The 72089-nt window shown below is 38.1% G+C and overlaps 1 long non-coding RNA gene and 1 pseudogene across 2 annotated transcripts; one reads left to right on the top strand and one right to left on the bottom strand.

The window, feature by feature from the left end:
• The first annotated feature begins 4062 nt into the window (after positions 1–4062).
• Positions 4063–4503, top strand: LOC118910276 (40S ribosomal protein S24-like; annotated as a pseudogene).
• Positions 4504–30815: 26312 nt separating this feature from the next.
• On the bottom strand, positions 30816–69234 carry LOC130679518 (uncharacterized). 2 transcript variants are annotated; one of them, XR_008992503.1, is made up of 3 exons: positions 69142–69234; positions 68842–68996; positions 30816–31004 (listed from the first exon to the last, which is right to left on the bottom strand). It is a non-coding gene; the product is annotated as an uncharacterized LOC130679518 (long non-coding RNA). The 2 variants fall into 2 exon arrangements; XR_008992502.1 differs by lacking the exon at positions 30816–31004 and adding an exon at positions 66723–67266.
• Positions 69235–72089: the final 2855 nt, after the last annotated feature.

Below are 72089 nucleotides of genomic sequence, written 5' to 3'. Positions count from 1 at the left end.
ACCCTCTTGCAATAACCTTGAATCAAATCTTCCTTGCCTATTTAACCATTCAGCACAAATTTTCTTTGTTACTGTATTTAAATTTTTCACTTTATCCCAGAAATGTATTCACTAATTGCCAAACTATTCACATGGCACTGCCTTATATGCTATTAAAATGAATGGCCCCTGTTAAAGAATACATTTGAATAATCAAAATTCATTTAGGGCAAGTTTATCACCAGTGTTTTTAGGTTCTTTTTTACCTCCACTAGTTAAGGGAAGTGTGCTTTTCCATACTTGTATATGCTTCAGAAAAGCACATGGAATTACAAAGTGAAAAAAAGTTCAAATCCTCCAGTCAAACTAACTCACTTTTTCTTTCAGAAGTTTTATGGTTTCAGGTTTTATGTTTAGGTCTATAATCCATTTTGTTTTAATATTTTATATGGCACAATTTATAGCTCAAAGTTCATGTTTCTTGTTTTGTGTTTGGTATATGGGTATGCAATTATTACAGACTATTTCTTGAAAACAGTGGTCCTTTCTCTAGTTAATTGCCTTTACACAAATATCAGTTTGTCATGTGTATGGGTCTGTTTATGAACTTGCTCTTCTATTTTGTTGATTTGCCTATCTTGATGACAATACCACTCTGTCTTGATTACTATAATTTTATAAGAAACCTTGAAATCAGGTAAGATTAGCCATCCAACATTTTTACTTTGTTAAAGATCATTAATATTTTGGCTGCATTTAGTTACTAGTATGGGGAAAATGGAACTTTCTGACTAGGATTCCCACCTAGCCTTATTAGTGCCCATTATATCCTGTTTGCACATCTATGGGATGTTTTACTAGGGACAGAGTGTCTGGTCAGTCATGAGATTGCCTGTCCAGAGTAGGGATGGCAAGGAAACACCCATTCTTCCCTCCCCTCCCTTCCTGGTATGTAATTGGTCAGCCATCTGCCAGTCACCAAGGACCCACCCACAGAGTTGCTCCCCAGTGTGAGAGGGGGACCAGGAGAGCAGCCCAAAAGGGAGAGCTTGGGAGCCATGCAAGAGGGGATCCCAACCAGTGCAAGCAAGGAGAGACTGAGTTGTGAGAATAAATCCTTTAATTCCCAACTTCTTGCTCTGGCCTTAATTTGCCTCACCAAATTCATAGGGAACTTTTCCTGGATGGGGAACTCCTCCCAGAGCTACACTTCGCATTTCTATATGAGTTTCAGAATTGGCTTGTCAGTACCTAATAAAAAACAAATCTGCTAGGATTTTGATTCTCATTTCCTTAAATCTATAGATCAATTTGGTGAAAACTGACATAACAAAATTTCTCATTGTGGCCTATGAACAAGGCATAGCTCTCCATTTATTTGGTTTTCTTTCTCTCAGTAACATTTTATAGTTTTAATGGATGTACCATACACTTTGTCATATATGTTAAGTATTTATGCTACATAGAAAGATGGACATAAGCAGCCAGCAAAGGGGAAGACAAGGTTCAAGGGAAAAAAAACGCCCAGTTATAGGCTCCCACTTGAAGACAGCAAAAGTTTTGCAGGGAAATATCGTCCTTGCCTATCAGGACCAGGCCAAACTGGTACCAACCAGATCACAATGCAAATTCAATGGAACAAAACTAAGAACTGCCCAAACCACACCTCATAATTTCATTAAAATAAAACTGCAGTTTTGCTATGCTTCCCCAACCCCCATGGGCTTTTCTGTGTGCATTTTGGGAAAAGACATGCGCACCAAGAGGAATGGGTGTATAACTAGAACTGGCAATCAAATGAGGATATTTGTATCTATGTTATTGAGGAATATTGGGATTTTTTTTTCTATTTTTTGTTCATTTTTGTTTTTACTGATTTTGGTGTCAGGGTAATGCTGACCTCATCAAATAAGTTAGGAGTGTTCAGTCCTCTTTACTTTTCCAGGGGAATTTATGTAGAATTAATATTACTTCTCTGAATGTTTGGTAGACTTTCCCAGTGTTTTGTTTTTGTTAAGGCTTTTAAATAAAAAATCAAAGTGTCAATAGATAAAAGGTTTTTGAGATTATCTAATTTTTCTTGATTAAGTCTCTGATAGTTTTAATAGATTGAAGAATCCATTTCCACTAAATAATCAAATATATTGGCATAGAGTTCTTGATAATATTCTCTAACTGTATTTTTAATATCTATAGACTGTAGTGATATCATATTTCTTATTCTTAATTTGTATATTTTTCTATGTTTATTTTGGTCAGTCTGGAGGTTAGATGTTTATTGATATTATTAGTCTTCTCAAAAAAAAAAACAACTTTTGGTTGCATCATTTTTTCTTGTCTTATATTTGTTTTAGGCATTCTACTCAATCTCTGTTAATATATCTTGACCAGCAGCAGAGGCCCTAGGATATGTATTTTTATGATTAAAATGCCTTCTTGATAAAATCAGGAAATAAATTCACACACATTCAACATATTCACATATTCACTCACACACATATGCATACACATACATATATGCAAACAAAACCCTAATTACTATTCTCACCATGTAATCTTTTTTTCTCTGTCTCCAGCTTAAACCTCTAATGCTAACTCTTATGACTCCTGGGTCTCTATTCCTTACTTGACTTGTCCATTTCAACCTAATGCCACATTCTATCACTTCACCTTTCTCTGCCCTCAGGACAGAACATACATTAATAGGTGTCCATCACTCTTGGCTACTGTTTAAGCCATTAATATTTGTCATACCCTCACATCTATTATTTTCTAAGTCTCCTCATCCTGCACTTGCACCAGACCCAAATAAGCCTACCCTGAATGTAAGGATTTTGATAACATTATTAAGATGTAATAATCTAATATTAGGAAATTCTGAAAAACTGAGAAAGAACACATATAATGTAGGGGCTGGTCAGAGGGGCAAGACAAGGGGAGATGAGAAGACAGCTTCAGGGGTGAAATGCAGAAATAGTATTTTTCAACTAATGACAATATAATTTAATTCAACTTTTTATTCTATTAAATTCGACTACTAACAACTTTTAAATGTCAAACTTCTTCTGGAAAAATTCTGTGATGCTATTAAAATCCAAACAAGAACATTGTCGTGCTCATGACTCATATTATCTGAAGGAATACAGACATTGAAAAACGTGAGACTTCATAAAATTGCTGCCATATTGCTGGACTGTTAATGAAAGCATATCCATGTTTTTACCTGATTTTTAAGAAATAAAAAGTGTTTAAAATAAATAATACTTCAATTAGATTACATAAGATCTATATTCACCTAATCATGTACATATATGCCTAACCCCATGTCCAAAGCAGGAAAGAAAACCTATTTATTCCCAAAATGGTCTTTGGAGTTAGAGATTCATTGCACTCAAATATATTATGAGGACATTTATCACCCTACCAATTCGAGATAAATTAAGTGACACCATCTCAGCTTCTTTTTAGAAAATGTCTATCAATCTAAAACAGACATAGGACCATCCCTGGTCAAGTGTATAATCTGATTTTTCCTTTTCCCAAGCAGAGTAAGTACCACCCTCACCTATGTGCCTATTGGCACATTTAATATACATTTGTCAGAATTGCTTGTTTGATTCCATAGTTTATGTTTTTGTTTTTAAGTAGTGAAAAATAACTCTCCCAAGTAGATTATACCTTCTTTCTGGGTAGGGAACATGTTTATTTCAATCTTTATCACTAAGCTCTGGTAGGGTGGCTGGCCTATTTTTAGGGACTCAAAAATTATTTACTGAGTTCCTGAATGAAATAGAGAATGAATAAATTGATTTACTACAAATGGGCAGATCTTACAGTTACACAGAAATCAAATATTCATATCTCTTTTATGTAAGCACTTTTTTTAGGATTTCATGTATTCTTTAATTCAACTATCTCAGAGATACTGTCTACAGTTAATTAGAACTCATTTCTTCCTTGCTAACCAGGTCCATAACTCAGTTCCTTCTAAACTATCCAAGGTGGAAAGGTTTGGATCTAAAACAAACGTGTCTGCTCTTTTCCTCCCTGCCTGCTTGAAGATCCACACACATCAGGAATAACACAGTAATTATCTGGACCAGGAGGTTCATGACCAAACAACTACTTCAGTAGAAATAAGTGGCCATTGATGTCCTTCACCTTGGGAAGTCAATAGTGTCTAACAGAAATTCAGGAAAAACTAGCCAAAATGTACAAGACCACACCAGATGTCATCTTCATGTTTGGATTCAGAACCCATTTTGGTGGTAGCAAGGCAACTGGCATGATTTATGATTCTTTGGATTATGCAAACAAAAATGAACCTGAACATAGATTTGCAAGACATAGGCTCTATGAGAAGAAAAAGACCTCAAGAAAACAGCAACAGGAATGCAAGAACAGAATGAAGACATTCGGGGGACTGCAAAGGCCCGTGTTGTGCTGGGAAAACGGAGTAAAGATTCTGCAGTGACTTTATCTGTGGTGATTGTGCAGATTTCCCATGAGAAGATTAATAAATGAAGAACTTCAAAAAAATTTTTTAAATAAAACAAATGTGTCTGAAATTCTATGACCAAATTTTAGCCCTTGGACTATTCTCAGAAAATGGTGGTTAGGAATCCAAAATTCAGACCATTCCATTTATTTCATTTTTCACATTAAGGTGTGTACAAGATACATCTTGAATCTGTATATGTTCATAGAAATTAAAAGATGCCATATTTTTTTAAATATGACAGAAACATTGCTTTATATTCACCCAATTATTTCATTTTCTCACAAGTACAGCTACACTTCATTTCCTAGTCCCTGTGTATCTAGATGCAATTGTAGCAATTGTATGAACAATTCTCACCAGTAGAGATAGCATGCCCCATTTGTAGCCTGAGGCAATAAAGATCAGTGTGTCAGTCATCTCTGTGCTCTTGGTTTTCCTTCTGCACTATAGGATTAGATTCCCAAGATAACAAAGTTGCAAGATGGAAGATTTCTGGGCCCTTAACCACAGTGCAAGAAAGCCCACTGACCTACAAGGTTACTTGCCTCAGCAGGAAGTAAACCTTTGCTGTTGAAAGCCACTGAGGTAACAATTTATTCTTCCCCCCCTCCCCAGTGTAGCTAAAGCCACCCTAGTATCAAATTTAAAACTCACTAAAATAAAATAATCTCTGCTGTTGAAGTAACTTATTTGAGGCAAAAAATCCTTTATTTTTCAGTCATACTTGAGATTTAATAACAGTTTGACTCAATGCCATTGCTTAAGACCTTTGAATTTTTTATTTTTTAAAAGCTTTGTGATTACATTTTATATTTTCAATTGGAAAGAAAAGCAAAAAGCAAAATTGCAATGAAATAATAATTACTAAAAAGTCTCTACAGGGAAAACATTTTCTAAGGGGAAAAACATCACTTCAGGTGCTGCTACTCTCACCACCCCCCACTTGCCTCAATATTATCATAAATATTAATAACATTGACTAAGCTTCCTCCCATTTTTCTACCCCTTTATCAGGTTGCCCTCTACACAGTGTTTTGCATTTAATGAGTGCCCAGGGAAGTATATTCTCCAGCACTGGTAACACCTGAACAAGCCTATATCTCAAGAATGTCTTCTCATTTTGAATGCAAAAGAAGAATTTCTAATCCTTTCAGAAGATAGGCAGATATCCACCTGCTAAAGGTCTGTTTTTGGTATACCTTTCAGCCAACTTTGACAAAATTTCACAATCTAAATGTGTAAGATTACAAAATCAAAAGCTAAATAAAACATCTAGAATAAACAGTGAGGCACAGTTTCACTTCTAATGTTTCTGGATTGATGTAGTTTCATTTAAAGCAAGTAAAACGCCAATTATATTATCTTAATTTAAAAGTATATTCCAGAGAAACCTAAATGAGTTTCTAGATGCAATGTTATTAATACTGTAGTTAAGCTATCTTCGCTTTATTCAACTAAAAGACAGTTTTATATTTCCAAAAATGTATGGCAAGAAATAGAAATTACACAAGATTTCCAAACTATGAAGCTATGAACAACGTTAACACATTTGCAGTCCTCCAATCTTGTTAAAACTGGAAAACTGGCTCAACTGGAAAATAAGCTAGATTTCAGATTCTGATACCAAAGTAAATCAATGACTTTATATCGGTTCCTTGATGAATCTAAGTAAGAGGAGGAGATAAAAACACACTTTCCCAGAAAGAAAATCCAAATCTAGTGATAATTAAATGATTTTTCTCTCTGGATCCAAATGGGCAATAGTAGAGAAGAAAACAAGGCTAACCACCTTTTATTAAAACCACCTAGGTAAGTCTGGGAACTACAAGGTGATGGTAGTAATAGCAAGTACACACACACACAGACACACACACACCAGGCTGCGCCACGACTTCTCGATGCCCTACAGGTTTCAAGGTAGCCTACAGGTACCTTCAGCTGTGGTTACCCCTATTTTTTGTTTGAATTTTTATGTCTTTATGTCTTAATTTGTATACAATAAGTCCACTCTTTTTGGTGTAGAAGTCTATTAGTTTTAGTGAATGCATAAAGTGTTGTAACAAACACCACAGTCAAGACACAGCAGAGTTCCCTCAGCCAAAGCACATTTCCCCACATTGCCCCTTTGTGGTCAAACCCTCACACACTCCCAATCCCTGAAACCTATCACCTACTAATTTCTTCTCTGTACTTATAGTTTTGTCTTTTCCAAATATTCATACATGTATGTACACACACAGATATATATATATGTATATATATATATATATGTAAATGCTTATATATAAATATGTAAGCACTTATACATAATTTATATTTTATATATGTATTTATATGTATATGTATGTATGTATAAATGTCTATAGAGAGAGAGATGAGAATGAATCATACAATAGCCCTTTGTGTCTGATTTCTTTCACTTAGCATAATTCATTGGCACTTCTTCCATGATAACTGGTTTATATCAATGGTTCATTCCCTTTTATTGCTGAGTATGATTTTGTTCAATGGATATACCATTGGTAGCTTATCCATTCATATAGTGAAACACATTGGTTGTTCCCAGTTTGGGGCAATCATGAATAAACCTGCTATAATTAAACAGTGATGCACAGTTTGGATTTTATGTACAAATAAACTTTCATTTATCTTGGATAAATATCTAGGAGTGAGATTCTTGGATCATATGGTCCAAATATGTTTAACTTTATCATAAACTCCCCAGTTTTTTTCCAAAGTAGTTGCACCATTTTACATTCCCATCAGTAATAAATGAGAGTTCCAATTATTCCACATCCTCACCAGGAATTGTTATTCTGAGCTTTATGTTGTTTTGTCTTGTTTTAACCATTCTTAATGTGCATAATGGTATTTCACTGTGATTTTAATTTTAATTTCAGATGTGCTTATTTGCTATCCTTGTATCCTTTTTGGTGAAGATTCTATTCAATTTCTTTGCCCACTTTTGAATTGGATGGTTTGCTTTCTTAGTTTTGAGTTCTGAGTGTTTTTTACATACCCTGTGACTAATTCTGAATTGTAGTTACAACAGGGATGAAATGTTCATCCAGGATGTTATCAACAAATTCTAACACATTGATTATCAGAATCGCTTAGAACATTGTAGTGAATCTGTTATAGCAGCAAGAAAAAGTATGGTTTATCTAAGCATGCTTTATTTCTACCTCATCTTCTTCTGCTAAGAATGTAAATTGGTGTATCTTTCTAGAATTTTACAATGCCTACCAAAATTTGAACATACACATACCCTTTGACCTAGTAATGCACTATCTTAAATAATTAGTCAGAGCTATGTATAAAGAACTAAGTATAGGGATATGCCTCCCAAGATTGATAACAAATGCTAAAAATTAGGAACTACTTAAAATTCCAAAAATAGGAGATTGGGTACATTTATTATATCATAAGCCTACCAAGGAATATCATGACTTGGAATGGTTCCTGAATGATGCTTTGAAATGTTATTTGAAAATAGGTATTAACAAAATTATATGCATAGTTTGATTCATTTTTCAAATGAAAAATATGTGCAAATATATTCATTAAGTAAAAATGTACTAAGTATATTCTATTTGCCAGGAATTGTGCTATGCACAGGGAATACAGAGATAATAAGCAACTATGTTCACAGGGAAAAAAAAATTTGCATAAAAATGCATTAGACCTTATGGATAGAAAATAAAGTAGCAATTTGAGGGATATAAAGAAAATCATTATCAGGCAAAACATGACTCTAAAAGTACCAAATAAATCAATTTACATTTATTCTCAGAGGCACTTAGATAGCAAGATAAATAAAGGACAAATTGTACTATAGTGATTAAATGTGTATGTGGAAGGGGGAGCAACTAGTTTTAGTGTCACCAAGAAAGGCAAAGGTTCAAATCTTAGGTACCATCAGTTTCTACCTGGGCAAACTGGGACAAATTACCTCATCTATAAAATAGAGATATTATAGTTCCTGGGTGAATTAATGAATTATTCCAAGTAAGGCAGCATAATGGCTTTCCTATGGTAATTACAAAATAAGTGTTAGCTATTATCATTGTCAGTATTATTATTATTACCCTTCTCCAAGTGATTAAAAAGATGATAATTTTCTGTTAGGCATACCATAGAAATTATAGAAAAGTTAGTAAGAATTAAATAGCAGTATTAATGATTTTGTTTGCATTTAAAATGGACTGACTTCTAGACTTAATTTTTTAAATGTATGTTTCTTTACATTATTTCTAATTAAAAATTAATATTTTGCAGGGATTGTTTGGGTAGGGAGATCATTTGAGATATTCCATCATTAATATTATCTACTTCTATATGAGTGGTAAGATGCAAAATTTAGCTATTAAAGAAATATGCTTGAATATTGGAGCAGTAATATTGGCATCACTGAAATAAAATACTTGGTTTGCAAATATAGGAAGGTTGCAAAGTGCTTTGAAATTCTATGTCATCTAATAACTATAATTAAGGGATCAGTAATGACCATAATTGCATATGGATAATATAAGAAAATGAGTCACTGATCCTAATCCTTAATGATATTGGCGAATTTGTTAGCATCTTCATCATATTTCAAATCTGTTCCTTAAAGACAAGTGCAGCTGCTGCAGAGAGAACTAAAAGATAAAAGCAGTCTTGGGCTCTATAAAACTTAAAATAAAGATGTTATCTCTGAGGTCTCCCCTCAGTGCATATGTACTATGTCTCTGCAATTAGTATTGGCAGTTGATTTTATAGAAATGAGCTACTGAAGGCACACGATATTAAGGGAATCCTTTAAACAGAAGAAGACAGAAAATAATAAAGAAAGCAAGAGGGAATAATAACAGGGATTTATAGAGCATGCTTTGATTGCAAACTGGTCACCTAAGAGTGGTTTTTGCACTGCTCCTTATGTTGCCATGTTGTTAAACTTTTTTGATTTGGAAAAGACAAATAACCACAATACAAAGAAAATCTTCAAATACCTTGCTTGCTGAAATTATTGGATTATGTGATATATAGAGCAACAATGAAAATGTTATTATTTCCCTTTTACTCCTTTAGATTTATTTTTATGTCAGAAGAGAAAGGAAAAGGGTTAATGCAACATTAGAGAGACAGTTTCAAAGATTTCTCCCCTCTGGACTTCTAATCCTACCATTTCTGTAATTCAGGAAGAAACAAGGCTACCTGTTTCGTTCCAGCAATTTGACAGCTCTCCTAGTTGAGCTAATACATTGTAAAGTCAGTCTTAAGTATATTAGACAAAAATACAGTTGTATATCATATTTTTGAGATTCTTAATAACTAAACTTGAATGTGTGCTGTCCCTAAAGATTTTTCTCCTTTTCAATCTCTTTGAGTTTAGTTTCCTCAAATAAAGTTAAATTTTTAAGAATGTGTATACTATTATTAATTGCAAATTCCTTAAACACAGAGGTTTCTTACCTTTTTATATCCTCTGCACCTAACACAGTACCACCCACATAGTCACTACTTTATGGAAGTAAAAATTTTCCTCTACCCTTCAAGGTTCTTCTAGCTAATCTAAGAATGAAATTAACATGAGAAAATATTAACAGATGAAAAAAACAAAGTTTTATTATGTATGTACTGGGAATCCATAGATATGAGATTCCAATGACAGTCAGGAACAATGAGGTATATATGTCATCCTGAGGTGAAGAAAAGAGGATAGGAGTCTGGGACTTCAAAGAGAAAGGGAAAAAATTCAAAGGAATCTGAAAGAATAAATGTTTGGTGAACAAATGCTTTTTGCTGGGTCACACAGAAACACTGGGACACAGGGATTTTAACAGACTTTGCTAAATTCCTCACTGTCTACCACCCCTAGTTCACAATATAATGTAGTTGTTACCTGTGGTAATAAGTTTCTTCCTGAAGTAGGTCCTATATCTAAATTATTTTTATGAAATTATGGGGGAGGTCACATTTTCTTCTTTAGTCTTTGGGCCGTGATTGTTTGGACTCAAAACAACCTGCATGCCAAAGTACTCTAACTTGGGTTGGCCTGACCTTGGCCTGTATTGTATTCAACAAATACATAAAGAAAGGGAAGAGAAGAGAGAGAAAGGAGAGAAAAAGGAAAAATTCCTACTGTGAAATAAATGGATAGAGCACTACCCTGAACTTTATACCTATTTCTACGTAAGGAATTTTAAAAGTTAAACTGAACTTTCTGCTTTAATATAGCCATATGAATTTATTTGAAATTATATAAAACATCACAGCGGAGCCAATATGTAGTTTCAGGAATACTTAGTATCATGTTGCAGTCTCAGTTCTTCATATCACTACTCCTAACAATATAATTTATTGAAATCACCATTATTTCTTCAAAAAGTTTGGGGACATGTTTAAATAAAAAATCACATTATGCTCATCTTAGCATCTGGAAAATACTGAAAATCTTTTTAAAAATATATAAAAGAAAGTATAAAAAGCATAAGTGTAGCTTCGCGGGCGATGCGGTCTCCTCACGGAAATCAGTCTAAGGAAAGGCTGGATTGGGAGAAGCCCTTTGTTGCTTACAATGAGGCCTGGCTCCATTTGTCCCTCCTGACCGCGCCCCTTCTGGGAAGAACTCCATGGGTGCATTCCCAGTGACTGACAGACGCCAGACCAATTACATAACCAGGAACGAAGGGGAGGACAGGGCAGTCGTCCTCTCTCCACCCCTTACCCTAAAAGCTGCAGGAAGAAGCACCTAATAATAGGTAAACAAACTAAGGCCAGGCAGGGGATTCTGGAAATATTACAATTTACCCACAATAAGCTTACCCTGAAGGGGAGCAGAATTTGCCACCCTAAAATATGCCTCTGTTGCAGAAATTTCCTCACGTTTCTTCTAGCTTGTATAGAAATCAAGTTGACATGACACAGATTAACAGGAGAAAAAATGAAATTTAAATTATGTATGTATGGGGAATCCATAGTAAGAGATTGCAAAGACAAACAGGGAAAATGAGGTATATATGACATTCTGAACCAAGGAGAAGGGGGTAAGGGTCTGAGACTTCAGAGAAAAAGGGAAGTAATTCATAGGAATATGAAAAGAGTAAATGTTTGGTAACAAAATACTTGATGGGCCACATAGAAATAATGGGGCACAGAGAGAAATTTTAACAAAGAGACTTTGTCACATTCTTTCCTGTCACCCCCAGTTTACATTATAATACAGCTGTTTATGGTGAGCTCTCCTCCTGGAGCAGTTCCTCCATCTAAATAGTTTTTATGCAGTTTTGTTTGGAGTGATCTTCCTGAGTTTTCTGGGTCTTGATGGTTTTCAGCTCAAAATAATCTGCATGTCATAACAGCACATCTTGGGGTGGCCAGTTTTGGCCCCTACACCTCTTGAGCAGATCATTTTTAGGAAACCATACCATAGGAGAAGCTCTGAAAATCCTTTTGTTAGAGTAACCTTAAATTTACCTTTTTGAGTTAAAGTTACCCTTTTAAAAATTAAAGTTTGGTGTTAAAATTATCTTTTTGAAGGAGAAATTTACACTTATATGGAAAATCTCCAATAGTAAGGGTGTTTTCCTCTCTACCTGTGCTTTACCTGAAAACCTCCCATATCTGATCTCTTCAATCTCATCATCTTTCTTTTGTCTTTAACTGAAGATACTTAAAGCAGTGGCTTGGACCATTTGGGGAGAACTACTCAGTTTTCCTCTGTATGTCATAAGCAGAAGGCACATGTTATTAAAAGTTTGTTTTTCTCCTGTTAATCTGTTTATGACTCAAACGATGTCCTTAATTTTTGGTAATTTGATATAAATAAATCTGTTTTGTAATATTTCTATTTTTCCCATTTTGAAAACACTTATGTTCTACTTAAGTTTTAAAACATGTAGTGGTTTTCTAAACCACTCTCAAAAGACAAAATAGCTCTCAGAGATTCATTGTTTTTTCTTTAATTCAAAACAACCATTTGTTCCATTTCTTTCCAGCAGAAGATGCTTGACTATTCTGAGACTGCAATACACTAGAAATTGGAGTGGGAATCACACAAAGAGTAAAACTTCTATGGTCCCTAAGCATAGTATTATTGGGAGGAAGAATTTTTCTATACCCCTTGAAGTTCTTCTAGCTGGTCTACAAAACAAATTGATATGAGATGGATCGAAAGAAGGAAAAAAACAGTTTAATTACATACATAGGAAATTCATACACATAGATTTCAAAGACAGGGAAAATGAGGTATAAACCAAGGAGAAGAAGTAGGGATTTGAGATTTCAAATGAAAATTAAAGCAATTCACAGGAATAAAGAAGAGTAAATGTTTAGTAAATAAATACTTAATGGGTCACACAGAAAAAATGGGACACAGAAGAATTTTAACAGACTTACCCACACCCCTCCCCTGTCTACTATAGCTAGTTCACAATAAATATATAGTTTACAGGTTGCATGGGGTTCTCTTCTGCTGCAGCCAGGTAGAGGGAGAGAGACCAGGACAACTGCTTGTAAGAAAGAAAACGGTTTCTTAACTTTATTTCTTCCTTTGACTGATTCCAGTTTTAGAGGTATTTTGCCCCAGGATTTTATTCCCCAGAGTTACATCTGGCAGAAGTTGGCAGGAGGACCACGGAACCTGAAATCTGTCTAAATGGGTGCGACCCTTGGGTAGGCTGCCACTAGGGATGATGGGGAGGCCCCAGTGGCTGCAGTGGTAGAGAGTGCAGCCTTATTTGGGAATCCCCTATATGTGGGGATTCCAACTGGGGAGCCCCTAGTGGGGAATTGGTCTAGGGTAAAGAACCTCTTAGAGGGGTAGGGCCTTTCCCAGAATTAGGGAAGGGTGGAGACACGGTAAGCTGCAAAATTAGTCCCCATCAAGAAGACTGCTTAGAGGCCCTGAGTGGCTGTGTAGCAGCTGGCATGGTAGGATCTCTTTTTGTCAAGATAGTGGAAAGTGTTATCGAGGAGAGAGAGAGGGGGTTATTGAGGAGAGAGAGAGACTTTGGCAGAAGAGAGACACACTTCAGCATCTCTTGGAGGAGCTGGGTGATGATCTATGAGATGCCCTTAAGGAAGAGAGACAGTTACTTAGAGGATGGGTCGCACTCCTGCAAAATTCCTTAGCAGCAGCAAGGCGGGAAGCAGCAGGATAGTCAACGTTGCAGGAGGTCCTGGGGGAAGAGAAAGGAAGAGCGGTGCCTTCAACTCCGGAGATGGTGGAGGAGGTGTCGGGAGAGGATGAGCAGGTGCCAAGGGCCGATCTGTTGTTGATGTCACCGCTTGAGGCACCAGCCTCTCCTGTATTAAACTCATGCCCAGTTGTAATTAAGAAAGTAAAAACACAAAAACTGTGGGCTCCTGATGGGGAGGAGCTGCCCCCTCCCCAGGTTGTGGAGCACTCCATGCTCCGCCCCTATACCTATGATAAGCTGGTGGACATGAGCATCTGGTATCAGCAGAAGCCATCGGAACCTCTGCCTACATGGCTTTTGTGTCTCTGGGGTATGCGGGTGGAAAACATTGTTATGTTGGGTTCTGAAAGGAGTAGACTGGCTTCTGTGATGACTCACCCTTCTCTCCGGCAGTGGTTGCAAAGTACCCATTACACCTCAGGAAATCGAGTGCTTCTGGATTGGCTGACAGCAGCCATCAGGGCAGTTTGGCCTAATCAGGGTGATTTCCCAGACTTACCCGCCAGCTGGAAAACGTACACAGAGCTCCAAAAGGTGTTGTGGGAATTGGGCATGAAAGATATCTACAATATGGACCCCCAGGGCCCCGATGAGGAGTTTTTCACCATAGGAATGAAAAATCTGGTGCTCCATACAGCTCTCCCATCTCTCTTTGGGTCCCTAGTGACTATTCTTGCCCCCCACGTAGGGAAACCCATAAGTGAAGCTACTTGTACTTTGGCAGATCTAGGGGAGGTTGAAACAATAAGGGCATGGAGGGAAGTACGGGCTATGACTGAAAGGAGAGGTACAAAGGGCCCAGTGAAGGTGTTGAGGACCCAGACGTGGGTTGATCTGATAGAAGCAGGGGTAGTGAAAGAAAAACTTGATGGGCAGCCCAGTAGGATCTTGTTAGAACTGTGGCAACAATTAAAGCCAGAGCAGTAGTTCCAGCCGCTGAGGTCCATGAAACGGAAACAGGAGGCAAAGCCCCATGTCTGGCCTGTGTCCCTGCAAGACTTCCTGGGGGACAGTACTCAGGCCCTGCCTGGGCCCTCACACCCACAGAATTATGATTGGGAGTCATGGTTCATCTGAGTGGAGGGTCAAGGACCCCACCTTGGGGGACATGGTGGGGTTCAGAGGTCACGTGTATAATTAGCAATTTATTGGTTCCCTGTGAAATTATACCATGTCCTGGTGCTGGTGGACACAGGAGCTGAATGTTCTTTGATTCATGGCAACCCTGAGTGTTTTTCTGGGACCCCTGCTGTGATAGATGATTATAGGGATAAGGCAATTAGAGTGAAGAAAGCCCAAATCCCATTGAGGGTAGGGTGTTTACCCTCAAAGGAGTATACTGTGTACATTTCTCCCAGCCCTGAATATATTCTGGGGGTAGATATCCCGCAGAGCCTGTGGTTACAGACCACTGCAGGTGAGTTCAGACTGAGGGTACATGTGGTAAGGGCAGTTCTGAGGGGACATGCTAAGCACCCACCTGTAGCTCTGCCTGTACCTAGGCGAGTGACAAATACTGAATGGTATAAATTGCCTGGGGGGCACAAGGAAATTGGAGAAACTCTACAGGAGTTGGAGAAGGTAGACATCATAAAGCCCACTCATAGTCCTTTTAATTCCCCAGTGTGGCCAGCGAGAAAGCCAGATGGCTCCTGGCATATGACTGTGGACTATAGGGAACTGAATAAAGTCACACCCCCTTTGCATACTGCTGTCCCCTCAATAGCAGCCCTTATGGACGTACTAAGTCATGAACTGGGGACATATCATGATGTTGTGGACCTTGCTAATGCTTTCTTCTCTATTGACATAGCACAGGAAAGTCAGGAAAAGTTTGCCTTCACGTGGGAAGGCCGGCAGTGGACATTCACTGCCCTTGCAAAGGGATACCTCCACAGTCGTACTATTTGTCATGGACTTGTAGCCCAGGACTTGGCTACATGGAAGAAACTGCAAACAGTGTGGCTGTATCACTACATTAATGATATTATGCTCACGTCTGATTCTCTTGCAGATTTAGAAGGGGCAGTTCCTAGACTGCTGCAACAACTACAGGAGAAAGGATGAGCTGTAACAGCACAAAGGTTCAGGTACCTGGTTTGTCTGTAAAATTCTTGGGGGTTGTCTGGTCAGGTAAAACTAAAGTTATTCCTGAAGCATTCATAGACAAGGGCCAGGCTTTCCCCTGCCCCTACCACTGTGGCAGTCTTACAAGAGTTTTGGGTCTTTTGGGCTACTGGAGAGTGTTTATCCCACACTTGGCACAAATTCTGAAGCCCTTATACTGATTGGTATGAAAGGGCATCAGGTGGAACTGGGATGAGACATGTGCAGCTGCTTTTACTACTGTTAAGTGAACAGTCAAGGCCATACAGGCCTTGAGTGTAATGGATTCATCAAGGCCCTGTGAGCTACATGTTCATGTAACCGAGGATGGTTATGGATGCGGTCTTTGACAGCAGCTTGAATGGACATGCCAACCCACTGGATTCTGGTCACAACTGTGGAAAGGAGCAGAGGTCTGGTATACCTTAATAGAGAAGCAATTGGCTGCTATGTACTATGCCTTGCTGGCTACAGAGCCCATCACCAAAACAGCTCAAACTAAGGTAATAACCACCTATCCCATTGTGGTGTGGATGTAAGACTGGACCCAAAGGCCATGGAGTGGCATAGCACAGACACCTACACTGTCCATATGGGGCACATATTTACAGCACCATAGTGCCCTTTGTACTAGCCCCTTAAGTGAAGAGCTCCAATGCTTACTGGGGCCAGTGATACATACCAGTGGAAAGCAGGAAGAACTTGCTTTTGAGCCATCGGTAGAGGAGAGTCCTTATCATGACGGAAAAGCCCCTATACCTGAAGATGCTTGGTATACAGACAGCTCCAGTCATGGGCAGCCCCCAAAGTGGAGGGCTGTGGCTTTCCATTCTAAGACTGAGACAATATGGATGGACGATGGAGAGGGGAAGAGCAGTCAATGGGCTGAGTTGCAGGCAGTATGGCTTGTGATCACCCAGGAGCCCTCCCCTATAGGTGACTGCACTGACAGCTGGGCTCTCTATTAGGGCTTGATCTTGTGGCTACCAACATGGTACCATACCAACTGGATGGTACGCCACCAACCCCTTTGGGGGCAAGAGTTGTGGCAAGACCTATGGGCTTCTGGCCAGACTAAGACTTACCGTATATCATGTCACTGGTCATTTGCCTTTGGCATCCCCAGGGAATGATGAAGCAGACACATTGGCCCAGGTGTGCTGGCTAGAAGGAAAGCCTGCCTCTGATGTAGGCCAGTGGTTACACCAGTATTTGTTGCACACGGGTCAAAAGACAATGTGGGCTGTAGCCCATCAGTGGGGATTGCCACTGAACTTTGAGAAAGTCAGCAGAGCCTGGAGGGAGTGACTTGTGTGCTCTAAGAGGGACTTACACTGAGTCCCACAGCAACATGGGGCAATAGTAAAAGGGCCAATACCCCTTGTCAGGTGGCAGATAGACTATATTGGGCCTCTGCCCATTTCAGAAGGATATCGGTATGCCATGACTTATGTGGATACAGTTACTGGACTGTTGGTTGCTTTTCCTGCATGTGTTGCAGATCAGCAAAGCACCAAGAGGAGCCTAGAGCATCTCTTTGCAGCCTATGGCCAGCTGCAGGTGATTGAGAGTTATCAAGGCACCCACTTTACTGGATGTGCATTACAAGAATGGGTGCAGCAATTAGGAATAACGTGGAAGTTTCATGTACCAAATAATCCTCTTGGGGCAGCAATGATAGAGAGGTACAATGGCTTTCTGAAATCTGGCCTGAAGTCAGACACCAACAGTCTATGGAGCTGGTCAGTTCGCTTATGGACAGTGCTATGGCATTTGAATGATAAGCCCCAAAAAGGAACCTTGAGCCCTGTGGACATGCTAACACACCTTGCGCTGCCTCTCCTATACAATTGTATGGGCAAACCAAAGAGGAATTATTGAAGCCAGGATAATTAATTTAATGCAGCCCCAACTGCATTAAACCCTGAAGACACTGTTGAATGGACGTGGCCCTGGACATTTCAACACATGGACAAGCAATGACAGACCCTTCTGGCACCTTGGGGAAAATGCCTGGAAGCTGACTTTGTGTGTATTCCTGGAGTAATGGCAGAGTGACCCCCAAAGATCATGGCAGCATACCCAAAACATCTGAGAGGTAAGAGCATCTTACGGGGAAGTTTTGTTTGATCTTTATGGCCAGTGCATGTACCTCCCATAGCCCTATGTATTAACTCATCTGTAACTCCCACAAGGAGGGGGGTTAAAGTCTGGTATACTAGACCAGGACGAGATCCCATTCCTGCCACTGTCCTATCACAGGACCACTGTTTTGCATGTATCCTATCTGATGGACAAGATTTGCCTATGTTGGTGTCATTAAAACATGTATCTTATCACCCTTAAGGTTATTTTCTTCCACAGTCCTCATGGCCTGGAAGTACCTCCTGGCTGCAGCTGCCACGTGATGATTGCTCTGCACTCTCTACCTGTTCTGCTACTGCCTGCCTGTGGAATGGGCAAGCTAGGGACTTAATCTGCCTAGGACTTTGAACCTAGCTGAAGCCTCCGGTTTGAGGATTATCAAGATTTGATTGCTGTTGCTATTTTATGTTATTAACGTGGTTACAATGCTCCAGCTTTCTCACACAGGGGCCATTGTGGAAGATGGGGAAATGTGTCGATTGTGAGGTGAGTTTTCTGGAGGGGTGGGCTGTGGGTAAAATCATAATATTTCCAGAATCTCTCACCTGGCTTTATTGCATCTGCATATCAATAGGTGTTTCAAGGGGTGGAAAGCAGTGGTCCATCTACTTGTCAATAGGTAATTACAAGGGCAGACAAGGGTTTATCTGAATGAGAGAGGTTGGGTGGAGTTCTCTTCTGCTCCAGCCAGGTCGAAAGAGAGACAGGGATGATTGCTTGTAAGAAATAAAAGGGTTTCTTAACTTTATTTCTCTCTTTAACTGATTTCAGTTTTAGAGGTATTTTTCCCCAGGATTCTCCCCCCAGAGTTACAAGTGTATTTAATGAAAAGTTATGTTCTGCTGCACTATTGTGTCCCTGCCTTTCAATTCTTTGTCTCAGCAGGGTCAAGAACCCAGGGGAAAAACTTGCACACAACAAACCTACTTATAATTGCCAAATGAATGTCACCATAACTTTCTTTTTCTTACATCATTTTGTTTCTAAATAGCATATTGTAAAAAAAAAATACACCTTTCTATATCACTCATATAATTTACTACAGTGTGATATGTATAGGTTTTGAAAAATACTACTACATGGTAAAGGTTATAAATATGGAAGAATTGCTAAAATGTTGGCTGTTATAGTTCCTTAATTAGTGTTAAATGCATGGACATCATAACAGCAAATTTATCCCAGAGTGACATGACATTACATATTTGCCTACAATTATTTACCCTAACACTCTTTTACACAGCACTTGATCTGTTGTCTTCCCTTTCCTCTTTACTATGTCTTTGGTATGACCAGTAACTGAACACTCATTTTTGATGCTATCTTATTTGTCATGAATTTAGAACATTTTACTGAGGTAGATAGCATCAACTACAAAAGAATAAAAATAATTTATAAAAATTGCACAGTTCACAGTTGATTTCAGGTATAAATATTACTCCTCAAGAAATCTTTTTAAAGATATATTTATTTTCTCTACTCTTGGTTTAGGTTAATCATAATCATATCTTAATTTTTAAATTCAGTTCCCCAGAAATGGACTTTATTGGAATTTAAGTAGTATTTTTAAAATTAAAAATATTTTGAGAATTTTATCTGCAGTCTGTATTTCTGGTACATTAATAAAGAACTATGGGTACTTTATTGCCTTCTCTTCTCCCTATCTCATAATCCTCAGTTTGTCATTCCTGCAATGGCTATTGAGAAAGAAATTAAGAAAGGCAGTCCTTTTTCTTCTGAGTTTTCCTGCTTACATTTATTATCCCTGAGGCAGGAACATTTATATTTGGAGTACATCAAACATAAAGGGAATAATTTTCTCACTTTATTTAAAGCCAGCTTTTTAGTCCATTGTTCCTAAACCCATTATTTAACCCATATTTGATTACAAACCTGTTATATATACAAATAGAAAAAGAATCCTAGATTAAAATTAAAAACAAGAAAGATTTTCTTTTCTATTGTTTACTTAATACTAACATTTTATAGAAAAACATATAAGTAAAGTTTAGAATACACATAAGATTATGATTTATATTAATATTTTCATTAATTCCTCACTCATGATCTTTATTTCAAAGTTCAGACAGAGTATCGTAAGTACTTGGTATTTCACTAGATCTGCCTAAGGAAGAACACCGCACCTTAATTTTCTCAACTGTATGCCCTCCATAACAACCTGAAGGGACACCTTCTGCTAGGCATGTCCTAAAGAGGATTAAAACCTTCCTTTTGACCATATACCAAACAAATTTTCTGTTTTCCATGTCCAAAAATAATTATTTAAGTTGGACAAGATTGATGTTATTTTATAGAATCTGGTAGTATCTTATGTCATCTTGGGAATCTGGGGACTCTGAGACCACTGACTAAATTAAAGGCAAAAAATCCACTGCTTTAGTTCAAAGTATCTTTCCTCCAGTTCCCAACCATGTAAAAAATATAAATTTTAATATTTGGTGGGAGAGGTAGATTCATTGAAACTGAAAATTACTGATCTTTTATTTCTTGTAAGATCTATGCAACAAAAAAAGGGGAAAGGTACAAAATGACAGCATGACAAAATGACAGTCACTTTGGAAATTTTGTCCTTTTAGCAAGATATATATAGATTAAGTCATATGAAACTGCCAATATTCAACTGTATTTAACCTATAATACCTACAATTTCATATTATTCAGCCTAAAATACTAGTAGCTACTACACTTAAAGAGTGGATTCTTGGTTGTTAATGCCAACTAAAGATGCAGGGAACCATTCATTATATAATAGCAATATTATATGTTACCTCATTATCACTAGCAATTATTAATAATTACTTTGTATTTAGAACTTTATAAACTTAAAAGAGTTTTCAAAGAAAAGAGAAACAGAAGTTGTACTAATTATACAAAGTTTAAATATAACAAAAATATTTGATTATTGAAACTGTCCCTTTCATGATCCCTAAGCCCTGGTCTTGGGCCATACACCCTAGCTATGCTCCAACAAGTGCTACATTTTCTTCTGTATTTGATTTTTTATTGCTTTTATCACTTTGTATTACAAATGCACAGAAAACTATAAGCTCTCTGAGGGCATACCTATGGCCTGGCATACTTTCTCAAGCAGCATTAGGTACTCAAATTATTTCTTGAGAATTGATAAATTGACAGATACTGGAAAAATAATTTTGTTGTCCGGGTTATTTTTATTTTACTATTGTGGAGAGAATTTACTCAGCTCAGAATAAAAATGACTTCAGTCAAGAGAATCAGCTAATACCATGAAACTGTTATATGTAAAATATGAAACTATGATATCTTAGATTCAATGAAATATGGTAAATAAAAGGAAAATAACTTCAATATGGTAAAATGAAACCCTCATATCCTGAAGTCACTCTGTTGATGTCATTTTAGAACAATTCTCAGTTCTTTGTAAGCACTCAGACTCGGGCTCTGGCACAGCTTTGTGCTAAAGCAATGGTGACCTGTCTCCGCAAATCATGCAGAAATCATACATTACAAAGAAAGAAGTCAATTATATTTTAATGCCTTATTTCTGCAGCATATTCTCATTTTAAAATATCTTTCCTGTTGGGCCATAACATCAGCATCACCATGTCTATTAAGTTTCTTAAATCAATCGGGTAACAAGAGTGAGCCAAGAATTCAAGGTAATTTCCTTCAAGACAGTTAACTCCCTAGAACTATGTGCCTTGCAATTTACTCTCATACAAATGGTCTGGATTGCTTTTTCTTTACTTAAGAGTGTAACAGAATGCCTCCTCTCTCCAAATATAAAAAGAACTATTTAAATGAAAAACCCAAAAGAGCAAAACCATTTCCTCCAAAAATTTCATTACTGTAGTATTATTCCTAGTTGGCACTGGGTTCATAGAGAGTCCTGCTGTGTTTTGCAAAGAGAACCATCAATCCAGTGCTGTCCTCTGTGGAATGAGGGTATGGGAACATATGCTCTGTTAGTTCAGAATTTTCTTGATCCTTCCTGTTTTCTACATATTCAGTGGATATCACAGAAACAAAACTACCTGAATTCTTTACTGAGTGGTTTAGTTTTCAACTGTTTGCCATCATAAAATCAGCTCAAATATATAAGAAAATAGAATAAAAGATGTATAGCTGCTCCCTTGAACAGGAAACTAAAACTGACATTTTAGTGAAGAGAAATGATCATCATTTTGGATTCAAGAGTCCTGGATTAGAGTCCCATTCTCACACTTACTAGCTATGTTTTCTGTTACTGTTTTATTGTTACATTATTAATATAAATTATGTTACTGTAAATAATAATGTAAATCTTAAGTATTATTATTAATTATTACCTCTATTAGGCTAAAGTCAGAGAAACTGAACTTTGATTGGAAGATCAAATGTAAGTAAAATTATTCATCCTGGCTTTTAACAAATGTTTCTAGGATTACATTATTACAACTTAGTGCTCATGTGTACAGATGCCCAAAACACATGCAAGGCTCCAGGAGGTGGTACTGAGCAGACCTTCAATCTGTTCTCATTAAAGAAGAATCATAAAGAGTAGACACTGACTCTAAATAAATGCCATGAACTTTCTAGGAAACATGTCCTATTCAAGTGAGTTTTGAGAAAAGTAATGAGTACAAATTTTACTATTATATCAAAATGTATATTAATAAAGTTCATTAAAATGTGAAGACAGTATTTCACTACAAATAATTTTTAAACATTCTCAAATGTACCTTTCAATAAATATCTTCTTCTCCCTGGATTCCTGAACCTTATTATCTTTTTCCTACTATATGAGCTACCTGTAAAACACCTCAGGAAAATCTAGTTTAAGTTTCACTCCCTAGAAAATAAAGAGGAAATCAACAGCTGTTCAAATCTCCTGAGTTAATTTCCCAAAACTATTCTTTTGGTATGACACTGAAATCTTATTACAATATTCCCACAAACATTGTATTTCCTGCTGTGAATAATATACATTGGAAATTCCAGGGCACATAGAGAAAGGCAGAAATGAAAAATATCTTTTTGATATGGAAAATGTATATTTTGGTAGTATCATCACAGAGAGTTCCTCATCAGCAATGAACATTTGCTTCCTTTCAAAGGACTGTCTTTTACAACTTCAAATGGCCATATGAAAGTATCACCATTTATTGGAAATGCACGTGTTCAAGAAAATTCTGCAGTATGCCCTATAAAAGTATATTCAATAAATAATTTTTTAAATGATATATAAAATACAAAAAATAAATAAATATTAAGGACCAAGATTTAAATGTATACCATATACATGATTTCTTATAATCCATTTTATTACTCAGTACTTTCATAGTTTAATGAGAAGAATATAATTAGTAAAGTAATTTTAACTTCAAGGAGATATAAAAAGATCTAAGCTTATTCCATTCACAAAAGGTAAAATGAATTAATACAAGAGAGAATTTTATAATGTGTTTGCTAAAAGGATTATCAGAGTTATTTCTTCTACTTCTGAAACAAATTTAGGCTTAACTTAAGGTACTTACTTGATAACCTGCCTTTTAAGTCCTGGAATAATTTACCAAAAGCAGTTATACAGTTTCCACTGTCAATCTGTTTGAGGAGATTTGTTTAAATACTTTACTGTAGAGCATTTTGGCATTCCCACATAAGATGAGATGATATAAACTATTCCTTTCTTTTTATTCTAGTGGAACATGTTAAAGGCCAATCTTCCCATATTCTCCATATCTCACATTATAATTGATCCAGAGCAGTCACTCACTAGCCACCCAACATCTGCCATGTGTTCCCATCTCTGTGATTTCTTTTATGTGACTTCTCTCTGTCTGGACTACTCCCCAACCCACTGCTGACTGCTGAATTCTCTTCTAGCCTCCGATACATCTCAAGAATCCCTTTGACATTTAAGCCTTCTTAGATATCTTCCCCTCCCCATTCTTAACCTAATATGATTACTGTTCCCTTGGAACCCTCACATCACTTTGAACCTTTCTAATGTCCATGTTGTGCTGTGATTAACTGTGCATTTTTCTTAGATACTTTCCCCATTACATTAATTATGAATTCACTCTTGTATTCAACATGCACATTTAATGAGCATCTTCTGTGTTTAGACTATGTGCCATGACCTGGCTCAATAAAGAAGAAAATAACATTATCCCATTCTCATGAAAGTTACTTTGAAGGCATGACCCACTCATTTTCTTTACTCTTCATGTCTTCCACAATATTATATATGCTATTTTAGTTATACAGAAAATATTTGTAAAACTGAATTAAGTCATTATGAGTAATAACATACAGAAAATAAGAAATGTTGATAATTTTGTAAACCATTAATACCTCATATGAAGTCAATGCTTCCCTCTAAAAATTGATATGGTAAAAGTAATTAACTTTTTTCTTTAACTTTGGGGATGCTACATAATCATGGAGAAAAACTGAATGGCATACAGGCTAATTTAAAAAATGATTTTTTACAACACTGTCCTATCCTAGAGGCAATATCAAACTTAATTAACACCATTAGAGATTCCTTAAACACATTATATTTTATAAAGTACCCTCTGGGTCACATAATATGCTGCTGTATAAAACGGAAGGGGGATAAACTAAATTCAAGTCTAATCATAGAAGCCTCAGCAATTAAAATTGTTTTCAAATAATTTACAGATACATGTACTGCATAAAGTTATATTTTCATGCATAAGCACACAGCACTGAAGTTGTAGTAGAGACAAATACCTGGCAAATTTAGAGGCTGATTTCAGTTGTTCATGATAATTCCCTCCCTTCATAATTTGCATGTGATCATATACATAGGATTTATTCCAGAAAGTCCTCTAAAAAAAATCATTTTTACTTAATTTTGGATTATCTAGCTTGTCCAAGACAAAGAAATTATGAATACCAATAAATAGGTGCTCTGACAAATTATTTCACAAATGGGAGGAGAGATAATTTTGCATTTTGCATCTACATAAGGTCACAATTTCTAGACTTAACAGAAAGATAACAGTAACAAAGAGTCTCTTACCTACTGAGGAAAATATTTTTCACTTCATTAATCAAAAAATGTCCTATATCAAAAATACACACATATCCCCCACTATCAACCTATTGAGAATTCTTAAAACAAAGTTTTTTACATTCCTGAACAGGGTTTATAAAGAGATCTTTCTACCCTATAATTTCAATGTACTTTCAGTCAAATCATGGAATCTTTGCTCAAACTTCTGCTATGTTTACCACAGATTACAAGAATCTACTCTCTAACTAAAAATACTGTATTTTCCTAAGAATGACTGCCACTTTGTTTCAGATGAAATTATAAACAAAACCCATTGTTTTAAACTAATATATACAAACAAATGGGAAGATTAAAATGACTGCACATATTTATTGAAAAGTTTTTCTAGAATAATAATGGTTTCTTTCTAAAACTGTAAGTGAAAATTTGAAGAGCATTTTTCAAACTAAATAAATTCTACTACCGATTAAACAGAAGCAAAGAATTGTTAGAAAAGTTCTATTTTCCTTATTTCCTGTGATAACGATTGTTAAAAAGAATATCCAGTAGTTTCTGGAAGAAAACAAATGTGTGTGTGTTTGTGTGTGTGTGTGTGTACACACTCACACTACAGGTATGGCATACAGTGATTTAAATATCTCTTCCTGCTACTGAATAGTTGCCATGTTGCATGATTTTGCCTTAAAATGATTCAGATGGTGTTATCAAGTTAGTGTAAAGTTTTGAATTCATATGAGTACACATTTTCTGTAAAGACCCAGAGAGTAAATATCTCAGGATTTGTGAGCACTTACAGTCTCTCTTTTATGTTCTTCTTTGTTTTCTTAAAAGCCCTTTTTAAAAGTAAAAACCATTCTTAGCACCTTGGCCATTCAAAAACAGGACATAGGCTGAATTTGGCCTGTTTACCCCTGTTTTTGAAGTATCCATAGCCAGTAGAGCATGTTACAAATTAAATAGTAGGTTTCAGTAAATGTTTACCACATACAAAATCTTGTTATGATTTTGAAAAGAAAGAAAATCAGCAGACCTGGTGTTGATTCAGGAGGAGCTTCCAAATCCTGCTTGTCTGTAAGCTTTTCCTTAGACTGTAAGTCACCCAACCACTTGTGGGCTGCTCCTCATACTCGGAGATCAGTGGAAGTTTGACCTGTGAGTTCCCTGGCTGTACTTACTCTCTCTGCTGCCCATTTTCCGGCTTTCACCCTTTCCCTCTACCTCTCCCTCCCCTTCTCCCTCACCCCTCTCTTTCTCTGCTTTTCCCTCACCATCTCCTTCTCTCCCCTTCTCTTCTCCACCCCTGAGCCCACCACACCCTTCCTTGAGTCAAATAGACACACAGCAGCTGGGTGGAAATTGTCTTTTACACCTGAACAAAAAGAGCCTTCTCAATTTGCTGCTATTTTTAAGCTTTGTTTCTCTAACAATGTTACTCCAACCTGAAGGCAATCCATCCCATTTGCTTTCTTCTGTTCAGATTTCTTGGATAGATAGGGAGTATTCTATTTCATTGAACAAATATTTATCACATTTCTAATGTGACCAGATCAAGATTCATAGTTTTAAGGTGAATACAAATTACCCTGGTAATTTGTTAAGATGCGGGTTCTGATTTACAGGTCTGGGATGGGGGCCGAGAGTCTGCATTTCTAAGAGGCTCCAAGGTCATGCCGATTCTCAGAGTTTTGTGAGTCCATTTTGGAAAGCAAGATGATTAAGGAACACAGGTGATTACAATACTCTAGTGGAGAGTGCTATTTGAGAGAAATGTGCTATGAAAGCATATAAACTTGAACATAACACCTATTTCAAAATTTATGAAAAACTTCTTGGATGAGAAGTATGAGAGCAAAACTGACTTTAGGGTGAGTAGGGGTTATGCAGATAAAGGGAAGTGGGCAGGTAAAAGACACGGAAGGGCTGGAATTCATGGCAAAAAACAATGACCCTAGCAGAAGAAGAGGATGTTTAATGGTCATTAGAAAAATTTGTGAGAAACCACAACAGTGGGTAATCTAAAAAGACAAAGGCATATTTAAAGGAAAACAAATGACAGTGATTCAGTTTAGGAAAAATTTGAAAAGTATCTATTAGATTTAACAACAAAAATGTATTTGGTGATCTTGGTGAAAATAATCTCAGTAACTGGGTGAACAGTGTAAGATAAATTCCAATAAATTCCAGCTGAAATAAGCAGGCAGAGAGAGGCAACAAAAGGCCAGGCAGTTTATTTGAACGCAATTCCCGGGTGATGGTCCACCGTCTAAAACACATGCCGGGGAAGTCACACCCAGCAGGGCAGGCAGCAAGTTTTTAAAGAAGGCAGGGAGAGGGAGAGCAAAGGTGTACAGTGGCGAGAGGATTGGCTCATCTAGGATACATGAGGGTCTCTCATTGGCCTTTAGCCAGGTACTGGGAAGTTACCACTAATCTTTCAGCTTGGGGGAAGGGCTCTAGTTGGGAGGGTTATCTGATCAGGCTCTGGAATGTTGTCAGACCGGAACCTGTTGGTCTCTTCACCTCCTTTGGTGAGGCCTGAGCTTGTCCATCAGGCTCACCCCTTCCCCTGATGCCCCCAGCCTTACAAACAGAAGAGCCAGTGTACCGCAGGTTAAAGAATGGCAGTAAGGAGAGCAGAGTTAGCTATGTTGTGTTTGTATGATGTAAGAGGCATGAATCTAAACTCTTTTGGAAAGAAGGAAGTTGGGAGAAATTGAAGGAAAGAAATTAATCAGTACAATAAGCTCCCTTAGGATGGAAATGAGATCTAAAGCAAAACTTGCAACATTATTTTAGGAGATTCCTAGGTGTATTTCACTGTAACAGGAAGAAATAAAACAATGAGTGCAGATTTTGCCAAATCTATGTTGGTTAGTAGAAAGTTGGAGGAATTCCCCCACCTGTGGCTTCTACGATCACTGGAAACTAGGAATTACATTTGCATTTTAAGGGAAAAGGAAGTAAGACTGGAAGTTCCAAAAGCATAAAAAAGGTGTCAGTTTTGAGAAATGGAAATTTAGCTGATGAAAGAGTAACAAATTTCCATTAGTATTTGATCCCTCAAGTGTTTTGTGTTGTTATGACGGAAGACACCATGGATGTGGTAGTCGTTTTAGTCCTGGCTCCTTCCACACGAACGAGAATCCTGTCTTCCTTTTGTTAACGTAGAACTTCAGCAAGATTCTGGATGGATATCATCTTACTTCCCCTGTTCCAAATTCTGAAGCTCAATGTTCACATCCTATTCTTTGGGCCTAGACTCCGAGGTTATTGGTGCAGATCTGAGTTAACTCAGAGTTTACCATACTCCATGGGATTTGTTTCTTAGGTCCTCTCATTATTTCATGCTTACTCAGTTCTATATCCCAACACACACGCTCTTGTCTAGGCTCCGAACTCTCCACTTAGTGATCTACTAAAACATAGATAGCTACTGCTTTTACTGTTGGTGTTGTGCTGAGGAATCCCTGACAGTCATGCTGTTAGCAATGTTAGGAAGATAGACATAAGCAGCAGGGGAAGGGGAAATAAGGTTAAGGAAAACACCTGCCCAAACTCTGCCCAGGTAGGGGCGTCCCACATGAAGACAACAAAGGCTTTGCAGGGAGGTAATCTCTTGCCTTCAGAACCAACCCAAACCAGTCCCAACCAGATCCCAGTGCAGTCACAGTCAACAAGGCTAAAAATTTATCAAACCACACCTCATCATAGTTTCATTAAAATAAAATCTCAGTTTTGATCCACCCACCCCATGGGCTTTTCTGTGGGCACTTTGGGAAAAGACAAGTGCACCAAGAGGAATGGGTTAGAGCTGTCAATCAAATGACCTCACCCTGTCAATCAAAGAGATGCCCTCCAGTTAGGTAGTGATAAATAGACCCTCCCCTAAAGGTTTGGGGCCTTTTTCTACCTTGACTCTGGCCTGCTTCTCCTCTGGAGTGTATTCAAATAAAATTTTTGTTCTGTTTCAATATTGTCTCTTTACCTTTCAATTCTTTGTTGCAATGGGGACAAAGACCAAGGGGAACAAACTCAACTGGTAATAATACTTTTAAGAATATTAAATATCCCCAAATGTCCTTGACATTTTGAAAAGGTCATACTTCCCCTTAGGTGTAAAATCCACATATTTCCATTTACTTATTGGTGGTTGACAAGTGCAATCTCTAACCACCCAATCTAACTCTGGAGAAGAATTAGAGAATATTGCATTTTCCTTATAATGCCTGCTTTTGACTAAGAATCTCATATGACAAGGATGTAATAAAAATCAGTCAAAGATGTATAAATGATATTTCCTCTGGAAAGTAAAAATCTGGAGCTTGATTCCTGTTCACAAATACTGTTATAAGGCTTTATATAGGACAGAAAAAAATCTAGAACAGGGTTATCTGAAAATTAATTTATGAAATGATCATGTTAGGAATGTTAGAAAGATAGACATGAGCAGCTGGGGAAGGGGAAGATAAGGTTCAAAGAAAAAAACATCCATATTCTGCCCAGGTAGGGAGGGGGTCCTTGGTGAAGACAACAAAAGCTTTGCATATAGGGATCAGGCCAAACCCATCCCAACCAGATCCCGATGTGGGCACAATTGAACAGAACTAAGAAATGCCCAAATTATACCTCATCATAGGGAAGGACATGCTCACTAAGAGGGATGGCTACGGAGATGGACCTGTCCACCAAATAGCCCCACCTTGTCAGTCAACACATCCTGGCCAGACTGTAATGTACAGGCCTGCCACCTAAAAGTTCGGGGCCTTTGTCTACCTTACTCTGGCCCACTCCTCCCTTGGGGTGTATTCAAATAAAATTTGCACCCTGCTTCACTATTGTGCCTTTGCATGTCAATTCTTTGTTGTAGTGGGGACAAGAACCAAGGAGAACAAACCCAACCCATTACAATTAGACTTCCTGTGCCTGGATTTAACAGGAAAAAAGTACAGTGGGAAAGGGTTTGAAAGTTAATGGAGTTTTCCAAACTGTTTTAGGAAACAATATGGCATATTTGGTTATCATTGCAGTTCTCACAGCATCACCCTGACTGACTCCATTGCTTAGGCAAATTAACCTCTTAAAAGCCCCATATTCTTCATCAATAAAATGAGAATATTAATAATACTGACCTCATAGGGCTGTTGCAAGATTTAAGTGGGACGTTCTATAAACAGTAGTCTGGGAGCAGTCTGCCCTAGTGGGAAGGTATATTTTACCACTGACATTTAGAATTGCCCAAGTGCTTGCTGATAATAAATAGGAAACTGACTTTCACTTAATTTTGTAATTGTTTTTAAACTCTGTACAGACAAATCACACCCTTGTTGTCTTCCCACTAGAGCAGACCACTCCTACACTGTGCGTTTGTAGGCTTTTGTTTATAAACAGTAATTGTTACTGACTTTGTTCATGATTTCCTCTCCCTTACCTCAAAAGATTAAATTTGTCAGAGCCATTAGCTAGACACAATGTGTACTGCCCAGGGATGGTGGTTGTTATATTTAATGAAATGTGTATCATGTCCTAAAATTACATTCATAGAAGAATTAAAAGGATAAATAACTTAATAACATTATATTTTAAAATAAAATTCCTGAAAAATAACAATTTTATACTGTGAATTTGCTTTACTTGATATTGAATGTTTATATCTTGAAATACAAATATACCCTAATTCCTTGAAGACTCACCTAACTCATTGGTATGGATCAAGTTCAGTCTTATCTTAGGACAATTAGAAAGCCTCTTACATTTTACAAATGTGCTATAAAATGCTGGACATCTCTTTCAACTTGATGTGAGTGAGTCAGGAAGTATGGATCCACAGGGCGATGTAGTAATGAACATAACACAATTAAGGTTGCATGAATCACACGGTTTATTTTGCAATTTTCTTTCATACAACACTCAACAAGGGGATCAAGCATATCTGAAAATCACACATATCACGGATCAATACATCTCATACTGGTCACAACAGATGGTTCGGGTCCGGGCTGTCCCAGTCAGCTTCTTGTCTGTCTCAAGGGGAGGGCGATGCATCAACGACAGTTCCCGCGGAGTGACGAATCTGTGATGGAGCAGGAGCGGGGGTGGATGAGCAGGAGCAAGCCTCGAGCATGCCTGTGGTCCGGCGTCATGGACCGCTGGGACGACCTTGCCACAGGGGCTCTGTATCTGGTCCCTCATATAGTCCAGTCCATCCTTCCGGGGGTCGGAGATAAGAGGGACAGTCCACATGTGGTATTATCCAGTTAAGGCGGTCAACAGCATGCCTGACATATGGAGTTATCTGGTTTGGGCATTCACCGGCAGCCTTTTAGGGTGGGTATGTATACAGAGGCAGTGGGCTCCAAAGTAGGAAAGCCTGACATAAGCAACTAAATATTGGAAACCTGACATAAGCAACTCCATGTTGGATGCTCACATCACATCTCCAGAAATATTCTACATCCAGGCATTTCCTGAGTTTTAGGGCACATAGATACCTAAGCAAATAGCTGAGCCCATGCACAAGCTTCTTACTTCCACTCTTTTTGCAAAGGAAAATGGAACATCCCTCTGACTATAAAATCACTCATCACTCACCATCTGAGTCCTAGGCCTTTGCTCCTCCAAATGCCCTTTTGCTTTCCGGGAAACATTTAAAGCAAACCTCAGGGAAAGAAAAGCAGTCAATCCCTCTCTCCCTCTGTGCCTCTTTCCCTCAATCTCTCCCTTTCCCTCTCCCTCTGCCTCTTTCTCCCTTTTCCCTTCCTCTCCCTCTTCCTTCACTCATAAACATGGGCAAACACACAGACATATTTGTGGATGCAGTTTTCTTTTCTTCTGCTAAAAATAAATTTTTCTAGCAAGATCCAAGATTAACACCTAAAATGTGAGAGTGTTTCTCTGGAGTAACTTGTGGATAGCTGTTCTTTGCTTTTCATTTTTTTAAACGTGTTTTCCTGACATATCTACTGTTTTAGAAATCTGTAATTAGTAAAACATAAACCCATTATTTATTGTCCATCTGTCAGATGCCAAGTTGTCTCTAGAGTCTCCCAAAGAACAGAGGCTGACATGGCTCTTCCCATTTCCGTTCCTGTTCACTGGAGTAGAGATGATGGCGGTTTAAATGAATAGCCACAGCTTAGGAAAACAGTTCCATTTCTTAATATTTACTGGGCTGTGATCAAGGAAAGCCCAGGGATAAACACAAACCAGTTTCAAAAAATGTTTGTTCACTGCTCATTTTATTTTTCAGGAACTATTTTAGTAGTTATTTCAGTAACTAAAGATATCACTGTTTTAACAGTGATATCTTAAGTTACTGAAGCAAATTCTCTTGAACTTAAGCAATTGTTGGGAGGAAGAACTTTCCTCTACCTTTTGAGGTTCTTCTAGCTAGTCTAAAAATCTAATTGAGAAGAGACAGATTAAAATAAGAAAAATATTTAATTATGTACACAGGAATCTACAGATGTAGATTCAAAAGACAATCAGGGACGATGAGGTATAATGTCATCCTGAACCAAGGAGAAATGTGTAGGGATCTGGGACTTGAGAGGAAAAGGCAAGCAACTCACAGGGATCTGAAAGAGTACATGTTTGGTAAACAAACATTTATGAGGCACAGAGAAGAACTTTAACAGACTTAAGACACATCCCTCCCTGTCTTCCACAGCTTGTTCATATTATAATGCCAGTTATCAGTGGTGATAGTGTCACCAGAGGCAGGAATTAACTAGATACAGGGTGTGGATAAAATGAGAGTTCCTGTGGCCAGGATTCTCACCTGGCCCTGGTTGACTAGCTCACTGTGCACCTATGGGCAATACATGGCTGTTGACTCTATATAAAGAGCTCTGCCCAGTGCTCTGGGCATGACACAGTGGTAGGGCTGCAAGGCTGCAGGAGAGCAGAACAGAGGCTGGAGTGGTGGCAGTGCTGAGGACAGAGGCCCAGAGGATGGCTGTGTGGGACGGGTGTGCAGAGGGGCCCAGAGGCAGAGACTGGCTTGCTGCATACAGACTCGCTCTGAGTAATGGGATTCTAGTGACTGACCTGCCACCTAGAAATAAAGTTGGGTATAACCCTTTCACCCTAAGAACATTTTGCTGTCAATTTCTTTGGTCACATTGAATCCATAGCGAACTTGCCCAGGGCTGAAACCCATTGGCAAGACACAGGGTCATCTCTAAAACCCATCCTTAAAGCACTTCATAACCCTGTCATGTGTGAAATGGAATGATAACATTTTCTTTGGTGCTCCCAGCCATAAATCAGCTGCAAGGGCTTTAAGGAGGACCTATGCCCTATCCAGTGATTCTTAAACTTTAGCCTACATCAGAATCACCTGGACTTACCTATTAAACTATACATAGCTGTCTGGGCATCTACCCCCAGAGATCTGATTTAATAGGTCCAGGGAAGAGCCTGAATATAGAAATATACAAATAGAAATTTGCTCTTCTAACAATTTTCCAGGTGATGCCCATCAGAACATAGTGAGAACTACTGCTTTGCATCAGTCTTAGTAATACTAAGTTAAAATGATTTCCCAACTGTGGATAAAATGAGAGTTCCTGTGGCCAGGATTCTCACCTGGCCCTGGTTGGCTAGCTCACTACACATGTGTGGACAATACATTGTTACAGACTTTACATAAAGAGCCCTGCCCAGTACTCTGGGAGACACAGTGGCACAGCAGCAAGGCTTCAGGAGAGCAGAGGCTGCAGTGGTGGCAGTGTTGAGGACAGAGGCCCAGAGGATGGCTGTGCAGGACGACTGTGCAGAGAGGCCCAGAGGCAGAGACTGGCTTGCTGCATGCAGACTCACTCTGAGTAAACAGGATTTTATTGACTGACCTACCACCTGGAAATAAAGTTGGGTATAACCCTTTCACCCCAAGAATGTTTTGCTGTCATTTTCTTTGTTCACACTGAATCCATAGCGAACTTTCCCGGGGCTGAAACTCATTGGCAAGACACCAACTTAATTGTAGAATGCCAAATAAAACTAACATTCTCAATTTTAATGTGTATATATCTGAAGAAAAGGATATTATTTAAAATTTATTATTTTATTGTTTTTTCAATTTTTTCTTTCTGCTAGCAAGAAAGAGAAGAAACTATATTTTTCCTAACTCTGTCCAATATAATATCATCTACCAAGCCAGATGAAACCAGTACCTTTTTTCCAAGACACAAAGATTACTCCACTTGCCAAAGACTAAAGACTACATCACATTCTTAAACTTACAATATGTCTTTGTCAGTGTCCAGGGGTTGCCTTTGACGTTTTAGGGCAACATGAAGAGCAAAGGAGGCAGTGGGAGTCGTCATGGAGGGTGCTCAAAGAGGCCACTTTATTCTGCATAAAGCTATACTTCTTATACTGCTACAGGGCTAATTCATGGTGACAGAAGTATTGAAGATGTGCATATGGGTGGCCTTCATGGCCAGATGCCTGGCCTTTAGGGCCCTTACCTAGCTGCTTTCTCACGGGTACAACACACTGTGTTTTCAGGTTTCTCAAGGCCAGACATATTTGGGGTAAAGCAGCAGACGGCTGTCCTCATAGAACAGTAGGGAAAGTGGGGGCAGGGGGAGGCCTTCCCTACGGTATTCTAAAATGCTCATAGTCACTCAAGCAGGTTAGGTGTAAGCTCAGCAAAGTTTACCCTTCACTTTTCTTGTCAACTGTGGAAAATCCTTCTGTGTGTATAAGGAACTAAAACAACTTCAAATGAATATAAATTGAGAGTTTATCGGTAGGAAAAGCACAAAGAACTCCTTCTGCACACAAAAGACCCTAATGTCAAATCCTTCTATCTTGGTCTCTAACCAATTGGCGTTCACAATAAAACTGTGCCCAATCTGATGGATGGATTTAGGAGATGACTAGAGGCAACAAGTGGCTCAGTGCAGCTTTCAGAAACGCGGTGAATGGAGCAAGGACAGTGAGTTGTGTTTTGAAGAAACTGTAAGATTGTCTCAGCTCATTTTTGTGGAACTGAAGCCTTACCTGTAAAGATTTCTTAGGCAGAAACGGAGCACCACTACAGAAATAAGCTTTATGTGCTGTACTTGTCAAGGTCTGCTGGATATGTCAGAAAGAGCAGCTGTAACAGAAAATGCTTTTGCCTCCTTATAAATGAACACGGGGAGTTGCTGACCAGGAGTAACTGAAGATCCTTTACTATGCGTACTTCATATTCTCCAAGAATATAATGAGATGTTCATTAAAATGTGGTAATTAATAAGCCTCTTTAAATCACACAAAGAAAAGATATTGAGGCAAAGGCCAAAGATCTGTGTCAAAGACACAGTAAATACACTTGCTGGTTAAATAAAATTGTTAATTGAATTACTCTCTACATTCTATTACTACATAACCTGGATTACCTAAACGACAATTGGGCTTTTAAAAGGGGGTCATGTTAAGAGCAACCACAAGATTTCATTGGCTTTGTCTTGCCAATGGGTTTCAGCTCCAGGCAAGTTCACTATGGATTCAGTGAGACTGAGGAATGACAATAGAACATTCTTCATTCTTCGGGTAAAAAGAGTCTATTACCTGACTTGTTCTCCAGGGACAGGATGAGCAATAGAATTACATCTGCATCCAACAGTCTGCAGGTCTGTAGTCCTCCTTACTCTCTGTCTCTGCCCAGAGAACTTTATGTTGTAACTCAGTCAATAATAGCTTACAGCCTACAGGTGTGGAAGCATTAGCCTAGCAGTAGGCCAGTTACATCATCAAGTCGTTTAGGTTCAGGTGAGGGTCCTGGCCATAGGAACTTCCTTTCCCCCACAGCTTTGCTATTCAAATACTACTCTTATAGGAACTCCAGATCCTTGTTAGAAAAAATCCTGAGTTATTTCAGAGACATTGGGAGTAATCTCACCTGTATTGCTGAACAGGTCCTGCCTGTTACCACTTCAATCTGATGATTTCCTCCTCTTTCATGCTGCCCACTTCAATGACAGCTATTTTCTCCTTGGCTTTTCTGCCAAAGCCTTGGCTGCTGGCTTAATTGCATAAAATCCTTGCAATCCTGCCTGTAGCATCCATGTCAGTAAAGTTTAGGCTTAAGCCAAGCCTATAAAAACTCTTCTATAAGTGTAAGGTTTGTTCATAACTGACACCAAAAATGATGGTTTGTCTAATGCATTTTACTATTTCATTTAGAAGGTATAAAATGAGATTTATTGTAAGCTGAGAAATGGAGAAGCCAAACAATATAACACAGGGATTCTCGGAAGCTATGCCCTAACTATAAGTCTTTGCTCTCTTCTCCTGTCATTGGAAGCTAATTACCAATTAATTTTCCTTAGTTTTGCATTTTGCAGCAGAAGACGCTGGAAAGTAAGAGTAAGGACTTTTATCTACTGAAAGAGTGAGAAGAGGCAGAGAGGTAGAGAGAAAGAGAGAGAGGGAAAGAGAAAGGAGCCTGCAGCCAATTCTCTTGTGCATTGTGTTTGACCACACCCCGAGGGTTCAGGATTTTAGGGTAAATATCAAAGTTCTGTGCTAATGGAGAGAGCTTGCTAGGGAAATTTATCCCTGTCTAAATGGATTGATGGTTTCCTACTTGTGGGGAAGTTGGGGTTCCTATGGCCAGGATCCTTACTGAACTTAAACCACTTGATGATGTACCTGGCCTGTTGCTAGGCTTCTGCTTCCACACCTTTAGGCAATAAGCTATTATTGCACTGGATAGAGAGCTCAGCCCAGTGCTCTGGGTGGAGGCAGAGACATTAGTGCTCAACCTACTGCCTGGAGAACAAGCCCGGTAATAAACCCTTTGGCCCCAAGAATGTTCTACTGTCATTTCTTTGGTTACATTGAATCCATAGTGAACTTGCCCAGGACTGAAACCCATTGGCAAGACACACTACTCTTCCTGCCTTGGAGAACTTGAGGAGAGATAAGACCTTTAAAAGAACTCTAGACTTTGCTGCTATGCAGACCTGGAAATAATGATTTTAAAGGTTTCAAGACAACCACCTCTTATCCCTACTCTCCAAAGGAGCAAAGACCACCACCTAAGAATCAAATATTCAGCCAAGACATCCTCACTTAGGAGAGGAAATCAAGGATATTTGCATATTGACAAAAACAATTGACAAATATTAATACATTGAATTCAACAAGGTATAAAAAAATTATGCACCCTTACCAAATGGAGTTTATTAAGACTGACTCAACATTTGAAAATCAACTTATGTAACCTACCACATTAACAGGCTAAAGAAGAAAAAGCATTTGATAAAATCCAGCACCCATTTATCATAAAAACTATCAGCAAACTAGGTATAGAGGGTACTTCCTCAACTTGATAAGCACACCCATGAAAAACCTACAGCTAGCATTATACTTAATAATGAGAAACTGAATGCTTTCCCCTCAAAATAGGAAACAGATGTCTTACTGAAAGTCTAAGCTAGTGCAATAAGGTATATATGTTGGAGAAGAAGAAATAAAGTGGTTTTAGTTCACTGATGCTATGATTATCTATACAGAAGATCCCAAAGATTCAACAACAACAAAAAGTGACTGGAATTAATAAGTGATTATATAACGAGGTTTTAGGATACGAAGTGTGAAAATAAATAAAGGGGAACCTATTGACATGCATCAGGAGGCCTGCAGGGGATGGTCTCAGGCCCACCACTCCTCGTAAATCTCAGACCCCTGAAAGAGAGGGACACCATACTGTTTTAGCTACTTTACTCCCCAGCAGGAGGAAGAAAGGTTTCAGCCTTCCACCTCCCCATGATGTCCCAGCCAATATGAGACTGTCAAAACTCAGCCAATGAGAAGCCACAATATGTGGGCTTCCAGTTTACTCCAATGGGCTTTTTGGCTTAGAAGCAGCCCTCCTAACTTGGCCATTTTCCTCTATAAAAGAGTGTTCCTCTCCGTTGTTCTCTGGATTTATCTATGGTTCTTGCTTGTCCTGTATTACAATTCTTGGCTATTCCTGAATAAACCCATTTTTGCTAGTAAAGTAACTTTTATTTATTTTGAATGTTAGCAAAGGTTAAAAGCAAAAGTCAAATGAATCCTGTATACCAGCAATAAGCAAATGGAACTTAAAATTAAAAATATAATACCATTTACATTAGCACCAAGAAAAAAACGTACAAATTAATGAAGTATTACAAAATCAACAAAAGGAAAACTACAAAACTCTGATGAACTCAAATATGTAAATAAATGGAGAGATATTCCATGTTCATATATAGAAAGACCCACTAGTGTTAAGATGTCATTTCTTCCCAGCGTGATTTATAGATTCAACACAATCCAAAAATAAATCCCAGCAAATTATTTGGTCGATATAAGAATTCTGATTCTAAAATTCATATGGAAAGGCAAAAAAACAAAAAACCAAAAACCAATAAATAGCATAATGCTAACGAAGAATAAAATTGAAGGACAGGGCAGGTGTTACCTGATTTCAAGACTTCCTATATCAAGACAGTGTGGCATTGGCAAAAGAATACACAAATAGTTCAGTGGAATAGAATAGAAAGCCCAGAGGTAGACACACATAAATATAGTCAACTGATCTTTAACAAAAGACCAAAGGAAATACAATGGAGAAATAATAGTCTTTTCAACAAATGATGCTGGAACAACTGGAAGTCCATATGCAATACATGAACCTAGACATAGACTTTACACCTTCCATAAAAACTAACTCAAAATGGATCATAGAATTAAATATAAAATTCAATACTATAAAACATCCAGAAAGAAGCATAGAAGAAAATCTATATGACTTAGGGTTTAGTGATGAAATTACACATACAACATCAAAAGCATCATCTATGATATAAAAAAATTGATGTAAGATTTTATGAAAATTAAAAACTTCTGCTCTCCAAAATATATTGTTAAGAGTATTAAAAGAGAAGCCACAGCCTTGGAGAAATGGTTTTGAACTACATATATGAAAAGCACTGATATCCAAAACACATATACAAAAAGCACTTAAAACTCAAGCATAAAAAAAAAAAATTTTTTTACATGGGCAAATAATCTGAACAGATATCTCACCAAGAAAGATATACAGATAGATAGAAATTAAGCACATGGAAAGATGCAATCATCATTGTCATCAGGTAACTGCAAACTGAAATAAAAGAGATACCACTATACACCTACAATCATGCTGTTTGTCCCAGTTTAAAAGCTTTTGAAGCCAGAGAAGATGAACTGACTTCAGTGTCAGCACACATCTCCTCTAATAGCAGCAGCAAGTTTCCTGGCTGGATTGTATGGGTCAGTAATGCCAAAGGATGCAGGAGCTGTGCCACCAACCAAATGAGCCCCAGAAAATGTAGACACCTGTGAGTGAATTACCCAAGGTTACATTACTGGGAACTGAACCCCTGGTTCTACTTAGTGGGAAGGAAGTTTTTGAGCTTCATGGAGGAAAGAGGAGAACATGGGATTGGGGAACAGATAGAAATAGGAAGGTCTTCCCTCCAAACATCTGGTATAGTAGTAAGTTAAGATTCCCTAGAGGATAGGCCGGCCCCCAATATGTCTATTATAGTCATTGAGGCAGATGACCACTTTTAATTTAAAACCCATTCTTTGTAATATGTTACACAATGGTCTGAGGTTTAGCAGTACCATAACAAGAACTAGGCTGACTCTGAAATTGCTGCCATTAATATTTGAGGCCTGGATTGTTTGTTCATATGATAAAAGGGCAATGCTAGAATTACTGAATAAGAGCGGCAAGCACTGGAGGCAATACATATGACCCCATTGGGCATAGTGAGGTCTATATGTTGACTAAAAAGGCTGAGCCAGGAATTCCTCTCCCATTCTCAACTGGCTGCTTGCTGGAATTGGGTATATATGCCATCATCAGGGAGATTTCTGTGAGAACATAAACATAAAAAGTAATATCATCACTGTGACTGTAACCACTTGAGATAGCTTGCTGTGTTTTCAGAAGAACCTGGGTGTCAAGAAAGAATTTCTGTTAAAAAAAAAAAAGGCTCCAAATGGAGTCACTTATGTTAAGCCCCATCAAGATTTAATACCCAACCTAACTATAGTTTCAGCCACTCCCAGGAGTGAGATTTTAAACCAATCAGCCTGGAATTTCCTGATCACTAATAAGGTAATCTGCTTACACTCCCTGTTCTTCCCCCTAAGGGAATGTGACCTTGCCTGAAACAATCCCTTCTTTCCTTTTTCTAATAACTTCTTGCCCCACCCTCCTTCCTATAAGAACCTTCCATTTTGTACAACTCCTCAGAGCATCTGTCTACTTACTAGATGGGATGCTGCCAAATTCAAGAATTTCTAAATCCAATTAGATCTTCAAGTTTACTCAATTGAATTTTCCTTTTTAACATTTCTTTTGTCTAGCTGACAACCAAACATGTACAGCTACAATTTCTACAATAATCACTGGATTCTACAAAGTTCTTCTTGTACTGGAACCACCATGAAAGGCTGAAATGACCAAACAAATTTTTTGACACACATAGAAGCCAATGATAGCTCACAAAACCTGTACTATATGCTAATTCACCAATCTCTTCAATACAGACCTCCACAGGTCTAACTGGTCTGGATGTCTTTGATAATTTACAAGTATTTTTGTGGATAAAATGAGAGTTCCTGTGGCTAGGATCCTCACCTGGCCCTGGTTGACTAGCTCACTGCACACCTGTGGGCAATACAGGGCTGTTGACTCTTTATAAAGAGTTCCATCCAGTGCTCTGGGCACGACACGGTGTCACTGCTGCAAGGCTGCAGGAGAGCAGAGCAGAAGCTGGAGTGGTGGCAGCACCGAGGATAGAGGCCCAGAGGATGGCTGTGCAGGATGACTGTGCAGAGAGGTCCAGAGGATGGCTGTGTGGGACAGCTGTGCAGGTAGAGAGGCCCAGAGGATGGCTGTGTGGGAAAACTGTGCAGAGAGGCCCAGACGACAGCTGTGTGGACAGAGGGGCCCAGAGGCAGAGACAGGCTTGCTGCATGCAGACTCTCTCTGAGTGTACAAGATTTTAGTGACTGACCTGCCACCTGGAAATAAAGTTGGGTGTAACCCTTTCACCTCAAGAACATTTTGCTATCAATTTCTTTGGTCACATTGAATTCATAGCGAACTTGCCCGGGGCTGAAACCCACTGGCAAGACAATTTTTATCAGCCTTGACTAAGTTACTAGGCATCCAAAAATTAGGGAAGTGGAACATGAAGAAGTCAAGAAGTTTTCAAATAATACAAATTTGAAGTTGAATAATATAATATTATCTTATTTGCTGATTTTCATTTGACACTGGCTGATGGATTAAACAGGTTGAACTGCTTAGGCTGAGAACACCTGGATGAACATGAACTTGAATACTGACTGGGCCTCAGGTGGTTCTATCATTATCCTCTTGTACTCCCAAAGATCACTGTGATGACAAAACAGCAATTCCTGGCTCATTCCTGTCAAAAGGAGATACAGTCTGTCTCATCCCCAGGGGGAATGACAGATATTATTTGGTTGTGTGGGACACCATCCAAGCTCATAAAGTATGTTATGGTTGATGAGGAATTAATAACTCTGTCTCCTGTTGTATTTCAGATACAGAAATACAAACCACTCTAGCCTTTCTTAGACTCTCCCAAGCAGAGGCTTGCAATGAAACTCATTTTCCTAATAGTTTTGTCATCATTCATAACAGATTTTCCATAACCTCACCACTTCACCAAAAGAAAAATGCATATTTGTTGTTGATTTGTTTATATCCCTGGATTGTTAACTCCATTGCATGTGAATGGCTTTCACTTTTTAAAGAAGTTATTCATGTCTGTTTTAAGAAATGCTATCAATATACTGAATAGTATGTGGATAAGGAAAATGAACCTGCTGGCATATGTTCTGGCATGTCACTGCATGGCAAGTTTTCTTCAATTACTTAATTTGGGAAGTATTTTGGTACAGCATAACTCCCACATTAGAGTTACTGTTCTTCTCAATAAAAATGTAACATATTAAATATATTAGCATTATCAAAAATAGTTTTATTCACTTATTCCTTCTGTAAATATTTATTGAGAGCCTACTATGTGTCAATTCTTTTGGCATTAGAGCAGTGAATAAAACAAAATTCCCAGTCTCTTGGGGCTTATATCGAGTGGAAAAAAGACATAAAATAAACAAATAAATATGTAGTATGTCAGATGGTGATGAGTGATTAGAAACAAAACCAAGGTAAGCAAGAATGGAGTGCTAGGCCAGCTCTGGGGAGAGATTAAAACAACGGGGCTACCAGTAAGGGAAAACAAAGCAAAGAAAAAACCAGGTGGGGCTACATCAAACTAAAAGGCTTCTGTATAGGAAGGACACCATCAACAAAACAAAAAGGCATCTTACAGTATGAGAGAATATATTCGTAAATGATTTATCCAATAAGGGGTTAACATCCAAAATATGTAAAGAACTCATATGACTGACACCAAAAATGGGCAGAGGACCTACATAGACATATTCCCACAGAAGAAATACAGATGGCCAAGAGACACATGGAAAGATGATCCCATCACTACTCATCAGGGAAATGCGAATCAAAACCACAATGAGATATCACCTCACACCAGTTAGGATGGCCACTATCCAAAAGACAAGAAATAACAGGTATTGGCAAGGATGTAGAAAAAAGGGAACCTTCCCCACTGTTGGGAATGTAAATTGTTCCAGCTACTGTGGAAAGCGGTATGGAGGTTCCTCAAAAAACTAAAAGTAGAAATACCATATGATCTAGTAATTCCAGTTCTAGGAATTTACCTGAAGAAAACAAAATGTCTGATACGAAAAGATACATGCACTCCTATCTTTTTTATTTATTTACTTTGATGTTTGAAGTTTTATTATATTTTATTTTTTGGCTTTTTAAAAAAATTTTGGTATCATTAATATACAATACCCCTATGTTTTTTGATGCATTATTCACAATAGCCAAGATATGGAAGCAACCTAAGTATCCATCAAAAGACAAATGGATAAAGAAGAAGTGGTACATACACACAATGGAATATTATTCAGCCATAAAAAGAAAAGGAATCCTGTCATTTTCAACAGCATGGATGGATCTAGAGGGTATTATGCTAAGTGAAATAAGCCAGACAGAGAAAGACAGATACCATATGATTTCACTTATATGTGGAATCTAAAATCAAAGCAAAATGAACAAAATAGCAGTAGACTCACAGACACTGAGAAGTGACTGGTGGTTACCATGGGAGACAGGTTGGGGTGGGTTGATTAAATAGGTGAAGGGGATAAAGAGGCACAAAATCACAATGATAATATAAATTAGTCATGGGGATGAAAGTACAGCATAGAGAATATGGTCAATGGTTCTGTAACATCTTTCTATGTTGATAGTAACTACAGTAGTTAGGGCAAGGATTTAACAATGTATATAACTGCTAAATCATTACATTGTATACTTGAAACCAACATAATATTGTATATCAACTATACCTCAATAAAAAATTAATCAATAAAAGAGCTGGGCTATTTTAGATAGGTACTGAGGGGAGACCCCAATAATTAGGTGGCATCTGAGCAGAAATATAAAGGAAGTGAAGAACCAGGTATGTGAATGGAGAAAGAGATAACAACAGAGGTGTAGAAAAGTTACCAGCTGGAGACAAGATCTGCAGGGACTTAGAGGCAAATAGTAAGAACATTGGATTTTATTTTGAGTGAATAGAAAAGTCATGAGAAATCTTGAGCAGAGGAATTACTTGATTGGACTTGGATTATCCAGGAATAATCATGGCTGTGGCAAGAGCCTTCACTCTAGGGAAGACTGAGATAGAAACAGAGAAACCAATTAGGAAATTCCAAAAACAAAAACCATTCAAATAGAATATGACTAGCATTTATGAAGCAATCAATTGTGCTGTGCACAAAGACTCTGTTATTTAATCAGTCACAGAAAAAAGAAAGGCCATGTCACTGGGTAGCTCCACTGAATTGCTCAAAATTGGAAAGAAAGTAATTATTTCCAATTTTTAAAAAATGCAATAACGTCAAAAGGGCAGTTAAGTAAATAAAGCTACAAATGAAATCAAATCATTATTACAAAGGCTGTGTTTACTCAACCTCTCATCTCACAATGCACAGAGACCAACTCCAACAGGATTACCTCCTTATCATTTCCAAGACTTAAAAAAAAGTAATTCCCATGGGTGTTGCTTGACTTATGTTATTTCCTCTTTCTGTAATTTGTTTCTCTAATTAATGCCCACAACTTCATTTAAATCCCTCTGTAAGACTCATTTTCAGAGGTACACCTTCTGTGATTGATGTCACCACATGCTGAGCATACCCCCTACTTTGCAAGGCTAAGAACTAAAGAAACAGTAATTTGTACAGCATTGCACATTAGGTGAGAGACAGCAAAGTCAAGTGAAAAACCCCTTTACTGCACAATCAGAAATCAGAATCTTAATCTACCTTAATTGTATGATCTTGTGGGAAGTATCTAACCCCTCTAACTTTGCTTTCTTTGTTTATACAACGGGAATAATTACACCTACTCCATGTGTTTGTTGTGAAAAACCAATTAGATGATAATTTCTATCATGTATTAGGCACATAGAATCTAATTCCAGAGCTCACACTCTTAATCATTGCTTGAAATTGCTTCTGTGATAACATTCATAAAACACCTAGTCCAACGTCTGATATGTAGTGTACCTTAACACAAATAATAGTTGTCTTTTCATTTTTGCTTATCTTCCCTGATGTACAATTTATCATTTTCTTCCACATAAATGGATAGCTTGTGGCAGGCAGGAAGCACAACTTTTCTGGGCTTCCCCACTGGGACTGATAAAGGACTGTGCACATCATAGGCAATGAACCCAGAATAATAAATGAAATAAAACATGTTTTTAATCAACTAATTAGTGATTAATTTGCTAAATTGACAAGGTTGGACATGAAGTAAGCACTGATAGTAACAATGCTACAAAATGATCAATCTCATCTGTGAAGACTTTGATAAGTGCCTATACTTCTTGAATTCTCATCCCTAAATTGGTCAGTGATTTAGCAAATACAAGATGAGATTCATGATCAAAAATTAACTGCTGAAAAAATAATCAAACAAATCCACCATGTAGATGCCTCTAACTTCAACTAATACATCATTGCTTCCCAGAAACTCTACAGTTTTCTCTCTCTTAATATTTCTGCCACTATTTTTTCAAGTTTTCACCACCCATGATTTGTCCCTTTATTTGTAGCAAGAGACACTGTTTCCATTTAGCAAGGAAATTCAAGTGCATTAGGCCATAATACCAGAGTTCTCAACCTCTTTATAATGATTTTCCAATGATTCCACCAGAAAAGGAATCCCTCCCTCTCCCTGCCCAATAAAGATTAATGCCCCTTCCCCTGGGCATCACCTCAGCTCCCATCACCACTTCAAGTACCTTGCCTCATCTGATATGTCCATACTTACCTGGGTCCCAAGATCTTCCTTGCTGTTTGCCCTTTCTAAAGAGCTTACAAAAAAAAAATCTCATACAAAAATCAAAAGTAAAAATCTTTACCTTGACCCTCTCCTTTTCTGTCTTTCTCTCTTTTTTTGTTGCTGACATACTTGATATTTATGAACATTGTACATTAAGCATTCCTTCTTTCTTTAATATCACCTTCTATTACTTTTATGTTTTCTTTGTCTTCATCTCCTGTGCAGACTTTCTCTCCTAATCCCTTATTTATGTTTTAGACCCTCTTTTCCCGTCCTACATACCCCATTCTAGTTACCTCACTTTTTCCATGCATCAACCTCCATCTATGCTAAAAACTAGTAAATCCATACCTCAAACTGATCACTACTCAGCTCCAAATCACAAATCCATCTGCCAACAGGATGTAGTAGATAACCAGGTGCCTCCAACTCATTGTATTCAAAAGTAACTTCATTTCCTGCCAGTTCCAAACCTGTTCCACTTCCTCTATAACTAATCCTAATAATGGTGCCATATTCACTCCATTATCGAAACCAAAATCCTACAAGTCACCTTCAACTCACGTTATCACAATCCTAAATTTCAGAGGACGGTTGAGGATTTCAGACAGTTTCTGCCTCATGAAGAGAGCTGGCTACAGAGCCTCCTGAGGCAATCATGAGCTGGCCAAGTCGGAAGGAACACTGCAAGAAACTCAGCAAACTCCCCTCGAAGGGGAGACTTCTGCTCATGAATTACTTTCTGCTCCCCTCAACTTTTAGTACATAAAATAGTATGCTCAACATATTACCATTTTTGTAAGAAAAATATGTAAGAAAATATTCTCAGTTGTTACTATGTTTCAGATTTTTAGTTTGTTGTTTTTCTGTGTTCCTGCATCAAATTTAGGTTTATTATAATAGGACAAAAAAAAAACAATAAATATACTTTTAAAATGTAGTTGTATACTAAGAAATCATTTTTTCTAATGAAAACAAGGCATATTTCTTAAATATAAAGAAAGTTGGTCTCTTAAATGATGTCAGAATATCTAAAATTTAACTTCTGTTTAAGTAAACTGTGATATAATTATATCCAATTTGTTCAGAAAATGTTTTCATAACAGAAATTTGGTAATTCATATAAAGCCAAGGGGGAAAAAAATTAAGTTGGAGAGGATCATTTTATGAATGATTCTCTCAAGGGCTGTGCAAGAGAAAGACAGCATGTAAGAGACCTGCATGATTCAGGCAATAGGAAGGTGTGCAACACTGGAGGAAGGTCATCAGCCTCCACATCAGCCAGTCCAGATTAAATGTCCTGCAAAACTACACAAGTCCCTTTGCTCACTGAGCACATTCTGATTAATGAGTTGATGGCCCTCATATCTTGGTAGAAAGTGTGGGCTCATGAGATAAGAGAATGATGATGGGCTCTGGGAAAGTACTGCTCTCCTATAGCACCCCCACACACCTCAGTGATAAATCAAAAACCTGGCATGCATTTATAAATCATTTTCTTGTTTCAGTTTGTCTGTATTTTGGTTTTTTTTGGCATTATATACCTATTTGGTGTACTCTGATTATCCATCAGTGAACAGAAAAATAAATTAGTTTCTGGACCAAAGAAATTAACCACCTGGCTGTATTACAAAGTTGTATATATATTTCATAGTAAGTTTAACCTGAGAAGCTAGCTTCCCGGCCTCTCTTTACCAAGGCCTAAAACAAAGGTAAAGGCTCAATTTACAAGTCCCTGATACCTTAGCATTTTTTGTTAGGTTGTCCTGTTTGTCCCATGGTTGGACTGATGACAAAAACTGCAAATGTAAATACTGTATGGATCCAGCTAGAATCATGTTTAGTAAATTTGTGGTTCACAAAAATATGTAGAGGATATTTGTTAAGGCTTCATGTGTCAGTATTTGGGGTGTAATGTATGGGAGAACAGATGCTAACCTATGTACAGAGGGCCTCCCCATGACATATCATTATGAATCTCCTTATCCCTATTGAAGAGACAAATAACACTGCACACTAATACTTGAGTTAAGATAGTATATATATTTTGGATTAAATTTATAACAGGTTATAGACATCTTTGAGAAATATTCTGATTTCTAGGATTGCTACATCTTCTCTTGATAATTAGCCTCACTCCCCACCTCCACTTCCACTGTTGGAGAAAGGTAACAATTCAGAAATTAACTAGCCTGGGGGACAGCAGCTGGAGGAAGGAAGGTGGTACTTTAGTAAGTGCTATTATGCATCTAGGAGTAAGGTTTTCACAAATTCCATCTTGATCACATGATACTCTTACTCAGCATTCATATCTTCCCACTAAAATAAAACCACTGAAATGAGAATAAACATAGCCTCAACATTGCAATGGCCCTTCTGCTTCTGTACTTGTATTCCTCCAGCCTATCCTTCACAATGCCACTATCATCTTTCTTATCAAACACACCAAACATGTCTTTCTTAGAATTTTTAATGGCTTCCCACTGACTACAGAATACAATCTAAATTCCTTGACATGGCATACAAAACTTTTCAGAATCTTGCCTGTAATACATATGCAGAATCCCCCAATCATCCTAATACCACACACACACACACACACACAGATTATAGACAAGCACCTGCATAGTTCCCAGAAAACAGTGCTTTTCCCTGTTTACATGTCATTGCCAATTATTTCCTCTCCATCTCTTCCCATTTATTTGCCTAGCACACTCATATTCATTCCTCAACTAAAATTCTTTCTCCACTGATTCTTCTGACTTCTTCAGGAAGATTTGAGACTCATTTTTCCTTATTTACCCCTTAACTTGGTACCTACTTCAATTAAAGCAGTTTTCATATTACCTTAAAATTGTTCTCATGTTTATTAACCTTCTAAATCTTCCTTTAAGTGTGGTTCTTGGATCAGCATCATCTAGAAACTTGTTAGAAATGCAAATTTTTAGGATTCACCTCCAGATCTACTGAATCAGAAACTCTGAAAGGCTCCGCAATCTGTGCTTTCACAAGACCTCCAGGCGACTCCATTAAAATTTGAGAACCACTGCTTTACACCAAATATTGGAAATTGAATTTCAGCTTCCCATAACAGAAAGTCAACCAACACTGGCTTAATCCAACGGGATTTATTTTTTTCACATAAGATGACGTGTGGAGGTAGACAGCCCAGCAGAGCTCAAAGAAGTTAGTAAGGACCTAAGTTCCATGTAGTTTTCTGATACACATGTATTGTTCATCTTTAGGCTCAAAGAATGACTACTTGTGAGGTTAGTCTTTTTCTTTTTCTGATGTAACTATAACTTTTCCCAGAAGCCCATTTATTGGACTCCATTTATATCACAAAACTATGCCACATACCTATAATCAATCAAAAAGACTCTCAGAAGACAAAATTTTTAAGCTGGATATTTCACTTTTGCAAAAAACAGGGTACTGATCATCATAAAGCTTGGGTATCCAACTAGCAAGTTTTCCTTAATCTGGAATAAATTCTTTCCATCATATGACAACCAAAAAATAAAGACACAGTTCATTTTTAAATGTACTCCCAATATTCACTTTCTTTATGAGAAATCACTAATCACTGTTTAGTCATTAACCTCATTAATTAGGTTAAGCTCAAAATTTCCATCTTATTTGGTACCCTGTGATTATTATTCCCATTTTATAAAAGAAGAATCAAGTCTTCAGAAGCTTACATGAATGATTAAAAGTTCATCATTAGTAAGTAAAAAGATAAGCACTCAAACTCAGGTCTGCTCCCAACAAGTCCAGGGTTCCTTCTTTCATACCAGAGCAAACACTATACAGGCAAGCACATACAAGCTATGCTCGATAATGCTTTGAAACGATGACAAGTATGGGCCCCCAAAAAAGGATGAACCAAACTCCTTACCATGGACATATAAAACCCCTCCAAAATCTGGCCACTCCCTGTCTCTCTAGTTTCTTGCCATTTTCTCATTCTACCCTTCCTCTTAAGTTCTAACCTCACAAAACTGCTTTTAATTTACACTTTCATGCACTGGCTCCCTCTGCTATCTATGCCTAGAGTCCCTTATACTCTGCTTCCTCCTTGTACTCTCCCAGAATTTCATCCCTTCAAGAGCATCTACTCATGGTTCATGACCCTGACTTAGAGGTTACTGCCACCGTGATGACTTTCTGGCTTCCTCTTTCCCACTTCTCCCTCTGTATCCCTACAGTATCATTTACATACATTTATATAATATTTTCAGCACCTACAATGCTTAAATTACATTTAATTGATTGTTTTGACTGTACATACTACAATTTATAGTTAACAGAGTACTTTGACATGTTATTTCAATTAACCTTCAATGGATGCTCATATCACCTTTACAAGCAAAGACCGGAATATAATTCATCTTTCTATTCTCAACTCTCACTATTACAGCTGGAATAAGTTATATTTTTAATGAATATTTGTTGACCAAATAAGAGCTAAAGACATATACATATAAAATAACTACCTGGTACATTTGGGGGAAAAAAGATGTCATCCAAAAAGGCAATGTAATCATCAACATTCTATCACCCGGAAACTACTCATCATGCTGAGAAAAGCAATTACCCCTTTTCCATTCAAATGCATAGCACCTCACACATCAAAGACAGAAGAAATAAATAGATTCAGATATAAGAAGGAAAGGCTATTGCAATACAGGCCTACCTCAGGAAAGAAGAACAATCCCAAATGAACAGTCTAAACTCACAATTAATGAAACTAGAAAAGAAAGAACAAATGAGACCCAAAGTCAGTAGAAGGAGAGACATAATAAAGATTAGAACAGAAATAAATAAAATCAAGAAGAATAAAACAATAGAAAGAATGAATGAAAGTAGGAGCTGTTTCATTGAGAAAATAAATAAAATAGATAAACCCCTAGCCAGAATTATCAAGGAAAAGAGAGTCTACTCACATAAATAGAATCAGAAATGAGAAAGGAAAAATCACTACAGACACCACAGAAATATAAAGAATTATTAGACAATACTATGAAAAATTATATGCTAACAAACTGGATAACCTAGAAGAAATGGACAACTTTCTAGAAAAATACAACCTTCCAAGGCTGACCCAGGAAGAAACAGAAAATCTGAACAGAACAATTACCAGCAACAAAATTGAACTGGTAATCAAAAAATTACCTAAGAACAAAACTCCTGGACCAGATGGCTTCACTGCTGAATTTTATCAAACATTTAGTGAACACCTAATACTACCCATCCTTAAAGTTTTCCAAATAGTAGAAGAGGAGGGAATACTCCCAAACTCATTCTACGAGGCCAACATCACTCTAATACCAAAACCAGGCAAGGCACCACAAAAAAAGAAAATTACAGACCAACATCCCTGATGAACATAAATGCAAAGACACTCAACAAAATATTAGCAACCCGAATTCAAAAATATATCGAAAAGATCAACCATCAGGATCAAGCAGGATTCATCTCAGGGATGCAAGGATGGTACAACATTCAAAAATCCATCAACATCATCCACCACATCAGCAAAAAGAAAGACAAAAACCACATAATCATCTCCATAGATGCTGAAAAAGCATTCTACAAAATTCAACATCCATTCATGATAAAAACTCTCAACAAAATGGATATAGAGGGCAAGCACCTCAACATAATAAAGGCCATATATGACAAACCCACAGCCAACATTATACTTAACAGTGAGAGGCTGAAAGCTTTTCCTTTAAGATAGGGAACAAGACAGGGATGCCCAGTCTCCCCACTTTTATTCAACAAAGTACTGGAGGTCCTAGCCATGGCACTCAGATAACACAAAGAAATAAATAGCATCCAGATTGGTAAGAAAGAAGTCAAACTCTCCTTGTTTACAGATGACATGATATTGTACATAAAAAACCCTAAAGAATCCCCTCCAAAACTATTAGATCTGAATTCAGTAAAGTTGTGGGTTACAAAATTAATACACAGAAATCTGTTGCATTCCTTTACACAAATGATGAACTAGCAGAAAGAGAAATCAGGAAAACAATTCCATTCACAACTGCATCAAAAAGAATAAAATACCTAGTAATAGGAGAGAAGGAAAGAGAGAGAGAGAGAGAGAGAGGGAGACAGAGAGAGAAATGGAACCAGGGAAGCAAAACCAACTTTGTCATCTTTCCACTTTTGCCTTAGTTCTGGTCTCTGTTACTGTTATGTAAAATAATCCCCAGGGTCCGCTGGGAACACTGTGCCTGTGTTTCAGTGGCAGCTGTATTTCCGGTGTGCCTTTCATGGGATGGTAGAGGTTGGAAGTGAGGGGCCAGATCTTTCATGGACACAGAAAGATCCCTGGAAATTACTGATATCACTCATTTCTTCCTTTCTTTCCTCTTTTCTCAGTTGCTTCTGTAATCTTTGTTTTCTTGCCTGCTACTTTTCACTGAGTGGCACTGTGCCTAGATCATTCTTTGCTAAGGACCATGGTATGAATCAAATCCAAATTCTTAATTCCCCTTTGAACATTGTAATTTGTCAAAGAATAAAGAAAAAATAGTATTGCAGGGGAGTGAGTAGGGTTTGGAATGGCTAGTAGAGGGAGAAGTTGCAAATCAGCTGGCAGATGGGTGGTTAGATTGTATTCTCGAAAAAGAATTGTTAGTTTCTTTTAAATAATTATGTGAAAATCATAATAATGATAGTAGTTGCAAAGTAAACTCTTGGTTCATGTTCAAAAAAAAAAAAACCTAGTAATAAACCTAACCAAGGAAGTGAAAGACATATATCTGAAAACTACAAGACACTCTAAAGAGAAATTAAAGAAGATACCAATAAATGGAAACACATCTCGTGATCATGGCTAGGAAGAATCAATATTGTCAAAATGGCCATCCTGCCTAAAGCAATCTACAGATTCAATGCAATCCCTATCTAAATAACAACAGCATTCTTCAATAAACTAGAGCAATTAGTTGTAAAATTCATATGGAACCACAAAAGACCACGAATAGCCAAAGCAATCCTGAGAAGAAAGAATAAAGTGGGGGGAATTATGCTTCCCAACTTCAAGCTCTATGACAAAGCCACACTAATCAAGACAATATGATACTGGCACAAGAACAGACTCATAGACCAATGGAACAGACTAGAGAGCCCAGATATAAACCCAAGCATATATGGTCATTTAATATACTATAAAGGAACCATGGATATACAAAGGGGAAATGATAGCCTCTTCACCAGCTGGTGTTGGCAAAACTGGACAGATATATGTAAGAGAATGAAACTGGATCATTGTCTAACCCCATACACAAAAGTAAACTCAAAATGGATGAAAGACCTGAAAATTAAGTTATAAAACCATAAAACTCTTAGAAAAAAACATAGGCAAACATCTCTTGGACATAAACATGAGCAACTTCTTCATGAACATATCTCCCCAGGCAAGGGAAACAAAAGCAAAAATGAACAAGTGGGACTATATCAAGCTGAAAAGCTTCTGTACAGCAAGGAATACCATCAGTAGAACAAAAAGACATCCTACAGTATAAGACAATACATTCATAAATGACATATCCAATAAGGGGTTGAAATCCAAATTTACATAAAAAGCTCATGCAACTCAACAAACAAAATGCAAATAAGCCTATTTAAAAATGGGCAGAGGATCTTAACAGACACTTCTCCAAAGAAGAAATTCAGATGGCCAACATGCACATGAAAAGATGCTCCACATCACTAATCATCAGAGAAATGCAAATTAAAACCACAATGAGATATCACCTCACACCAGTTAGGATCACCATCATCCAAAAGACAAACAACAACAAATGTTGGCAAGGTTGTGGAGAAAGGGGAACCCTCTTACACTGCTGCTGGGAATGTAAAATAGTTCAACCATTGTGGAAAGCAGTATGGAGGTTCCTCAAAAAACTAAAAATATAAATACAACTTGACCCAGGAATTCCACTCCTAGGAATTTACCCTTAGAATGCAGGATCCCTGTTTCAAAAAGACAGATGCACCCCTATGTTTATCACAGCACTATCTACAATAGCCAAGAAATGGAAGTGACCTAAGTGTCCATCAGTAGATGAATGGATAAAGAAGATGTGGTACATATACACAATGGAATATTATTCAGACATAAGAAAACAAATCCTAACATTTGCAACAACATGGATGGAGCTAGAGGGTATTATGCCCAGTGAAATAAGCCAGGCAGAGAAAGACAAGTACCAAATGATTTCATTCATCTCTGGAGTATAACAACAGAGCAAAACTGAAGGAACAAAGCACCAGCAGACTCACAGAACCCAAGAATGGACTAACAGTTACCAAAGGGAAAGGGACTGAGGAGGATGGGTGGGAAGGGAGGGATAAGGGGGAAAATGGGCATTATGATTAGCAGACATTATATAGAGGGGGACACGGGGAGAGCTGTACAACACAGAGAAGACAAGTAGTGATTTTATAGCATCTTACTACTCTGATGGACAATGAGTGTAATGTGATATGTGGTGGGGACTTGGTGATGGGGGGAGTCTATTAACCATGATGTTGTTCAGGTAATTATACATTAATGATAGCAAAATATTTTTAAAAATTAAAAAAAAATAAGGCAAGACTATTTATTTAATTAAAAGATGATGTTAAAGCAAGTCTAATTTTTCTCCTAGAACTGTCAACAACTTTGGCTATTTATGAGCCCTGTTTTTCAATCTAAAGCACATTAAGTCCTGAGCCTTGAAATCTGAATTCTCCCTACTTTGCCACTACTAATCAGCTAAGTGATACTGAAGAACTTATTTAACCCCTCTGGCTTCAATTTTCTCTCACATAAAATGAAGATATAAGACCAGCGTATTTCTAAATTATTTGCAGTGCTCAAAGATTGCATACACTTTTACATCTTCATCTTTTGATTAACATGATTATGTATTCCTTTTTGCCTACTGTCTTATCAATGGGTTTCAGCCCCAGGCAAGTTCACTATGGGTTCAGTGTGACCATAGAAATGACAGTAGAATGTTCTTGGGGTGAAAGGGTTATACCCAACTTTATTTCCATGGTGGCAGATCAATCATTAGAATCGCATTCACTCAGAGCCAGTCTGCATGCAGCAAGCTGGTCTCTGCCTCTAGGCCTCTTGGCCTGCATAGCCATCCTCTGGGCCTCTGTCCTCAGCACTGCCAACACTCTAGTCTTTTCTCTGCTCTCCTACAACCTTGGAGCCCTGCCACCATGTCGTGCCCAGAGTACTGGGCAGAGCTCTTTATAAAGAGTCAATAGCAATGTATTGCCCACACATATGTAGTGAGCTAGCCAACAAGGGCCAGGTGAGAATCCTGGCCACAGGAATTTTCATTTTATCCACACCTACCAGTTAATGAGAATTGCTAGCAAGGCACAAGATCTATAATCATTCTGGGGTCCGGTAACTTAGGGAATCTTATTTTTCTATTCAACTTTCCTGGAATAGGTCACATTTGAATTCAAATTTATTGTGTGTAAGTTAGTTAATTCTTTAGGTTTGGTTCTCAAAAAATAGCCTTTGGAAAATTGCAGTTAGTAAAAGTGTCATCTATTTTTATCTTTTGTACGTTATGAGAAAACAAAAAATTTCAGGCAAGCATAGTCACACACTGTCAGAGTGACTGTTTCCAAGTACCATAAAGTTGCTGAGGGCCTAAGATATAAAAAAGCCCTAATCTTGAGTCTTTCAGGGAATGGAAAGAGTAAAATTTCTGCTCTCATGGAACATGCAATCTCTTTTACTCTTTTGATTCTAATTTGCACATTAAAATTAGCCAAACTTTAAGCCATGTAAATTCATGAGAAGACAGAAATGACTGAGGTCAGATAATATCTTGAGAATAGTACACATATGTATGTACCTACCATCTGGTATTATAACTGCCTGATCGGTGTATTTTGTATTATATTTCTCCCTCCATAGAATATATACCATATATAGTAAACAGATGCAATTTGAATCCAGGAGAGTGGATAAGAGTGTCTAGGAGTGAGTATGTGTACAGAAGAGAGAGGAGAAAAGAAAGAACAAGAGAAGCCATTCTGGAATCCTGAGATTCATGAAGTAATCTCATTTAGAGGAGCCTGAGAAGGTTCCTGAGAACTACAGAGAGAGGAAGAAAGAAAAGCAGGAGTCACTGGTAGCATGGTGTCTTGCCAATGGGTTTCAGCCCCGGGCAAGTATGCTATGGATTCAGTGTGACCAAAGAAAATTGACAGCAAAACATTCTTGGGGTGAAAGGGTTATACCCAGGTTTATTTCCAGGTGGCAGGTCAGTCACTAAAATCCCGTTCACTCAGAGTGAGTCTGCAGGCAGCAAGCCAGTGTCTGCCTCTGGGCCCCTCTGTCTGTCCAGCTGTCCTCTGAGCCTCTCTGCACAGTCGTCCCACACAGCTGTCCTCCAGGCCTCTCTGCACAGTCATTCTGCACAGCCATCCTCTGGGCCTCTGTCCTCGGTGCTGCCACCACTCCAGCCTCTGTTCTGCTCTCCTGCAGCCTTGCAGCCCTACCACCATGTCGCGCCCAGAGCACTGGGCGGAGCTCTTTTTATAGAGTCAACAGCCATGCAGTGCCCACCGGTGTGCAGTGAGCTAGTCAACCACAGGCAGGTGAGAATCCTGGCCACAGGAACTCTCATTTTATCCACACATGGAAACCATGGGAGAAATTTAATAAGAGTGGCTAGCTAGTGTTACATAGAGGAAAGGAATGAAAATGCTTAAAATAGACTATTTGATTAAAAAGTCACCAGTGCCTCTGGGAAGAACTGTCTCTGGAATGAAGCAGCATCAAACTTCAAATTACAGTGGGTTAGGGTTTAAATTGACGGTGAGGAAATGGAAACAGAAAAGTTGGATACACTCTGTCAAGAACTTTAATGATAAGATAAAAGGAGATGAGCTTAAAGTTGAATGAAAGTATTTTCAAGAAAGTAAAATTAATGTTTTAGGAGGGAACATATTTAGCCTTATTTCTAGAAAGGTAAAGAAATTGCAAAAATAAATAGAAACTGTCTTGCTTGAGTATTTCAGCTCTGAGCAAGTTCATTATTGATTTCATGAGACCAAGAAATGACAAGAAAACATTCTTGGGGTTAAAGGACTTATACTCACTTTATTCTCACAGTAATAGGTCAAGCATTAGAATCACATCTGCATCCAACAGTCTGCAGGTCTGTAATCCTCCTCCATCTCTGCTTCCACCCACAGTACTGGGTAGAGCTCTTTATATAGTGACTTAGTCAATAATAGCTTATTGCCTACAGGTGTGGAAGCATTAGCCTAGTAGTAGGCCAATTACATCATCAAGTAGTTTAGGGTCAGGTGAGGATACTAGCCATAGGAACTTCCATTTTCCCCACGCTAACTTTATAAGAAAGAGAAAATATTTATTGGAATAAAGCTTGAAAGGAGAAAGAATGCGCCTCTAGTGGTAAAGCAGAGATGTGTGAAACATAAATGCATTTTGGGATGGAAAGGAGACAAGATGGAGGATTCATAATTAATATTTCCTCAATGAGTAAGTAGTGGTTAGTGCTGAGAGTATGGAACCCAATATGGAATTCAGAAATTTCAAAAATGATAAATATTTAGAGCACTGGGATAATGGGACAGGAAAAAAAATTAAAGATCAACATAGCACTATTCTGAATGTATAATATAGTTTATGTTTTTTAAGACATTGTGTATTCACAAGTACATGTGCAGTTTTGAAAAATAATCATTCACAGCATTTTAAAATATCTTTAACACCTTCCTGTGTTGATAGATAGTAACTGCACTAGTGGACGTGAGGATTGAATAATATGGTGTGGTTAAAATGAGAGCTCCTGTGGCCAGGAATTTCATCTGGCCCTGGTTGACTAGCTCACTGCACATCTGTGGGCAATACATTGCTGTTGACTCTATATAAAGAGCTCTGCCAGTGCTCTGGGCATGACACAGTGGCACAGCTGCAAGGCTTCAGGAGAGCAGAGCAGAGGTTGGAGTGGTAGCAGCACTGAGGATAGAGGCCCAGAGGATGGCTGTGTGGGACAGCTGTGCAGAGAGGCCCAGAGGACAGCTGTGTGGGATGGCTGTGCAGGCAGAGAGGCCCAGAGGATGGCTGTGAAGATAGATGGGCCCAGAGGCAGAGACTGGCTTGCTGCATGCAGACTCGCTCTGAGTGGATTGCAGAGACTGACCTGCCACCTGGAAATAAAGTTGGGTATAACCCTTTCACCTCAAGAATGTTTTTCTGTCAATTTCTTTGGTCACATTGAATCCATAGCGAACTTGCCCGGGGCTCAAACTCATTGGCAAGACATATGGTTAGCTGTTGAACCACTGTGTTGTATACTTAAAACCAATATAAGATTATATGTCTATAATTCAATTAAAAAAAAAAGATTCCAACAGGTAACCAGGTAAGTGTGGGGAAAATGGAAGTTCCTATGGCCAGGATCCTCACCTGACCCTAAACTACTTGATGATGTAACTGGCCTACTGCTAGGCTAATGCTTTCACATACGTAGGCAATAGCTATTATTGACTGAATCACTATATAAAAAAGCTATGCCCAGTGCTCTGGGTAGAGGAAGAAATGAAGGTGGATTATGCACCTGCAGACAGCTGGACGGAGACGTGATTCTAGTGCTTGACCTACCGCCATGAGAATAAACTGGGTATAAGCCCTTTTACCCCAAGAAAGTTCCATTGTCATTTCTCAGTCTCACTGAATCCATAGCAAATTTACCCAGGGCTGAAAACCTCAGGCATAACAATTGGCATAGTCAGCAGGATTTGCTGTAGACCAAAGAACAGAACAGGCTGCCCTCTTGGGAGGGGTGCTTCAGTGGGCTTCTCCTATGGATGTGAAGACGTTTGAGTGCCCCCAGTGGCTATGTGCTCTGAGGTGGCTTGCGCCCTAGAGGACTGGGTCACACCCAAGGACTGGAGGTAGGTGGAGGTAATGCCCGAGGCAGTAGAGTTGGCTCTCAGCATAATAAGGAGGTCCTTTGAGAAACAGTGCCCTCAAGGTGGTGGGAACTATTGATGGCTGTTTCTCACAGCATTAAAAACTACAGAAGAGGAATGTGCTCCTGCAAGAGAAACAAGAGATGGCAGCATGAGAATGTGAGCTACAAAATGTTGTGGATTTTTTTGAAGAATGAAATGGCATTGATACAGGAGGAGGCAGCATGAATACGTGAGCTGCGTGGTGCTGTAGAGGAAGTAAAACATTTGTTGAAAATGAAATAGTGTCGCTGTGAGGCCCTGTGGAAGCGGCAAAGGCCATGGAGGAAAAGGATGTACCGCTGAGGGAAGCATAGGAGGAGGCAGCATGAGAAAGCCAGCTGCAAGGTATTGAGGTGAAGGTAAGAGAGCTGCTGAAGAATGAGCTAGTGTTGCTGTGATACACTGTAGAAAAGGTAAAGCATGTAGCAGAGGAGGCACTTGGGAGAGTGAAGAGAAAGGTGCCATCAGCTCTGGAAATGGAGGAACTGGGGAAGGATGAAGGGGTGGTGCTGGAGGCACCTACTCCTCCTCTATTAAAAGCACATCCAGATGTAGTCAAGAAAATAAAGACACAGCAACTGAGAGTTCCTCTGGGAGATGTGCAGCCCCCTCCCTAAGTCATGGAGCATTCTATGCTTCACCCCTGTACTCAGGCTGAGCTGGTGGATTTGGGCTCCCCATTTTGGCAGACTCTCTTGGAGTTGATATCAGCTTGGCTCCTGCATCTTGGGGATATAGTGGGGGATGGAATTGTTCTGTTTGGGTCAGAGATGGGGAAGCTGGATTCCCTGACAGCTCATCCTGCCTTGAGATAGCAATTACAAAATGTGTATCAGACCCCAGAAAATTACTCCCTTCTCAATTGGCTTATGGTCCAACTTCATGCTGTATAGCCCACTGACAGTGATTTGCCATTTTCCTCTGGTAGATGGCAGACATATGCTGAGCTCCAACAGGTGTTGTGAGAGTAAGGCATGAAAAATGTGAAATGCTATTTGTAGTCCAGAGAATTATGGCCCAGATGATGAGCCTTTTACTGCATGGGTGAGAAATGTGGTACTTCAAACAGCTCCCCCATCCCTCTTTGGGCCCCTAGTGGCCATTCTTGCCCCTCACTTAGGGCAGTCCATAAGGCAGGTTACCTTATGGTAGAACACTCGGGAGATGCTGAAGCAATGAGAGCATGGAAGGAAATATGGTCTGCTACTCAGAGGAAGAATTTAAAGGGCTCTGTGAAGGTTAGGAGGACCCAGATATGGGTTGATTTAATAGACACAGGAGCAGACAGAGAGAAATTAGATGGGAAGTAAATAGAATCTCACTGGAGCTGTAGCAACAATTGAAACTGAAGCAGCATTTCTGGCAGCTGAGGACCAATAAGCAGAAGCCAGAGACAGAGCCACAAGTCTGGCCTGTGTGTCTGCAAGAGTTCCTGCTGGAGAGTGAGCCTACCTCACGTGAACCCACATGGGAAGATGATTGGGGGATATGGTTTGACTAAGGGGAGGGTCAAGGTACCCACCCTGAGGGCCTGGGAAGGAGTAGAACCAGAGGCCACATGTTGAAATATCTATCCATTGGTTCCCAGTGAATGTACATGTCCTGGCTGTAGTTGATACACGAGCCGAATGTTCACTGATTTACAGCAACCCTGAGCAGTTTCCCAGGACCCCTACTAATATATATGGATACGGGGGTAATGCTAGCAGACTGAAAGAAATCCAAATCTCATGGGAATAGGGTGTCTACCCCCAAAGGAGTATACCGTGTATATCTCTCCCATCCCTGAATATATTTGGGGGATAGATATCCTGCAGGGCCTACAGTTGCAGACCACTGCAGGTGAGTTCAGACTGAGAGTACGGGTGGTGAAGGCCGTTCTGAGGAGACACGCTAAGCACCCACCCATAGTTTTGCCTGTGCCTTGGTGGGTGACCAATGCCGAACAAAAGAAACTATCTGGAGGGCACAAAGAACTTGGATGGACTGGAGGAGGTGGGTATTATTAAGACCACCCATAGTCCTTTCAATTCCCCAGTGTGGTCAGTAAAAGAGTCAGACAGTTCCTGGAGTATGACCATGGATTACAGAGAACTGGGTAAAGTCATATCCCCTCTATTGCTGACCTCATGGATACCCGTAGTCATGAACTAAGAATATATCATGTTGTTGTAGATTTCGCTAACACACATTACACATAGACAGAACAGTCAGGAACTATTTGCCGTCACATGGGAAGGATGACAATGGACTTCCATTGTCCTTTCACAGGGCTACCTCCATAGTCCCACCATCTGTTGTGGACTTGTAGCCCAGTGCTTGGGGCAGAGGAGAGGCTGGAGGTGAAGGCATAGCCTGGAGCTGAGTGCAGAGCTTAGAGCAGGGCAGAGCCTGGAGAAGAGCAAGGGAGAGCCAGGAGTAGAGGCAGAGATGAGGTGGATTACAGACCTGCAGACTGCTGATGCAGCTGTGATTCTAGTGCTCAATACACCACTGTGAGAATAAAGCTGAGTATAAACTGTCTTACCGTAGAACATTCCATTGTCATTTCTCAGACTCACCAAATCCATAGTGAACTTGCCTGGGGCTGAAATACTCAGGCAAGACAGTAAGAACCACAGGTCAGTTGAAAAAGATGCCAATTAGATTATCAAGAGTTCAAGGAAAGATACACAACACAATTATGACAGGAAATAAATGAACAATAAATTATGGCATCTAGGGAAGACCTTATTTCTCAGTCAGAGCAGCCAATCTAAAGAGAGGTGACCTTTCCACCTATGCTTCCCCAAGGAAAAGGATTGAGAATGAAAAGAGCACTGGTTTAGGCTAAGGGTTTTGATATTTAGAGAGGCATGCTTCAGGTTTTCTTCAGATATTAAAAGAAGCAGAGACAAGAGAGTCCAAGGGTGACCCTAGAAAATACCTTTTAAAGGGTTGATTTCTCCAGCAATAAATGTTTTCCAGGTGATTACCTTCAGGAGGCCATTTTTGTAGACCCAACAATGGTAAAAAAATTATTTTGGAGTGATGCTTTAAATTGTGTATTGGCAAAAATCTGCTTTTCAAGTGTACTAAGTTTAATTGATTCTAGAAGAATGTTTGCTTTAGGATAATGCAATAAATGTCACTGTTAGGTTTTCTGCTTCAAATGCAAACCTCAAAAAAGCGTGTGTCTAAATTGTTTGAATTGACTGTTAGAAAGTACATTTAATGTATACAAAATTGAGCAGCTCCCTTTGTAGCCTATAATATGACATAGCCTCTAGCACTATGTGAAAAGGCATCCGTTTCTACAGTAAAAGCTCTGGTGGAAACAGGTTTGCTCTTTCAGTCATGGAAGTCCGTCACTGAACAGCTACAGTCCACAGGTCCATGACTACTCAAGAAGAAAGCAAATAAGCAGCATCTCCAAGCCTCATGCCCCTAGGCTCTCTTCCTACCTGCTGCACAGATACCAATCATGTGATGGAATTTTCTTTTTTAATGAAGATTGACAAAAGCATTTGAAAAAAATCAGTCTAGGAATAAAAAAGCTACTTATAAAGATGCAACAGTATGTTTCACCTATAACAATGGCAAAGATTCAAAAGTATGAATAAAACCAATGTTGATGTGCAGCAAAATGAAGTCTCTTTCAAAGTTGGCGAGTATATAAATTAATACTGTCATTTAAAAAATGGAGACATATATTAAGAGCCTAAAATGACTGCACATATTAACTCATGAATTTCACAATTAGGAATTTACACTAAGGGAAAAATAATACATGTACACAAGAAAGTGTTAACAGTTTATCATAGAGATATTTTAATAGAAAAATATATAAACATCCTGAATATTCAACCACACTGGTAGTATTCTACAATAATAAAAAGATATTTGGGTATGTCTCTGTAATTGGTTTATTGTACAGCTATGTATTATTTTGTTTTTTGTAAAAATATATAATAGTCTAAAAATTTCCAGGTTAGAAATTTCCTACAACTAGGCAGAAAATCCTACAAAATGTTTTCATTAAGGGTTTTTTTTTCTTAGGTGGGGGTTGGGGGGGAGGGAGTAGGGGGAGAGCAGTGCATGTAAAAATTTAGAACTAAGCAAAAAGAAGCATTTACTTGTGGTCAGCCACATAGGATATGAAGTATTTGTTGTCTGACCAGAAAAGGCAAATCTGGTTAACTTTTAAAAGACCTCACAGGACTTTTTTTCTTACTTTGGTGAATTTGTTTTGGCTCCTTTTCTTGGAGGATTAGAAATAAGATTGTGCTGGCACACTGTAAACAGAGGTATCCTATACAAGCAGAAATTCACATGAACTGAATTTGAAAGACTATGATACAAATCTGAGTTCAAATTTACAAATTCACAATACGAAATATATGTCACAGAAACCAGAATACTTGTAAGTCCATGAGACAAAGCATACCTACATGAGAAGCTAGAGGATAAGCAGAAGGCTATTGGATGAGCCTGGAATGTGAAGGGGGAATTCAATTAATAAAATGTTTAATGGTATTAGAGGAAAACTGCCTGATGCAAGACTGTTACTACAGGGATGATCTTTCCAATACGACCAGAAGACTCAGCTATAGCTCCTTTCCTTTATCTCTAAGCCAGAAATGGCCATGCTGTGTCACAGTGTGACTGAGAGGGGAAACTGGAAGGGTTTCTGTCCCCTAGATGAGGGGGCCTGCAGACAAGGCACAGACTTACTGAATGTGGATACAGCAAAGAGGCTTTCATGCAGCCTCCCAAGACACAGTAGGAAAGACAAAGATGCCTTGCTGGAGAGGAGAGATAAGGGTTATAGTATGTCATCACTACTGAAAGGGTCTGGTACGCAGACGGCTGAGTCTGCAGAGTGGATTTATCCCTGTGGCCCACCAGTCCTTGAGGAAGCTGAGTCCTTTTGTGTCTGGCAAGAGCGGTAGCAGCACTTTCATGAACCACTCTGAGCATGCTGCCAGGAGACCACCAAGGCAGAATATGTCCTATTCATTGCCTTCAGTTGCCTTGAATAGACATAGCCTTTGCACTTGGCAGGCTGGCTGAGTTCTCTCGCTGACTGATGAGGCCAGCCAAGCTGAGGCAGGCAGCTGAAACATATTGAGCACAACAAGGTACTTTAATTTGCCTGCCCTGATTTTTCATATGATATGGCCAATATTGGACCATTTGACCTACAAAAATGGCAAGTTCACATGATTGAACCTACAGTCCAAGCTGGCCATAAAATAAAAGACTGTGTCCTCTCCCACCAAAAAAAAAGCAATTCCTTTAAAGAATGTAGTCAAACTTCTCTGAGGAAGTTAAACCACCAAGCTCTCAGTATAATCTTGGCCTACTTAGAGGATTATCTTATATCCAACAACAAAATTTTTGTTAAAGGATTTTTCTCTTCAGGCATAAAACTCTATGGGACCTTTACTGGGGACCCCTACCAAAACAGAGGGGAACACTGGGCGAAATTATCAGACTAAACTTCTGTTTTGCCAATGGGTTTCAGCCCAGGGCAAGTTCACCATGGATTCAATGAGACCAAAAAATGACAGTAGAATGTTCTTGGGGTGAAAGGGTTTGTACCCAACTTTATTCCCATGGTGGCAGGTCAACCACTAGAATCCCGTCCACTCAGAGCAAGTCTGCATGCAGCAAGCTGGGCTCTGCCGCTGGGCCTCTCTACCCCTGCAGCCATCTCAGTCTCTATCCTCAGTGCTGCCACCGCTCCACTCTTGTCTCTGCTCTCCTGCAGACTTGCAGCTGTGCCACAGCATTGCCCAAAGCACTGGGTGGGAGCTCTTTATATACAGTCACTCACAGTGTATTGCCCACACATGTGTACTGAGCTAGCCGATGAGGGCCAGGTGAGAATCCTGGCTACAGGAACCTTCACTTTATCCAAAACTTCCTTACTCCTGGGAGTGTTTGGATAGATAATACCAATATTTACCTGGTAGCTCTCTTTCTTTGCCTCCATGGTTAACAAAACCCACATCTGTCTGACAGTAACTTTTTAGCTATATTAAGCCATGCAGAAAGTTATAGCCTTTGCCCTGGAAAACTATGCTTTGTTTTTGAGACAATTTGTATATCTCTACTCTGAGGTAATAATTTTGCAGTTGAACAGTGAAAACAATCTTATTTTCAGGATCATCAATATTGTACCCTTGTCAAATAATAACACAAGTAACATATTACTTACTAAGCTTTTACTAGGTGCCGAGCACTGTTGTCCTTTCCATGTATTAACTCATTTAATCTCCTTATTAGTATTCCAACTGGGAAAGGCAGGACTCAGACCTAGGAAGTCTGGTTGTAGACTTCCTTCACCACCAGGAGTTAACTTTTCTTAACCACCATTATATTAATATATAAAAGAAGAACACAACAAAGAAAGTCTACGAATTTAGTTTTTTTATAGTAAATACATTTAATTAATATAAGCAGGAAAATTTGTTTTTAAAGGTTAACTTTTATATTGCTTATTTATTGTCTGTCTCTCTTTACTACAAATGAAAATTCCTCCAGGGCAGGGACTTTGGCTGTTTTGGTCACTGCTGTATCTGTGGTGTCTAGAAAAGACACGGGAAGCACTCATTAAATATAATGACCACCTTTTTGTCTCTTCCCATTTTCCATTTTATCTATTTTCAGAAAAAAGGAGTGGGGTAGGGTCATGAGTTGCACAATAAATTATATGGCCAACCTATCATAACTATTTGTTGAATGAATAAATTATCTGAAAAACCTCTGACATTTTTATTTTTCATATGCTTACATGGTCCATACTGTCTCCCCAAATACCACCAATTTCAGGGATGTTATATAAATAGAAATTGGTGTCTATAAAAAAATGACAAAAAGCAGTTGAAAAGCAAGACCCCATGATTGAACTCCGACTCAGTGAGACAGTTCACAGAGAGCAAGCCAACAAACTCTGTCCTCTTCCCATGTTTTATATTGATGGAGTCCTTTGATAGTGCTGAAAAATATATATTTGCTGGTAGTAAGCATCTTATCAGACCTCAGAGGTAGAGAAATGTGGCTGCCAGCAACTACAAGATCACCTTTGGTTGGTAAGTTCTCATAAATTGAGGAAATAAATTCATTAAATAAAAAAAATATACAACATAAATATGTTACTCATATGGGATTACAGAAAAAGAGGAGAGAGTATTTAAAACACACTGGTCAGTAAAATAAGAAAAACTTAAATGACTGTGAAGATAACTGAGATGGGGAAGAAGACCCAGCCACACTCATGTGCAGATAAGGTGATAGTGGAATTCAGTGGGGTGAAGTTCTCCACAAAGATTTGAATGGACAAGGACTGTTAAATTACAAGTCAGGAAACAGAGTCCCCTCACCCATGTTATTATAATTAGAAAATATTCATGCAAATGAAAGAAACAGTAATCAGGGATACAACTGCATGAGTTTTAGCCAGCTCAACCTGCAGAAAATATCTGGAAAGAAATTTGGAATTATTTAAGAGACAGTATGATATCAGAGGGGTTGGTTATTAGATGATTGTGTAAAATTTAATGAGCCATCATGCTGGGGATTCTTAAATGATGCAGATTCAAACCTGTTATTTCTTTTACTGACTTCACCAGTTAGAGTAAATGTTTCATATTGCTAATACCACATAGTTGGAAATCCTGCGACTGACAGGTAAATTTCATTCTCCTCTTCTGATGGCTTTGGGTATTGGCTAAAAAAAAAAATATGAAGAAAACTGGAACACCCTGATGGCTTGATCCTTTCCCTTACTGCTGTCATCAAGAAAAATCCAGCTAACCAAAAACATTTAGAATAAGGGGTTGGGTAGGCAAGCTACAACCTGCCGGCCAAATCAACACTGCCACTTGTTTTGTAAATAAAGTTTATTGACCCACAATCATACCCATTTATTTACATACTTTCTATGCTGCTTCCATAGTACAAGAGCAGAATTAAGTAGTTAAGGCAGACAAAGAATATAGTATGGCCCACTAAAAATATTTTTTATTTTGAGGGCCATACTGTACTTGGACTTTCATAGAAAATGTTTGCTGACCTCCTAGAAAATAAGAGGACAGGAGATTTATTATTAGGTTCTTATAAAAGCCAGTCATCATATACTTTGGACATTCTCTTTCTAATGTTTGAATCTTGGTGATATGATAAATATTTTGAGAAGTATTTTTAATTTTCCAGTACTCAAGACCTAGAAGCCAGTCTTGCTCATGTATAGTAAATGGTAAGCTAATGATCTGAAAGGGTCACTCCACCTAATAATCACTGGAGAAAATCCAACTCATCTCAGAATAAAATTCTATAAAATATAGTGATTACTCTCTTTAGTATTCCAACAAACTGTGAATTTTATAGGACTCTCATAAAACTGTTCTTTCAATGCTGCAATCAGATGAACAAAGCCATATATTAACACAAAACACTTCTGATTATATGACATATTAAGATTTTAAAAACATGTGCAATATATAATTTGAAGGCAACAGGATGGTGTGTAGTTGATGGCTGTAGTTAAATCTGTCATAAACTACATTATTCTTTCTAAATCTGAATAAAATTTTACTGACAAAAACAGTTTATCCTCAGCCATTAACTTGAACAGGCAGTGTGAGTCAACTATAATGTATTAAACAAATCACAGCTGTGAACTGTTTATTAAATAATTTATTTCATACCATGTTTATGTCTGTTACTCATCAAGATATGTTTACTTCATGAACTGATATTTATTTTCTTTTATTTGATTGAATGAAAGCATAAATTATAGATTTAGTGTCACAATCTTTCATTTCTGTCATGGAAGAAAAAAGACATTTTAATCCTACTAGATTGTTCAATGTAAATAAAGCATTTAGAAATATGAAAAGATTTGTGTTTTTTATAATAAGGAAATGTCATTTTCACATAGGTTCCTCAAAGAACAATGAAGAAACAAAGAGATTACTTCCTCTCATTTAAACATTCTATGTATTCAACTAAATGACAAGAATAGAACCTTGTCTTTGGACATCACACAACATATCCAGGCTTTTTATAAAATAGTTATTAGATCAATCTCCTGAGAGGCCTGGATCTTATACAGCTTCAGATTTCTTTGGTTCACTAGAACCAACTTATACAAATGGGAAGAATGTGTTCAATATCTACATTTAACAAAACCCGGAGGAGTTCTTAAGTTGAAAATATGAAAAGAATTAGAAAGGATTCAACAACAATGACTGAACACTCTAGAAAATGAACACTCTGAAAAATGCTAACACATTTTTATGTAACGCTAATGAGCACAAATTCTTAAATATAATACAGTGGGAGGAGGGAAAGCTTTAATATAAACTGATGAAAATGCTTAACCCACTATGACCAAAAGAATAGTTTTGACTCTGCTTGGGTCCAGATTCTGTGCCTCTCTCCTCCAACTACACTTCCTCTTCTGAGTATCACTCACAGATTTTCTACTGCTATATTTTCTATAGGAAGTTTTTGGCCTCATTTCTCCATGACAAAGGTTGTTCAGGGCTGCAGTTTATCCTCTGCTCTTATGACTGGCTCTTTTGTATTCTGTGGGTATTTTCTGCCACTATGCAGAAAAATATACCATCCTAATTGGGGTCTTGGCCTTCCTTGATTTCCTTTACTAGAGAGTTATTTTAATATACTGTGCAATTCAATTAAACATTTTTGACGTGCTCAGATCATGGATGGGGAGAGTCTTCTGTTTATCCATCTCAGACTCAGGAATGTGAGGCCTTTATCTGTAAATCAACAGTTCACATATGATAGGCTAAAGAATAAAACTAAACTATTTTATTGGAGGTGTTTTTTTTTAAGCCCTCTCTAATTTGGGGAAATGGACTTCAAATAAACCAAATAGTCTTATTTTTCTAAAATAGAATTTCCAAAGGGAGCTAGAAATATATTGTCTTAAAGGGACTCCAAAGAAAAGTGTTCCTATAAGAGAGTAGAAATATAGTTTTTGCTAATGTTCTTTTTAGACAATATATTTCTAGTTTTTATTGTTGTGTAAGTCTAGCAAATGCCATTATTTTATTTTGAATATCTGTTTTCATCAATAGCTCACTTTAATCTTTTAATTTTTCCTGCTTTGATATATTAAAACCCATAGCTCTATTAGTCAGGGGTCCAATCAGATTAAGTGAGGAGAGTTTAAGGAAGAGACCAAAGCAGATTGAATAGTGGCCCCTAAAAAACATTTCTACTTAGAACCTCAGAATGTGACTTTATTTGGAATAAGCGTCTTTGCAAATGAAATTAAGATCATCCTAGGTTAGAGTTGGTTCTAAATTCAATTACAGGTGTCCTCTAAGAGACGGAAAAGGAAAAGACACAGAGAAGGCCATACACAAACCAACACAGACACTGGAGTGATGCTGCCACAAGCCAAGGAATACCAGGAATTTCTGGCCACCACCAGGAGCTGAGAGAAAGGCAGGGAATAGATGCTTCCTTGTCTTCTCCAGAAGAAACTACCTCTGCTGACATCTTCAGCTTTGGACCTCTGGCCTTCAAAAGTATGAAAGAATTTCTGGATGCTTTAAGATACCAAATTCGTGTTAATTTGTTATGGCAGCCCCAGGAAACTAATATAGAGACTATTTACAAGGATTTAGCCAGAGTTAAGAAAAACTATCAAAGCATGGAGAATTACCCAACGTGGTGAAAGAAGGACAGGAGATCACTCCCACTCCCAGGGCTGAAAAGGCAAAGGAAGGAGCAGTTATCATAATCCAGGGAAAAACTGCAGCTGTAGAAGAGGGCCACCTGGCAGGAGCGGTAGCCTTAAATAGAAGAAAGCTGCCACTGATAATCAATGACCTAGAAAGGACAGAAAAGGAGAAGAAACCCTACCCACTCTCTTCTGCCCTTTGATCTCTTGCCAAAGGGAGGATGCCTCCCATGGGTCAAATCAAGGAACATGAGATGGCAGGGGCACGGAGCAGGATGGAAAGGAGAAGAGTAGATTTGGAGGAACATATAAAGAATATCTAACACACATAATATGGGCAATATCATAGAATCATCTTTGCCACAAATACTTTGATCTAATATTTATTTCTGAGCATGAGCAAAAATGAAAGATAAAAATTAATAGCTTTTCAAATTGCCAAATGTCTTAATTTGTGAGAAATTACATTTCTGTCAAGGCCTATAGACTGCTAAAGATTATCTAACTACAAATATAAGAGACTTACTTATGCTATGAATCAAAAGAAGCAGTGTTTCTCCATAAATAACTAAAAATATATTTTTTGCAGATCACTGACTTTGGTTTTTAAATATAAAAATAACATTGCATGCAAATAATATGAAGAAATTGACCTTTACTTAAGTACTTACTATGTTAAAAGTATTCAGTGTTACTTAGAAGTTTGTACAGGTATACATTTTCAAGTTATTTTGACATCTTGAACTTCTTAACTATACTGAAAGTCTTATTTACTGACAATTTCATTTAATTTGTGAGTGATGGATGGTTTCTCTTTTACAGCCAAGCTATGTTAAGAATATTTCTAATTATCAACTTGTAACCCACCTATTCAGCTGATACGTTACTTGTAATCATTAATGTACCAGAGTGAAGTAATGATACTCCCTGGTTAATTAAATCAATTCAAATGTCACTCATTTGTCCTCAAATTTATAGCTTGGATTGTAGTGAAACTTTAAAACATGTATATCAGAATGACATTAATTACTCTACTTGGAAACATCATTTTAGCATTTTTACTTCCATACAGCCAGTGCTTCTACAAAAACCTGAAATGATAACTTGAAAACAATAAAAAGTACAGGCTAGTATACACGTTATGCCAACTTTGTTCCCACTACTTCCCATTTCTAAGTTTAAAAACTTTCCCAGCAGCTCAGAGAGGTTAGAGAGTCAAACAAATAATGTGAGCTGTGAGTAAGCGGGGAAGAACTACAAAGATATTTTCCAGAGATAGCTTCTCAGCTGCAGCTTTCTGATGATGCCGAGCTCAGGTGAAGAAACATAATATTTTACATAGGGAGCTTTGTCAGCCGCAATCAGGAGTTATGGTCCCTAGACCACTATCAAGAAGGAAGAACTGAAGAGAGAAAAAGAATGAAGATCAATGCTTCCAGCAGAGAACACGTTGCAGAGACTGACTTCCTGCCAGACTGGATCTTGAACAGTCTATTACAAAAAGAAAAAAGCTTTCATCAGGCCAGCAAGAAGACAAGGCATGTCAATGAGCACTGTTCTTCTGGCTCATTTATCTTAGCTGAAAGCTGTTTCAAATAGGAAAGGAAAATCTATTTGAAGGCCTTAAAGTGAGAAAAACAAATGAACTTGACTTTGGACACAAGCAATTAACAACATATAAAAATTGGGTTTTCCTAAAACTTACTGAGGAATAAATATCCATGAATATATTTCTGGCAGTGACATAGACTGCATTATAATGAAGACAGAGAGGAGAACTAGACTCATGATCAATGCAGCTTCCGCTGATACCCCTGTAGGGTCTCCAAGCATCAGACTTATTTCCACTCTTGCTCCATGACCTGTACAATGGTTACAGTGATAATAAACACACCTCCAACCAAAAACTATGGTCATAAATAATTATATTCTCAATTACAACTCAGAATAGAAGTTGAGCTACAGGAGCACTATCAATAAGAAAACATTTCATAGTCCACATTTTCTGCTCCTCAGAGGAAAACTAACAATGTACTAGGGGCCTACGAGTCAATACCGTGTGCAATAAGGTAAAATGTAGAGAAAATAGTACCAAGAGAAAGTAAGCCAAGAAAACACACTGAACACAAAGGATTTATGACTCAAGAGGAGCACCTTTAATGGACAGTTGGGAGAACCACTCAACTTTAAATATGCTACATTTCCAAGTCAGAGCATCCTCAGACACAGAGACAACTACAAGTCAGAAGGCTCAGGAGAGAGCCAAACACTCCTCTGGCCTGCAGGATTAGGAAACAGATAGAGGAACTATTCCATGTCCATTGGAAATCAAATGCTCATGTTCTATTTTCCCCAATTCTAAGAAGCAATGGAACTCATCTCCAATTTGTCAGATACCAGGTAGTTTTTCTGATTCATTCTATTCTGTTTGTTTTTTAACCATTTTTGTTACAGTATTATTTGAGTCTAAGTCCTCAAAAATTAACTAATCCATAAATCATAAACTTAATTTTATAAGAATATGTAAGACTCAGGTTAAACTTAGATTGATAAGATTTAGAAACCCTCCTATAAAATCAACAGCTGATTATTACACCAAACCTTAAAACCAAGTGAGTGTGAAAATACCAGTTGCTCATTAACTTTTCTAATGGTTCTGTTCAACTTGGTTTTATATAATTCAAAAAGTATATGTATTAGCCAAGGCCATCAAATAAACATGAATTTTGTGAATCATGTAATTATTTCAGTATTAGCTCTATTCCAACTGTATTAGCTTCAAGACAAAGTATATTTCAACAAGTAATTATTTCAGTATTAGCTCTATTCCAACTGTATTAGCTTCAAGACAAAGTATAAGACTATCTTGTTCTTATAACATAGCATTATTTTTCCTTAAATGATGTATTTCTAGAAAATCTGGTTTCATT

The sequence above is a fragment of the Manis pentadactyla genome, chromosome 11 (assembly GCF_030020395.1).
Source record: "Manis pentadactyla isolate mManPen7 chromosome 11, mManPen7.hap1, whole genome shotgun sequence".
NCBI lineage: Eukaryota > Metazoa > Chordata > Mammalia > Pholidota > Manidae > Manis > Manis pentadactyla.
Note: the sequence above shows the minus strand (reverse complement) of the source record. Positions and strands in the feature narration are given on the sequence as shown.